General features: G+C 43.2%; 3 protein-coding genes across 3 annotated transcripts; 1 reads left to right on the forward strand and 2 right to left on the reverse strand.

Annotated features, from left to right (window-relative positions):
• Positions 1-8436: 8436 nt before the first annotated feature.
• LOC135395121 (uncharacterized) lies at positions 8437-11084 on the reverse strand. The gene has a single exon (XM_064626356.1). The coding sequence runs from the start codon at positions 11082-11084 to the stop codon at positions 8991-8993; it is 2094 nt and encodes a 697-aa protein (XP_064482426.1). The 3' UTR covers positions 8437-8990.
• A 1552-nt stretch (positions 11085-12636) lies between these two features.
• Positions 12637-30220, forward strand: LOC135395129 (uncharacterized). Its single transcript, XM_064626369.1, has 11 exons — positions 12637-12781; positions 12837-12999; positions 13088-13255; positions 15073-15164; positions 16482-16631; positions 16697-16784; positions 19939-20112; positions 20726-20938; positions 21045-21216; positions 23022-23107; positions 30119-30220. Exons 2-11 carry the CDS (start codon positions 12847-12849, stop codon positions 30218-30220), a joined length of 1398 nt encoding a protein of 465 aa, XP_064482439.1. The 5' UTR covers positions 12637-12781; positions 12837-12846.
• Positions 30221-33538: 3318 nt separating this feature from the next.
• On the reverse strand, positions 33539-35380 carry LOC135395134 (uncharacterized). The gene has a single exon (XM_064626383.1). The coding sequence runs from the start codon at positions 35378-35380 to the stop codon at positions 33539-33541; it is 1842 nt and encodes a 613-aa protein (XP_064482453.1).
• Between the last annotated feature and the right edge of the window lie 36709 nt (positions 35381-72089).

Below are 72089 nucleotides of genomic sequence, written 5' to 3' on the forward strand. Positions count from 1 at the left end.
AGGATGATATTTCCAACATGTATGATTCTGATCATTGGTGATATATAAATCCGAGAATTGTAGAGAATCCTGTTTAGGGAGTTCAACGGTAAGAGATAGTCCCATAGCGCTGCTTCTAAAAGTATCCAACACACTGTCTTTATCAGTACTGTAAAAAACAAAAAAATCATCAACGTACCGAAATACGTGAGTCTGGGGAGTTGCCCTCAGTGCTTCACTGATGATCTTGTCACGCTTTCCCAGGAAGATGTCACACAAAATCGGGGAAACACATGAACCAATAGGGGTACCACTTTTTTGTATAAAATATTGACCATCATGTTTCACAACTGTGGACTTCAAGTAGGCTGTCAAGAGCTTTTTTCACAGCAAAGACGTAAAAGCCAGGCATTCCCTTTTGCACAATCATAACAGAAAAGAACACGTGGCAGCGCTGCGTTTCGACCTTCCTTCAGCGACATCTAAGCAAACTCGACATTCCAGACCCTTTTGTGATAAAGAATTCCGAGCCTATTATACATTTTTTTCAGGATGGATGTGCATCTGGTCTACAGTTTCTTTCCATCGATTTGTGGATTTATTTTATTCTGTGCTCCAGGACCCTCTATTACAAGCGGTGCATGGCCTTGTTGAGCAGTCAGGACTCGTACCCTTTCAGAATGACACTGGAATGCCTGTGACTGCCTTCTTGGAAAGCTGAAACTTCCGTGTTCTAGTGTGCTTCTACACTTAATTAAATCATACTTGTGCTCATTTTATTCATGCTTAGAATGTTAATAATATCCCGCTGTGAGAATTATGAAAAATGATTTACAAAAGATGCGATTTGCAAGGAAAAACGTGTGCTTCCATCGTCTCTGCTGTGTACAGTCCATCCCTCCCAATCTTGACTTGGGTGGGGGCGAGTTTGTGGCTTTCAACTACATTGCGTGCCAAGACCATGAGAGAATTCCCCTAGTCCCTGAGGGCTGAACCTTGACGAAAATGTATGGGAACTGTATGGTTGGCGGCTTCCCTTTTTTTTCGTATCCACTAGTGGGTCCTGATTGAAAAAGGCATGTTTATTTTGTGTATTCGCGCTGCTTGTTTAGAAAATGTTTCCCTGAATTAATTACTGCTTTTACTTTGTTTCAGATGATCACTCGATTGATATTAATAGAAGTATTCTAATAGTTGGGAAGGTATTTTTGAGGTGTGTGTGTGTGTGTTGATTTCCTCTGTAGAAAACCTTTACATTAATTTGCATTTCAGATGTGATGTTTGTTTCTGGCTTCTGCGTGTAGAAATTACTGTTGCAAAGTTATCATAAAAAATGATGTAATTAAATTTGTTTCTCGTTTTCGATTGGGTATTGGTTCTGTCATTGAATAAAGTTTACTTTCTCTCAGATGTTCACTCGATTAATACTTTGGGAGTTGGGAATTATGTATGCATGATAGATGTGTGTTGATTTCTTGATTGATTAACAAGAATGTGCAATATGTTAAATTTGCATAGTTTCCCGATTTGATTGAGTATTGTTTCCGCCATGGTAGCATAATATTTCTCGCTTGCTTACATAATATTTGTCTAAAACCAGTTTGCAGCGATGTTGATGCCTGTCCACGTCTTGCACGTCCCCCAGTACATGTATGCAACGAGCTGGTACAGGATCACTCGAAGCACGTGCTGTTCTTTGTGAGGTTCCGGTGAAACCGATGTACGAGGAGGAAGGCCGCGCTGGCTGTGCGCCACATGTTTTGGAACTACGCTTACGGGAATCCTGGGCCACATGTGACGGATTCAGCGTAAAAGTACACGTTTGCTGCGCACTTTTCGCTGCGTTATAAACAGACGTCGATAAAGGGTCCGAAAGAGGTAGTGGAATTTCTCCACGAAATGGCTTCGCAATATTTGTTTTGCATGCTCGGAAAAGCTTTTCGTCCGTTAGTACGTTCAGGGACCGTCAAACAAACTCTGATACGTTCGGCACGTGGAACACCTGTGGTTTCACTGAAGTGCGGGAATATCTGCACATAGCAACGAGCATATTTTACATTTATCGAAGTGTTAGGTAATTTGTCTCCTTGCACGTCCCTCAATATACGGTCAACCCTTACGTACGTGCCTTCATATCCAACTTGCTTGTGTACCCAAAACCGATAAAGTCGGCCAGCGTGATAATATTTATTTCCCTACACCAAACCACCCCATCTTACATCGAAAATACCGTTACGTCCACGATTATCCTAAGTGAGACAGCTGAAAAAGGGCATGTTTTCCTTTCGATGCAACTGAAAGTTCTCAAATACTAAGCGGTCGCTGTCACTACACCACGTAATATAATAATAACTTAATAATTGGGTGTTTACGTCACGAGACAACTGAGATCATGAGCGACGCCACAGCGGTCGGTCTGTAGATTGCTTTTGCCACCTTAGGTTATTGAACGTGCGATGAAAGCTAATCACACGGCACCCCGTATTTAACGTCCCTCACGGAAGACGACGTGTCTAAGCAACTTGTACCCTGCCACCAAGTTGCTGACGTCCTCGGCCGGGATCGAACGGAGCGGAGTTCATCCGGAGCCGACGGTCGGGTCATTATACTGGTAAGCTCATACGGTAAGGTATGCCTTGTGCAGTGAAACAAACAAATAAACTAAATGAAAAAGCTTCTGTCATCAGATATTTCTGCTACATATTTTAAAAATGCTAGAGGGGGCTTTTGTTCTTACTATGAGAGCCGTGACACGCATGTGAAGCTCGAGTCGTGATGCACCGCTCTTACAGATATCGAAGACATCAACGTCTGCCACAGCGAATGTTTTCGGGAAACAATAAACCGCCATTTCTTGAAGTGGTCTGTACTGAACCATTCTCATTTATATTAGTAGTACAGCATCTATGAGATTCACAAACATTGCCACCAGGGCAGCGTCATCGTCGCGTCTGGGCCCGCTGTTTTCGCGATTTTTTCCCGTACGCGACAGGCGGCGCCCGGGTGGAGGGCCGCTCGCGCGCTTACCGATGGGCGGCGCATGGCCGGACGGCTGCCCGCGCGCTTACACTCGCAAATTGTTAAGCCTGGGCCGTCTTCTTTCGCCATTTTTCCGCCTGGGCCGACTTGACTTGCAATTTTTTTCCCCGATACAACAGGTGTGTTGTAGGTGGTTTACATGCAAATACAGACATGCAAAGGATAGCCATACACAATAGTACAAGTGAAAATATATTTATTAAAGTCATTAGTGCCGGGAATTATGTTATGACTCTGTGTGAAGGAGAAAAAGCCAGCCCAAAAAAACCTGAAGCAGAAGAAACACAATACAATACACATAATAAACAACATACTTATTACAGGTATGATGCGATACCATTGAACGGGTATCACACATCATACACAATATTTTCATATGAACGTTCATACACACACGTTTTCAATGAATCAGAATTAAAATGGGTACCACATTTAATGAAATATATTTTTAATCAATACGATTACAATCAAAATTATAAGTTTTATTATAAAAAGTCTAACATTATTATATGAATGACCATAGTGGAGTTTTTATGACAAAGTTCTGATAGATGTACGTAACTTCAAGCACAATAGCTAGGTTGAATATTTCAATATGGCACAAATTTAATTAATCACATTCTTATCAAGTGATCGGTGGTCGGCACGTTGGCGGAGGGCAGTGCATTCGTTTACCGTCGCGCATTTTTCAACCTGAGCCGACTTCACTCGCGATTTTTTTTTCCAGCGCGCGGTGGGGGGCGGTCCGAGTGCTCACCAGCGGGCCGAAGGGCTGAGCGTGCCCTTATATTGTCATTTTTCACCCTGGGCCGACTTCTTTGGCGATTTTTCCGCCTGCGCCGACTTCGTTCGCATTTTTTTAGGTGGCGCGTGGGCACTTTACACAGGTGGGGACATGCACACTGACAACACTTGGGCCGACTTCATTCACATTTTTCACCCTGGGCCGTCTTCATTCATATTTCTTCTCGCTAGAACAGCTGCGCGGTGGGCAGTTTACACGCAAGTAGGGACGTGAACACTGACAACACCTGGCCCGACTTCATTCACATTTTTCACCCTGGGCCGACTTCATTCATATTTTTCCCCGCTACAACAGCTGCGCGGCGGACGGTTTACATGCAAGGTGGGACATGCATGCTGTCATCCCAGCCAGGCGACGCTACCATAATAACATCTGGGCCAGCTTCACAGTCTTTTTTTTTCTTACAACAGCCGTGCAGTGGGCGGTTCACATGCAAGTATAGATATGCAAATGATAGCCATACACAAAAATACAAGATGAAGTATATTTATTAAAGCCAATAGTGGCAGGAATTATGTTGTGACTCTGTGTGAAGGAGAAAAGCTCAACAAAAAACATGAAACAGAAGAACAGAAGAGGGACAAAGCGTGGTAGTTGGTACAAGTTCATATCGGCGCACTGCAGCAATAGACGCGGACAAGGAGTTTGAACATAGAAGAGACAAACCACCTGCAGTTTCTCAACTAAGAGAAGTTTAATGAAAGAGGAAGTAGTTGAAGAACAAACATTGTGCGTCATCAAGGACATATCAGTACAGCACACGTCATAGGTTCACAGGTTTACCACGTGGTAGCCTAGAGGTTTTGCAATCACACTCCTGACCTTGAGGGTTCACCTAGATTCAATAAATTATGTTCTGCGTTAAGATATTCGTTTTCTTGGTAAGTAAGTGATACGGAAGCGGAGCTGACACATTTTTCACCAAACATGTGGATGGCAAAGGCCTCCGTTATCTCACGTACAGTTTGATCTCTATGTGTAGAAAGCACTGAAGTCTGATGAAACGTAGGTGTGCATGAACATTGCCTACAATGGAGTGCAAGGTTACTACATGGGGCACGACCTAAGGAAGACGCGTGTTCCATTAATCTGATATGAAGGCATCGACCAGATTGGCCAACATAGATCTTGCCGTAATCCAGCGAGATCGAATACACCGTCCCCAGGTTGCATGTAACAAAAGGATTGCGGTGACGCACCTCACAGACAGGTGGTGGTTTTTGTTGGTTAATTCTAGAACACAGAGATTGCAATTTTTGCGGAGCTGAAAACACAACATTAGTATCATATCTAGTTGCAATTTTCATCACATTATGAAAGACCCTGTGTATGTAGGGGATGCATACTGGCCTCCCAGGTGGTCGGGTGCGCTGGCTGATGGAGTGGTCATACTTGAATTCCTTGACCAGAGATTCTGCTATCGTCAGAAGGAAGGTATCTGGGTAGCATGCTAGCCGGAGCCTTTCCAGGTGCGCCTCAAAGCTAGAGGCTACGGCATGAGAACATGATTTAGTAAGCGAAGCACGCATCGCCGATTTTGCTGCCGCCCTTTTAACCAGTTTTGAGTGAGCGGAGCTATATGGAAGGAGCCCCTTTTTTGCTCTAGGATGGTATTTCCAACATGCATGATTCTGCTCATTGGTGATATATAAATCCAAGAATTGTAGAGAATCCTGTTTAAGGAGTTCAACGGTAAGAGATAGTCCCATAGCGCTGCTTCTAAAAGTATCCAACACACTGTCTTTATCAGTACTGTAAAAAACAAAAAAATCATCAACGTACCGAAATACGTGAGTCTGGGGAGTTGCCCTCAGTGCTTCACTGATGATCTTGTCACGCTTTCCCAGGAAGATGTCACACAAAATCGGGGAAACACATGAACCAATAGGGGTACCACTTTTTGTATAAAATATTGACCATCATGTTTCACAACTGTGGACTTCAAGTAGGCTGTCAAGAGCTTTTTTCACAGCAAAGACGTACAAGCCAGGCATTCCTTTTTGCACAATCATAACAGAAAAGAACACGTGGCAGCGCTGCGTTTCGACCTTCCTTCAGCGACATCTAAGCAAACTCGACATTCCAGACCCTTTTGTGATAAAGAATTCCGAGCCTATTATACATTTTTTTCAGGATGGATGTGCATCTGGTCTACAATTTCTTTCCATCGATTTGTGGATTTATTTGATTCTGTGCTCCAGGACCCTCTATTACAAGCGGTGCATGGCCTTGTTGAGCAGTCAGGACTTGTACCTTTTCAGAATGACACTGGAATGCCTGTGACTGCCTTCTTGGAAAGCTGAAACTTCCGTGTTCTAGTGTGCTTCTACACTTAATTAAATCATACTTGTGCTCATTTTATTCATGTTTAGAATGTTAATAATATCCCGCTGTGAGAATTATGAAAAATGATTTACAAAAGATGCGATTTGCAAGGAAAAACGTGTGCTTCCATCGTCTCTGCTGTGTACAGTCCATCCCTCCCTATCTTGACTTGGGTGGGGGCGAGTTTGTGGCTTTCAACTACATTGCGTGCCAAGACCATGAGAGAATTCCCCTAGTCCCTAGAGGGCTGAACCCTGACGAAAATGTATGGGAACTGTATGGTTGGCGGCTTCCCTCTCTTTTCGAATCCACTAGTGGGTCCTGATTGAAAAAGGCATGTTTATTTTGTGTATTCGCGCTGCTTGTTTAGAAAATGTTTCCCTGAATTAATTACTGCTTTTACTTTGTTTCAGATGATCACTCGATTGATATTAATAGAAGTATTCTAATAGTTGGGAAGGTATTTTTGAGCTGTGTGTGTGTGTGTTGATTTCCTCTGTAGAAAACCTTTACATTAATTTGCATTTCAGATGTGATGTTTGTTTCTGGCTTCTGCGTGTAGAAATTACTGTTGCAAAGTTATCATAAAAAATGATGTAATTAAATTTGTTTCTCGTTTTCGATTGGGTATTGGTTCTGTCATTGAATAAAGTTTACTTTCTCTCAGATGTTCACTCGATTAATACTTTGGGAGTTGGGAATTATGTATGCATGATAGATGTGTCTGTTGATTTCTTGATTGATTAACAAGAATGTGCAATATGTTAAATTTGCATTGTTTCCCGATTTGATTGAGTATTGTTTCCGCCATGGTAGCATAATATTTCTCGCTTGCTTACATAATATTTGTCTAAAACCAGTTTGCAGCGATGTTGATGCCTGTCCACGTCTTGCACGTCCCCCAGTACATGTATGCATCGAGCTGGTACAGGATCACTCGAAGCACGTGTTGTTCTTTGTGAGGTTCCGGTGAAGCCGATGTACGAGGAGGAAGGCCGCGCTGGCTGTGCGCAACATGTTTTGGAAATACGCTTCCGGGAATCTTGGGCCACATGTGACGGATTCAGCGTAAAAGTACACGTTTGCTGCGCACTTTTCGCTGCGTTATAAACATACGTCGAAAAAGGGTCCGAAAGATGTAGTGGAATTTCTCCACGAAATACACAGTAAATTTTTTTACGCCCTTCCTGGTGTGAAAAGGGTGTACTATGGGGACACACCCGAATTGCACTTATACTACACTCCACTAAGCACCCGTATTGGTGTAAAAAGGGCGTAATGTACCAACACACCCCAATCACACTTATGTTACACACCATCCTAAATTTTGGAACACTCATATCAGTGCAAAAGGGGTGTATGCCACACAATGCTGAAAGTTTGTGTATAGTTTTCTTTCTAATTGTGTTACTGTTTGTAATATATGTGTATATATATATAAGCAGGAAAAATCAGAAGACGACAAAGAGCTTACAGGAAAACACAAAGGGGAGTTTATTAACACATATAGGGATAGAATAAACTCCCCTTTGTGTTTTCCTGTAAGCTCTTTGTCGTCTTCTGATTTTTCCTGCTTATTTCATTCTCGTGGTCAACCGCCCTCCCAAGCTTCTATTCTATATATATATATATATATATATATATATATATATATATATCGAACAACAACAACCATATATATATATATCAAAGATTACAAACAAACAAAAAAGGAGGGAGTTTATTACAACTTAAGGCGGAACGGCTTACGTTGCGACAGCAGCACTTTATATTTTAATTTCGTGGCCGCCCGCACGATTTAACCTTGCACCTACTTATATATTTATATAGGATAACAGGGCCTGCAAATGTCAAAGACAGGCTGCTGTTGCAGTGTCGACTTGCCGCCTTCATCTTTAATAAACTCCCCTGTATTTGTATTTTCTGCTTGTAATCTCGGATCGATTCACCTTTTTCTCCGTATATTTTATATATATGCATAAATACATTTAAGCAGTGTTCATGCGGGAAGAGGGTATGGGTCGTGAACAACTTGTCTACATGAAACAGAAGAGAGAGACAAGAAAATCCAAACATGTGATATAATGAATGCTAGCTCAAGCCTCAATAGTAGGTCAAAGCGGAAGCACTTGGAGTGCAGCGTCTTAAAAGTACCATCTACTTTACTGCGAGACAACTGAGATCAGAGTGATAATTTCATGAAGAAATTGAGTGCCATAGGACACCCAAAGACGCATTATGTGGCTGGCCACATTGTGACATGCATGGATATGCCGACATGCTGTTTATTTTCAAGGGTGAAACATTTCAAAATGGTGTTTCATACACTAGCTGTGACACAACAACAAAGGAACCGTTAGGGATAGAAAATAACTGTCAAAGACAAGTACTTATACAAAACAAATATAAAATGTTATTCAACTGTAAATTTAGCACGACATCTATCGCCAGTTTAACGTACGGTATAAAATGTGATGCACATTAAAGCTGACATAAGTGGCAATGTAAGTACTCCCAAAATAGAGTAAAGTGAACTGCATTGATTAAGAACAGATTACAAAGTAGCACACAACAAATTACGTTAGAACACAGTAATGTAGACAGGTCTGAAATGGATATAAACATAGAAATGAAATAACATACTGATGACATTCATGACATCTTGACGCATTTGCAATAAACAACTTTGAATTCTGCATGCTGTATAAAACAGATATTACTGCCAGCTGGATATTCTAAGGATATATGGTCATGCATCCACAGAAATCACAGAACTACAGATGTAACCTTTGGAACTTGGGGACTTCTCAAAAATGAAGACTGTCCCATGTACCTCTTCTTTTTAGCATAATGCATGGCGGGGATTGATTATATGCCTGTTCCCTCGCATCTGAACAAAAAGCGGTTCATATCCAATGTCCTGAAGATTGTCCACAACTCTGTATTCGGAAGTAAAATTGATAACATACAGGTGGAAGTGCTTGTCAAACTCCACAGTCTGCAAAACTTGCGCAACTCCAAGAATCATCCGATTGACAGCATAAATGTCACAGATTTGAAAAAACTCTGGAAGGTCATCATCGGTAACCTTAGCTACAAACACACAGCCTGACGAACATACAGTGCCATTAATAGTGACAGATTTTAGCACAACACTACTCTCACAAAGAATCATCTGATGACTAAGGTACAACTTGAGTACATCTGGCAAGTGCTCAATGAGGCATGGTTTGCTGCCTGCTGTTGTGAGTTTATTTTCACTAGAACTCTGCGAAAACATGTACATCTGTAGGCACTGATGTCTTGTGGTCAAACTGAGGGTGATGTTCTTAAAATTGCGTGTTTTACGGGCAGTGTCTTTGAAATATTGATGCTTGGCCTCAAAGCGCATAGCCCAGAGACCTCTGAGGGGACCGTACTTCTGGATATATGATGGATAATGCACTAAAAAATGCATCTTCGGTGGAACTGCTGTGGATGGAAATTGATCATGAAAATCTACCAGAAACATGGTGATGCAACGTTGAAGGTATGGTATGTGAGTCACAGGAATGCTTCTTGCCATAATAAGGTCAACGACCTCTCTTAGTAAAGTGTACAGTCTCCAAACCGGACAGTCAGAAGGCACACGATCCCCCACATAACACCCAAGGTGGCGAAACAAACAAAAAATTTGACTTGCATTTCCCTTGATGCTGCCTTTCTTGTAGATAAAGTCACGGGAAAGCTGTTCTGGCTTGTTTCTTCTATCATTTACAGCATAGGGAAAGTGAATGATTTCCTTGTTAAGATCATCTAGGGCAAAGAACTGGAAGGATATAAGGCTTGCAGTTACGTGCTTAAGTACAAATGGGATTATACCCTCGAGAACGTCATGCATCACGTCAGGAGGCAGGTGGCATGTTGGGTCAAAACCTGAAAACGTCAAAGCACAAGGCTCCTTTACACCATAGAGGGGCACAGTTGATGCACCGGCTCTGAGCATACATAGGTGATGTTGGTGAGCTGTCGGTGTTCGAAGTACGAAGTCCTGTTCCTGGTGTTTGAAACCGATTTCGTGACGAAGCGCCAAGCAGAACCTGCATATCCTACCTTGTGTGAAACTGCACTTGAATCCGCCGAGGCGGTGAAGTGACAAATTGTCTCCTGTAACTACGAGCACTGTTCCTTTCAGCGTTTGCCCCTCAACAACAATTCCTTCCGTCTCAAGGAAAGCAATGTCTTTCAATAGTGGGGCAAGTATATTGTCTAGTCCATAAGTATTTACATGTTTGTCCTTCGCAAGGAGGACGAGATGAATATTTGAGATAGATGATCTTGATTGCTGTGGTAGGTTTAGAAGAGTGAAGTACACGGCGACGAGTTTATGGATACCTCTCTTACTCCCCAGTGGATCGCAGACTTCGAACTCATCACTGTAGAGTTGTAAGCACAGTTTAGATGTGTCTCCAGAAAAGTAGGAGTGCTCCTGAAATGCTGTTCCGTGAAAGACAGTTGAAAGACGACCCTCCTCTATGCTTGGTTGTTGCAGAGTTTCGAATGTGCCGGGGACCTGTAGCACGTTCTTTAAAACATCACGAATGGGCACATAGTGGAACACGTCAGTTTTGCCACGGTCGTTCCGACCCAGTTGCACTTCTTGAGGCTCAACAAATGGCAGAAATGCCTTCCAGTAACTTTCCCGGCCGAGTCTCGTCTTCAGTTGCTCAATGCCCTGCTCCGTGAGTGACAGCAACCGTTCTTGCACATCCCCAGGAGGTCCTTGCTCAGCTAAACCTTGGATGTACAGGATCACATCGTTTGTGATTTCATTGAGCGTGCTGTCTGGAAGACGTCTGCCTTCTTTCCATTTCAGCAATAGGAGAGCTAGTTGCTTCACACTGTCTGGTCTTGCAACTGAAGGGTCATGCTCCTCTACTTCACTGGCTTCACGCATGTGGGATTCGTGAACAGACGCTGCTGCTGCACGGTCATAATCTGTTGAGGGGTCTGTGTTGACTTCTGTTGTCCCAACCCCGGTGTCTTCTTCCAGTAGAGTCTGATGCTCGCGTGCAACATGATTTCGATACGCATAATATCGTGAAAACGATTTCATACAGTGGTTTAATCCACACACCCAATTTCCTTCGTGCCCATGGCTTGCGCCGAAGTGTCGAAGAAGATACCTTAAGGTGAACGTCTTCCACTGGCACCTTGGACAGCACAAGTACCGTACACCAGGCATCTAGGGAATTCATAAAGCCAGTTATGTAGAGATGCCACAAATTAAATTTCTCTTATTCTTTTTATGTAATTATTGTTCTCAAAATATATAAAATATAAAATATGTATATAAAATATATGTATATAAAATATAGAATATAAAATATGTTGAGCTTATGTGTTCATATACAAAAGTTAAGATCAGTTCTGAGTCAGATCTCAATACAGGGTCTACTAAAGCAAGTCATCAATGTAGGAGCCTGTCGACTGTGACAATGAATCATTGGGAGGGATTTTTGATAACACGTTTGTAGTAACTCATTTGATATATCATTCAGAATACTGCAATTGTTTTCTGTATTTCACCTGCAGCAACACTTCCAGATAGTGACCTATTTTTAGGTGATTTCACGTTATACTAAATATCTATGACACAATAGGAATAAACTAGTTCCTCAAAATCTATGCAACCAATATCTGACAGTTACTATACCACAACTGGAGCTACAGTAACGGACATGCAAGTTCAATTGTACGGCTACTTCGGGACAGAACTTTGTAAACCGAAACACATTTATTACTTGAAAGAGTCGACGCGCTTTTCTTTTTCGTAGAAGTTTTCAACATACCAGTTCTCTGTGGTAAAGGTAAGGACGGAAGGCGCCCGGGGCGCAACTAAATATTGACTGAATCAATGAACATACTGCAAGACTAATCCCTCACTATCCCGCTAATACACGACGTCTCTGAGATGTTGATGAAGAGAAACCCTTTCGATAACGCCATCCGCTTACGAATTATTCATGCGGGGGACTTCTGAGAAACACTTTCATTTAATACTCGACGCGCGTTTCTATGTATGAACACCACAAAAGAAACTGCGCGTCCGCAAATTCTCGGCACATGATGTATGTTCTTGGCATACGGGAGAAAAATATGACGTGGTGAATCAACGTACACAATGTTCAAATCGAGACCGAAATATACGTACCTCATAACAATATATCTGTAATCAGGAACAAACCGAAATGTGGCAGCTGTGGCCCTGTGGCCAAAGACGCGCTGGTGCTAACCTCGCATTTTTCGTGCGCATGGCAATAAACAGGAAGAGGAACAGAGCAACCAAGAGATAGGAAGCAAAATAATCCGAGTAATATGTTTGCGTCCATAGGAATAACAGGGCCAGAGCATGACAACTGTTAAATATCGTTGTTGAAAGATGTCATGATGTATTGATGGCTCATTTCGTGATTTATGGGCGATAGTTGCAAAGTTTCGTTTTCGATTCCGTTTCATATGTGATCTGGCAACCACATAGCGCTCGCGCTTCGTGCAACAGGTTCGACGGATGGACGACTGGACGCTACACGCGCGAGCGTTTGATATAATCCGTGCGCACGACTAGGCATTTTCTGTATTCACTAATCACAGGTAAGTCTAGGGTCGCGGATTTCAGCAGGGGTCACATATACTGCTTTTCATACAGCCCTGGTGCCATGACGGACATTACGTGCCTGGTGGAAGTGTTGCCGGCAGGAGTAAGACGAAAGTGCCAGCTCTTCATGCCGTGTCTCATAGGTCTTAAGAGTGCTATTGCCTCGTGCAGTGTTCTGGGCGCATACGTGAACGTGGAGAGGGACAGATATCAGGTAAGTTTTCTTGGCAAAACAAGGGCGCTTAAGTGAAAGTAACTGTGCGTTCGCCTGTGCGTCCATTAACGTGTTCTGTTCGGTCTAGATATTTGACCAAGATTTTGGCGAATACACAGAACTCTCACAAACTGACACAATCGGACATATGTCACGCATAAGAATAATTAAGGACACGCCAAGGACTGAAGCTTGTACGCCATGTGCAAATGAGACGCCAGTCGTTTCAGCTCCACGGACGCAAGACAACGAAATGGTATGACGCTTGATTTGTAATGCAGGCACTAAATATTACCCCTGTTCGTCCTACCCATTGTAAAAAATACTTGCAACAAACCTTTGATCATTGCATTTTTTGGATGATCATAGCTGTCATAGCAGTACTCATGTTCTTGAATCGATACGCGTTGGTCGGGTTCTGAATTTGATTACGACACTTCTGTTATAGAAAGAGGTTTACGTAGTATATATGCTAGAGCTCATCTCTGCTTGTCGTCTGTCAGGGCTTAAGTTGTAAGACAAGGACAGTGCGTTGTTTGTAGTCACAGTGACTGTGTGGAGACTGCATACTCTATCGCAAGCACATTTATTTAATCATGTGCAAGCTGAACGAAGGTATCTCAGAAATCATTCCTTGCTTGTTGAGAGAATCCAATGAATTGTGAACAGATCATGGACTTATAGGCTGTAAGAACACCCAAAATACACATGCAATATGCTGCTAAAAGTGCAAAAACATGTGTTGAACAATATTCACATGTTTCTGCATTTCAACTTTCACAAGTGACCACTTCTGTGTGACGACAACAATTTATCAGGGTGCCTCACTTTACGTGAGCAAAACAAAAGACAGTAGTTAATGCAAAGCATTGCTGTATTCGTTGCGAGATCGACCTATAAGGGGCAAAACTGTCACCCTTCTAGTGTTGATAACATGTGGGGCGTTGTTCAAATCTGATGGATGTTCATTTTGGCTAACCCTGTGAAGAAGGTTTCAAATATCCTTCTTCCATGGAGCAACTCATATCAGTCTATTACCTTTCTTTATGGGTGATAGAAGGCATTGAGATACTGTTGCCCACGGGCCACTTCTGAGTCATACCCTACAATCATGGCACAGAGCACACGAAACGTGTGACAAAGGTTCTGGTAATTAGTTTGCTAGCAGATGGGGGCAGCAAAATTCTATATGTAAAATCACGTCCTCTGTGGAACCTTTGCAGTTCTCCCTCGCAACATCCCTCCCGATACTTCTGGAAAAGCTATATGTCAGTACTGAAATATCTGATTTTTACGAACTTTAAGCAGGCCCTTCAGTGGGAGAGCTGCTAACAGTTCTCATGGTGACAACTCCCCATTTCAGATGGTTGGATTCACTGCCTTCCAACATTGCTTGTACGGTCACGTATTTATGAATAGTTCATAACGTTCTTCGTTTTCCAGTACCCTCGCTAATGAATTGTTGGACTGTATTTTTTCTTAAGATGAGTGAGCTATAAAAACAGTAAACCATCCAACTGAGTGGGTATTATGAAATAACAGGGATGATTTCTCTCGAGCAAGGGGTGATTTTCAGACCGTTCCAGACAGCCTGAGTTGGCTTTCCAGGTTTTCAGTGAATTTTGATAATGGATTTGACAAATGCACATTGAAAGAGGGATTTTGTTACTGTACAAAGTAAGTGTGTACTAAACATTATTTAAATAAATAAATAAGTTTGTATCACTGTGATAAATTTCAGTTGCAGGCATGATTTAGATTCAATTTCAGGACTTCTGTAAAAAAGTGTTTCATGTAAATCCTCTCTGGGCCCATTTCCGTAAAAGTTGAGTGCAAGACTCATACTTATTAGCTTTGACAATGACTGGTTCATGTGAGGCTAGTTCATCAGCCAGTGAAGTATGTTCCTCTCAACAAGCAAAACAAAATTGCTTAGGAATGATTTGCAAGACCCTCTCTGGGCTGGCAGATGAAAAAAATGTGCTTGCAGTTGAATAATTTGTGTGCCTGTAATGTACAGGCTTAACTTTGCAAGTTGCTCGTGCTGTCTTACTGCAGTAATTCTTAATTTAGGAGGAAGAGTGCCAACTACAAATAGACCAAGAGAATGGAATGGCACTTGTGGAAGGCACAGAAAGCATCAATTGCCCATTCTACATCGAACAGTATGTGTGCCAACATTTTTTTCTTCACTTCACTACTTGTGGCAAACTAGTCAGATGACAATGAAAAAATGGCTAGGAAGCAAGCGAGCTGGTGAAGATGATGCATAATGTAAAAACCCCGAGACTAGGGAACACGTGTTGTGTCTGTCCCTTCGTGTTCCCTAGTCTCGGGGTTTTTACATTATGCATAGTCAGATGAGTTGCATCTAAACGTTTTGCAACCTTAACTTTCTCTCCTTATACCTGTGTTTCTCTGGGCTCTGCAAGAATCAGTGAAAATAAAGAGTAATTTGATATAAAGTACCTATCTGTGCTTTACAGGTATTTTCTCGTAATGCTTCGCAGTAAGTACAGTTAGCCAATATTACTGTTCAACGCAGAAGCAATATCGTCATTCTGCTCATATAGGTTATGCACCCAGTTAGTCACTGATAACTTATAGCGCCTTGTATCACACTTATATCCCTGTCACACGGGATGATTTAGTGTCATTTTCGTGTAGTGCACTTCAACCAACGAATATCACTTTCACTACGTGCTTGCTACACGGCTTAAGTGTCACTTATGTAGTGATGGCAATTACGATAGATAAGAATAAACGGCGGCAAAATTTTTAGGTGTTCGCCACAGTACTTACCCAGAATGTTTCTTTTCGATTTAGAAACACTTCCTGCTAATCTTCTTTCAACAATAAACAAATTTCCCTCAAACATGGGCCACACACACACAAAAAAAAAAGAGGCCGCCAAAGGATCGCCGAGACCGCGAAGTTGCTACAGGCTGTTAATGAGAATAATGAAATGTTTTTTTGGCACTATCTCTCACTGTATTTAAATAAGATAAACATGCTGTTTAAACAATTGCTTAAAAATATTGTGGTGTCGGGACCCCTTGCTTTTCTTGATATTTTTACCTGTACCGCAAAGCCTGCCATCGAGGCTACACACTTTGTGAACCGAAAAGAATTGAGGTGAGTTTGGGGAACTCACCAAATCGTTAGTGCGCTTTCTGCCGAGTGTCACTAAAATGTGTCGCGTGACAGCACACGAATGACACTAAGTGCAACTGTCACTCGCTGAAAATGACACTAAATTAGTCTGTCTGACAGGGGTATTATTCTCCCTGGTATGTTGGGGCTGTTTTCAACACCATAGCTAGTGGGGTCCACTATTATCAACAAAAGCACAACTGACGTTGCCCAGAAAGATGTTTATTAGTCTTCTCTTTTTTATGGAAGGGACAAGGAAAAAGGGAAGGGAAAACACACCATAATCCAACCTTCCAATCATATAATCACATTTTCACTTGGCTCCATAGGGGTACTACAGCAGACGACGACGGTAACGCATACTGCCTTCCACAGTTTGGCGTGTTGGACTTAGCAATCAGAAATGGGGAAGCCCTGAAGTCATCTGTTCACAGCAAAATTATTGATATTGTATATCAGTCTATGGTCAACTACACCATGTAAGCAAGGCACCGTTACTGCATGTTTATGGAAACAGCTACAGTCCCGATATTTCTTTCTCTAGCTACCCTTCCAAGAAATTCTACTTCAAGGTTGTCAACTTTCTGTTATTGCAATATCCGTCCCTCGCTGATGCAACTGGAACAGGCTATGTAAGTCTTCAAATTTCTAGGGTGCTTGCTGGTATGTCTAGAATTTCAGAGTTCGCATTTGTGGAGATATTAGAATATGTGGAAATGTTATGGTGTTATACGTTGCCTGTAACAATATTTTTGGGAGCTTGAAATAGTCAAACAGCTAGAGGCGATAAAAGTTTATGCTTGCAGATGATCACGCCACCAGACGGATTTCACACGAATGATTATGATAATAACTTCATGTCCTTGCTATCCTAGAAAAATCTATAATTGAAACGTTCATAATTTGATTTTAATTAATCTCATGAATTACAATTTTAAAACATCCAGTACAAGTTCGCCAGGACATTTTACTCCCCTGCAATAACTTCTTTCAGATACCTATCATAGATGTGATATAGCAATTCGGTTAAACGTATAATATGCCAGCATGCTAGCAACATATTTAGCTATCAGCATGCTGTAGAACAGAGCATGCATTACACTTCGTGCAACACAGTACCAGCAACTGTATCTTGAACACAATATGCTTTTCCGATTACAAACTTTTATCTGTAGCTCAGTTACTGCCCAAGCAGCACATTGTACTGAAAGTAGAGTGCAATAGGGGTGGACGGGTAGGTGGAAGGCCTTGAACAGACTCGTGAAACTAAAGAACTGTGATAAGACATATACCGTCCACCCCTATTGCACTCGACTTTCAGCACATTGTGCTGCTTGGGTGTTTTCAGTACGTTTCACTCTTTTATTTTTGCAAGCACAATTTTCAGTTGTTTCAAAGGCTAATGTTAGTAAATATTGTTAATATGAGATAGCAATCACGAAGCTGAGAACTGTGTTGAAGGTCTCCACACACAATAATATACAGTCGACCCCTGTTTATCCGGACGGTGCCGTTCCCGGCGAAATCGTCCGGATTCCGGGGCATCCGGATAAATGAAACGACCGAATAAAAGCGTCCGACAGAGCAAGGTTTAATTAAAACACAGAAAGCTCGTCAATCACAGCTGTTTCACAGTAGTGTAAACACTCAATTCCTGCAAACTTTTGCTAATTGCATAGATTAGAGCCACGTTGTTGCGCTTCTCGAAAAATGTCAGTGCAGTCCTTAATGCCGATCTCGTATGTTCAACGGTCACAACGGGGCCTTCTTTCTCACTGGCGTCATTGGCACCGTCTTGCTGCACATCATCGGAGGCCACAGCAGCAATCACACCGTGATCAGTCATAGCTGCACACGTGTCATCATCCTTATCAACGTGAACGTAGTAAAAAAAATCTTTGCTTTCTCAGTCAGCATCGTGTCGTTAACCGGTGCCCCACGAGAACGAAGATCTCCGAACCATGTTAGAAGGGCTTCCTTCACATTTCATTCACGTCCAGAACGGTCTCCCACGGAGTTCACGTTTTCTTTGTCTGCGCTAAGCCATTTGTCCGAACGGCTGAGTATATCCGCCACCGTTGACTTCGGAATGTTGAGACCAAGTTCAGACTTTGCCCACTGTTGAATGTCTGGCAACTTCAGGTGGGGGTTGTCCTTCTTCCTCTTGCATATCACTGCCTTGCTAGCGAAGCTGATTCGCACAGGGCGGGCGAACAGGCGACATCCCTCGGGTTTCAGTTTTCTCCCCTCTAGAACAGGACAGTTGCTCGAGATATTTCCAAATGACTCGACTGGTCAACGTGACCCAACGCACACAAATAGAAAAGGGGGTCATCGTGCACGGTTGTCTCCCCTTCGCAGGAATGTTTGTCGCTGACGTGTGACGGGAATAACCCCAACACAACAAAAAGGGTGACAAAGCGGGGTCAGCGTCTCCTCTTACTCACGGTAGTCCGGATAACTGAAGCTGGATTACAAGAATTTTTGACTTTCGTTCCTGGAATTCTTGTCTGAGTCCGGAAGCTGAAGTCCGGATAAACGAGAACAAAATACATGGAGGAAAATCCGTTCCCATGCTTTTTGTCCGGATATCGGGGGATCCGGATAAATGAAGTCCGGGTAAACGGGGGTCGACTGTATTTTGTGGGAGCGACAAGAAGAAGAAAAAAGAGAGAGAGAGTGAGAACACTTTTAGTACTTCAGTGGCTGCTTGTTCCAGATCTTTTTAATATTATTTTATCCTTTATCTTATTTTTCTTTTTATGTGTACCTATGTATCTTTTTCCTTCTTTTCTAAAAAAATCTACGATAGCTATCAAGATGCCGTTTTTGCAGTCTCGGCAAACTGAAATGGCGGACAATTTGTCCTAGATATTTTGTAAATGTAGTTCAATTAGGCTTTGTAACATATTTTACCTATTTATTTCGTTTTAATTAACTTGTTTATTAATTCTGCAGAAAAGACAACTTTTTAGTTATGTCTTGGTAACAAGATAACACCACTGCTTAAGTGGACATGATGCAAAAAGATACTACATGCTGTGTGGAGGTATTCTAGAATGTGCTTATGATGCTGTATGACGTGCTTACACAGCCTGTCTCAAACTTGGTGGTATGAAAGGCTTCACATATTTCTTGAGATTTTTGGATGGAACAGCTGACCCTGCACATCAGGAATCCCATATGACTCCCAATCTGCACATGCTGTTCTGTACAAGTGGTTTTTAGGAACCGAACATCCCCCCAAAAAATATCTGAAGCCTTCAACACAGCTAGGGTAAGGGACCACTGTCACAGGACGCCATTGCTGAGGTTGCTACCACATGAACTAGATTTTCTAGAATATTTTCGCACCTGCTATATGGTATGTATCTCTTGTTACCTGATATTCCCTCTAGCAGTACTGATGCAATCCTTTTTTTTTCTGTTTGCGTGTCACAGATTTTATATTTACTGTGTTGATAGTGAGAAAAATTGAGCTGATAGTTTGCAGCTGTGTTTGTTCTCCCTACATGTTCTTGCTTATTTGTGTGGGTGCCATTTCCGTCCCAACATCCATATCAACAAAATACAATCCTCTTCTATGCAGTCAGAGTGTCCACTTCTTTTTTGTCTGCCTTCTTGCTGCCACTGCATTTGCAGTGCTATTGCATGCTATTCAACTGTTGTCAGATTGGAGTATTTTGTACTATTGTTAAACCGTAAGACTGAATTGGGTTCTTTAGGCTAATTTTAGGAGTAGGCCTTTGTGCTAAAACACATTCTCACTTGTTTTCTGCTTGGCAGGATTCGTGGATTGTGGCTTTGAGAAATAAATTCAAGAACGAACGGCGCAAAATATTATCGGATAGAAGAGTCAATGAGGCCAGGGAGCAATTCGCTCAATCAAGAAAGAGGGCAAGCAATGAGAAAGACACCTCTGTGGAAGAGCTTCAAAGAAAAACACTGAAGAGAACACCTGTACGTTCCTGCATTTGAATAAGCAGTTACCTGATTTTATCTGGTTTTTAGTTAGGTGCCTTTCGCTTATCTTTTACCAAAAAGAGATAGAGCAACTTTTAGGGCTTACTGTGTCTGATTGTCACATTCTCTTGGTAGAGGCCTTCAGCAGTTTTTTTTTTTCTTCAACAAATTAGTTGCGAAGGCTGCAGATGCGTTCAGTGGAATGTGCACATGCCTGAATAACCCACCTGCTAACTTGGCGCCTGTGCTCCTGTTTCCATGCATTTGTTACACATAAATGTGCCACGGTAAAAGAAACCACGTTGTTTATAAGACCATAGGCACCCATCTATATAGCCGCTGACGTGTCAGTATGTTGAGGAATGTTTGTTTTTCATTAGGATACATGATAGTCAACATAGCGAATATCTTTTGTTCTTCAAATAAAGAATAGAGGGCTCAAGATGAACACTAGTTTTAATTCGTATGCATACAAATTATTGTTGTTTCTGTTTTGGAGTATCGGGTAACCATATGCATTCAGGACATGGACCTACCTCTGCTCTAGCTTTTAGATTGAGTTTTTGTAGCTGTGCTATCAAAAGCTTGTAAAAAAAAAACTTCTTCACAGCACACTGATGCCTGCGCACCTAGCGGGGAGGATGAGGCCAGCATCACAGCCCATGAGCAATGGCTGATCAGGGAAGCAAAAAATCCAGACCCTGACGAGACACAAATAAAGGAACGAATGGACGCCACTTACAGCCTGCGAGCAGCAACACTGGCAGTGTGTTCAATTGCAACTGTGAAAGAAAAGTACCCATACTTGCTGGATTGTGCAAGGGTACTTACAATTAAAGACAATATAGTACTATGTCATGTAATGCAGGAACAGTATATTAGTGCATTTTAATACTTTTGTTTCACTGTTCATTTTTGCTGCTTCCCAGTTCTGCCAGGAGTACAAGAGAATGTGTGGCAAAAACCCTTTACAAGAAACAACATGTGGCATCCAAAAGGTCATTGATCTTGCTAAGGCACGCACAGTAAAGTGTAGCAGTGGAGTCCTCCAGAGGATACAAGAAGTACCATACCTCGTTGCAGGGGACACTCGCGAAAAACGTGAGCACAGTTTTTCTTTCTATTTTTTTACTTTTCATTGTTTACTGCTGTGCCATGGATGTGTTTTTCCTCCAAATTTACTATGTTTGCCCGCTGTTTCTGGCTTCTTTCCTTACCTGATATTAAAAATGAAGGATAAGCTTCCAAGTCAGTGTTTTGAATAGAGTGCCAGCATCCGCCTATGACATGCTCTGTGATGTGATGAGCCATTGATGGATAGAAAACCTCCATTCATTCACCTCTGCAGCTGATGTGGACACATATGCTGTACTGGATCGTAGCATATTCCTATCTTTCAATATACCTGTTATGAGGTTTCTGAATCTGTAAGCGTGTGGAGCACGAACTCAAAATTGAACAGCACCCTGTTATGCTACCTTTAACTAGGGAGATGAGCTGCAGTCAAACCAGTTTAAATGTGCTTTTGGTAGCAAGATGTTCGTTGTCCCACCCCTGATTGTTGCCCTGCTTTGTTACCCTGATTTCAGTTTGCATTGCTCAACTACAGCATTGCTCTTTGTGTTCCGGTATTGGCAGTTTTGATACTCTGCATATCCTCTGTGAGAGAAATGCGACAACACTGCTGTGTGCTTTATTATTGCTGGGAGGTAAAAGTAGAAATAAGCACATGATATTCGGCTTATGCCTCTAATACATATCGCCAGATTCACTCGGGATGCAGATCACATGATCTCAATTTTAGTAACTTCATCCAGCGTTTGTTTGTATGGCCGGAGGTTATGGCACATCGGCTTCCCGTAATTACCACAAATGCAGCCAACTGAGAAGAACATCACCCTGGAGGAAATTACTAGATATATATAAATACAGAGTGTCCGCCGTAACTGTAGAAGTAATTTTAAAAAATAGAAAAAGACCTCTTTCTGAGTTTTAACCAATGGCGATGTGCTCTACAACTAAATGCCCACCTTAAGAGGGCACAGGCAGGCTTCTGTGTTGATGCATTAATTAACTTTTGTTAATGAACTTTTTAATTATCAAGAATGGGAGATGGACCCAATGAGAACATCAAATCCCTTGGAGTGACTGGTAGGATTGCCATTTTCAGAACAAAAATCTAGACAGTTATAGCGCGAGGAAAGGGTTTGGAAATAAGGCGATCTAGTGGTCGTTTTTCAACGCTCAAGTAGAAGCGCTCTCGTTTTCCTTTCCTCTGTATGCGAGGGAGGGAAAACAAAACAGGGAGGGGGGATATGTTTAATGCAAAGTAACAAAAAAGAAACGGGAAACAGGAAGGACAGGTTGCATGGGGACAGATTGCTACGTCAGCTATTTCCCACCCCCGCATACACAGGAAATGAAAACAGGAGCTGTACTTGAGCTACGAAAAATGACCACCAGAGCACTTTATTTCCAGGGCATTTTTCGCGTTATAACAGCCTCCATTTTTGTTCTGAAAACGGCAATGTTTCCAGTGACCCCAAGGGATACAATGTTCTCATTGGGTCAGTCTTCTATCGTTGATAATTAATAAGTTAATCAATGCATCATCACAGAAGCTTGGCTGAGCCATCTTAAGTTGTGCCTTTAGGCGTAAAGTACCTTGCCATTGGTTAAAACTGGGGAAAAGTGATATCCTTGAGGGTCGTCGCAACCTCCAAAGACTATCCAGTGCTTAACTAGCTTATGATATTCCTCCAAAAACACCACCTTTGCTTCGTTCTATCGCATAAAATTTTATTGTTCACACATTATTGTTCAGAAAGCTATTGCCATTTTTACAGTGGAGTGCTATTCCATGCGTATGACCAGACCAAATAAAAAATAAAATAAACATCTTTCAGATGTCTTGGCTGCCTGTGCCCTGGAAGTCATTGCAAGAAACGTAAGAGAGCCCATGGCGTGTGAGACACTCTTTGTGAAAGAAGATGTAAGTACTTCCATCTCACCTAGGCCTATAAGTGCTTATGAAATGGCAAAGAAAGCTGAGGGAAATGCAGTGTCATCAATTGCATCCCTTTCTACTTTTCCCCCAAGACAGTCGGAGATCATTTCATTGGAATGCTTGGAACATTTGGTATAAAATGACCGAACTGTAAAGAAAGTATACTACGAGTACCCCCCAGTTCCCAGTGTCATGAACGCCTCTTGGCATTGGTAGGGAAGGCAGATTTACTAGCCAGTTAGGGCTCGCTTTGTTTTGTAATGAACTTCCTGAAATGCTGCTGCTTTGCAATACCATTTATTTAAAAGATTGCATGTGATATGCCATTTATTTATCAACTGTTGAATGCTTGTGGAGCCATAAATCTGTCATTTTACAAGAAAACCTCTACTTGAAATTGAACGCTACTTCAGCAGGATGTGTGAATGGTTTCAGTGCAAGCATGATAACTTAGACTTATTAAATGTTTTTATGCATGTGACTTGTACTGAGCTCCCTTCCATATCATCTGAGATTTCCCTGATGCACACTTCCACCACCTCAGTTTAAATCCTTGAATGTCAGTGGCACAACAGTGCAAGAACAGATTTAAAATTTTTCTCTTGAGTATGGCACAGCTGTCACCTGGAATGTCATCTTGCAATCCTTTATAAGAATGTCTCATATATACCGTTAATATGAACAGACTTTTCTCTGGCTACACGAAATTATAGGCAGCACCTGCTTATAGACCAATAGAGATCATTATGCATAACCCAAAACTCTATTACCAAATGTTACTTTTTGTATCTCGTAAGCAGTAATCTGTGTAGTAACCCATTGCAACATTCTTTTTTTTTCTGCACACATCAACTGAGATTAGAAGCAGGTGTGGGTATCTATAGGTGCAAGACGTGGCTTCCACACTATACCGGGTGTTTCAGTTAAATCCCCGGGCTAAATAATTCGCGAACGGGTGCACCAATCCACGAGCTTTCTTTTTTACAAGTATCTGTCCGATACCACCTACAAGCTGCACACCGTGTGGATTAGTGGGAGGCGCTCATTATTAAGATAAAAATGCAAATGAGTTAAGTAAAAAAGCGTAACTCCTAAAGCAGGGCGCTGTCGGTATTAAAATGGGTACTACCCCTTTTGGGACCCTCAGTGGACACCTTTTAGAGAAAAATCTGCCACCGAAGCGGGTCATTTGTTGCAGTAATTAATTAGTTTCGGTTTACGTATTTTTGTCGCGGCTTGTGGCTGCGAAGCGCAAAAGGACGCTCTTTCACTCCCTTATCCATCAATGAATTACGTCCTTACACCAATGAATTACACCAATGAAATACGCCCTTTTGTGCTTCGCCGCGACCAGCCGCAAAAAAAATACGTAAACCGAAACCAATTAATTACTGCAACAAATGACCCGCTTCGGTGGCAGATTTTTCTCTAAAAGGTGTCCACTGAAGGTCCCAAAAGGGGTAGTACCCATTTTAATGCCGACAGCGCCCTGCTTTAGAAGTTACGCTTTTTTACGAAACTCATTTGCATTTTTATTTTAATAATGAGCGCCTCCCACTCATACACACGGTATGCAGCTTGTACGTGGTATCGGACAGATACTTGTAAAAAAGAAAGCTCGTGGATTGGTGCACCCGTTCGCAAATTATTTAGCCCGGGGATTTAACTGAAACACCCTGTATACCTCCTACAAAGACATTTTAGTAAAAATATAAGACTTTTAAGATGTACACAGTCCAGCCACTGGTGGAGACCTGTGGCATTCCGCAATTTTATTCACTAATTGTACACATTACATATTTCTTTTGCTTCCAGGTGGACCTCCCTGTTACACCATGTGTAATATATTCTGGAGTAGACCTGCTAAGCGCAAACGAAATGCACCTGCACGTTGACCGGCAGATTCTGTTTAGGGTCATTAACGCAGAGGAGGGAATAGCAGCGATTATGTCCGCATACTTTCTTTTTAACATTGCATATGCAAAAAATGCGTTCAACACCATATGTGTGTTGGAGAGATTGTGCCTCTCAGCCACAACGACCCGCATGAGGGCTCCTGCAATCAAGTTTGTGAATATGTACCAAAAGTGAGTGAGAGTTCCCACAGAAGAAAATAAATGTGTTGTGTTATTCACTATTCCAGGACTATAGTCACTTTCAGGAAGAGCTTGAGCGCGATGTCCCAATTCACGGAACACAAGAGCAGCATGAGTTTTATTAGAGCAGCTAGCTAAGCTCTAAATGTCTAGCTAGATAGGATGCTCACAGTTGCAAACTCAGGTTGCAGTGTGTTCCGTGAATTTCGGGAGCAAGCTTTTTTTTCCTGAACCTGCCATCTTTGGGAACAATACACCAAATAAACACCCTTTTTGTGGGTGTAATACGTGACACCCCTGTTACACCCATCATTGGGGTGTAGGATTTACACTCATAAGGGTGTGAGTTATCTAACACTCATTTTACACTCATAAAGGTGTAAAAAAATTTACTGTGTAGCTTCGCAATATTTGTTTTGCATGCTCGGAAAAGCTTTTCGTCCTTTAGTACGTTCAGGGACCGTCAAACAAACTCTGAAACGTTTGGCACGTGGAACACCTGTGGTTTCACTAAAGTGCTCGAATACTGCACATAGCAACGATCATATTTTACATTTATTCAAGTGTTGGTGAATTTGCCTCCTTGCACGTGCCTCAGTATACGGTCAACCCTTACGTACGTGCCATCATATCCAACGTGCTTGTGTACCCAAAACCGATAAAGGCGGCCAGCGTAATATTTTTTCCCTACACCAAACCACACCCTCTTACATCGAAAATACCGTTACGTCCACGATTATCCTAAGTGAGACAGCTGAAAAAGGGCACGTTTTCCTTTCGATGCAACTGAAAGTTCTCAAATACTAAGCGGTCGCTGTCACTACACCACGTAATATAATAATAACTTAATAATTGGGTGTTTACGTCACGAGACAACTGAGATCATGAGCGACGCCACAGCGGTCGGTCTGTAGATTGCTTTTGCCACCTGAGGTTATTGAACGTGCGATGAAAGCTCATCACACGGCACCCCGTATTTAACGTCCCTCGCGGAAGACGACGTGTCTAAGCAACTTGTACCCTGCCACCAAGTTGCTGACGTCCTCGGCCGGGATCGAACGGAGCGGAGTTCATCCCGAGCCAACGGTCGGGTCATTATACTGGTAAGCTCATACGGTAAGGTATGCCTTCTGCAGTTAAACAAACAAATAAACTAAATGAAAAAGCTTCTGTCATCAGATATTTCTGCTACATATTTTAAAAATGCTAGAGGGTGCTTTTGTTCTTACTATGAGAGCCGTGACACGCATGTGAAGCTCGAGTCGTGATGCACCGCTCTTACAGATATCGAAGACATCAACGTCTGCCACAGCGAATGTTTTCGGGAAACAATAAACCGCCATCTCTTGAAGTGGTCTGTACTGAACCATTCTCATTTATATTAGTAGTACAGCATCTATGAGATTCACAAACATTGCCACCAGGGCAGCGTCATCGTCGCGTCTGGGCCCGCTTTTTTGGCGATTTTTTTCCCGTACGCGAGAGGCGGCGCCCGGGTGGAGGGCCGCTCGCGCGCTTACCGATGGGCGGCGCATGGCCGGACGGCTGCCCGCGCGCTTACACTCGCAAATTGTTAAGCCTGGGCCGTCTTCTTTCGCCATTTTTCCGCCTGGGCCGACTTGACTTGCAATTTTTTCCCCCGATACAACAGGTGTGTTGTAGGTGGTTTACATGCAAATACAGACATGCAAAGGATAGCCATACACAAAAGTACAAGTGAAAATATATTTATTAAAGTCATTAGTGCCGAGAATTATGTTATGACTCTGTGTGAAGGAGAAAAAGTCAGCCCAAAAAACCTGAAGCAGAAGAAACACAATACAATACACATAATAAACAACATACTTATTACAGGTATGGTGCTATACCATTGAAGGGGTATCACACATCATACACAATATTTTCATATGAACGTTCATACACACACGTTTTCAATGAATCAGAATTAAAATGGGTACCACATTTAATCAAATATATTTTTAATCAATACGGTTACAATCAAAATTATAAGTTTTATTATTAAATGTCTAACATTATTACATGTGAGCACCATAGTGGAGTTTTAATTACAAAGTTCTGATGGACGTACATAACTTGTATAACGTAGCTATGTTGAATATTCCAATATGGCACAAATTTAATTAATCAGATTCTTATGAAGTGATCGGTGGTCGGCACGTTGGCGGAGGGCAGTGCATTCGTTTACCGTCGCGCATTTTTCAACCTGAGCCGACTTCACTCGCGATTTTTTTTCCAGCGCACGGTGGGGGGCGGTCCGAGTGCTCACCAGCGGGCCGAAGGGCTGAGCGTGCCCTTATCATTGTCATTTTTCACCCTGGGCCGACTTCTTTGGCGATTTTTCCGCCTGCGCCGACTTCGTTCGCATTTTTTTTAGGTGGCGCGTGGGCACTTTACTCAAGTGGGGACATGCACACTGACAACACTTGGGCCGACTTCACTCACATTTTTCACCCTGGGCCGACTTCATTCATATTTTTTTCTCGCTAGAACAGCTGCGCGGTGGGCGGTTTACACGCAGGTAGGGACGTGAACACTGACAACACCTGGCCCGACTTCATTCACATTTTTCACCCAGGGCCGACTTCATTCATATTATTTTCTCGCTAGAACAGCTGCGCGGTGGGCGGTTTACACGCAAGTAGGGACGTGAACACTGACAACACCTGGCCCGACTTCATTCACATTTTTCACCCTGGGCCGACTTCATTCATATTTTTTTCTCGCTAGAACAGCTGCGCGGTGGGCGGTTTACACGCAAGTAGGGACGTGAACACTGACAACACCTGGCCCGACTTCATTCACATTTTTCACCCAGGGCCGACTTCATTCATATTATTTTCTCGCTAGAACAGCTGCGCGGTGGGCGGTTTACACGCAAGTAGGTACGTGAACACTGACAACACCTGGCCCGACTACATTCACATTTTTCACCCAGGGCCGACTTCATTCATATTTTTCCCCGCTACAAAGCTGCGCGGCGGACGGTTTACATGCAAGTTGGAACATGCGTGCTGTCATCCCAGCCAGGCGACGCTACCATAATAACACCTGGGCCAGCTTCACAGGCATTTTTTTTTCTTACAACAGCCGTGCAGTGGGCGGTTTACATGCAAGTATAGATATGCAAAGGATAGCCATACACAAAAATACAAGATGAAGTATATTTATTAAAGCCAATAGTGGCAGGAATTATGTTGTGACTCTGTGTGAAGGAGAAAAGCTCAACAAAAAAACATGAAACAGAAGAACAGAAGAGGGATAAAGCGGGGTAGTTGGTACAAGTTCATATCGGCTCACTGCAGCAATAGACGCGGACAAGGAGTTAGAACATGGAAGAGACAAGCCACCTGCAGACTCTCAACTAAGAGAAGTTTAATGAAAGAGGGAGTATTTGAAGAACAAACATTGTGCGTCATCAAGGACATATCAGTACAGCACACGTCATAAGGTCACAGGTTTACCACGTGGTAGCCTAGAGGTTTTGCAATCACACTCCTGACCTTGAGGGTTCACCTAGATTCAATAAATTATGTTCCCCGTTAAGATATTCGTTTTCTTGGTAAGTAAAGGATACGGAAGCGGAGCTGACACATTTTTCACCAAACATGTGGATGGCAAAGGCCTCCGTTATCTCACGTACAGTTTGATCTCTATGTGTAGAAAGCACTGAAGTCTGATGAAACATAGGTGTGCATGAACATTGCCTACAATAGAGTGCAAGGTTACTAGATGGGGCACGACCTAAGGAAGACGCGTGTTCCATTAATCTGATATGAAGGCATCGACCAGATTGGCCAACATAGATCTTGCCGCAATCCAGCGAGATCGAATACACCGTCCCCAGGTTGCATGTAACAAAAGGATTGCGGTGACGCACCTCACAGACAGGTGGTGGTTTTTGTTGGTTAATTCTAGAACACAGAGATTGCAATTTTTGCGGAGCTGAAAACACAACATTAGTATCATATCTAGTTGCAATTTTCATCACATTATGCGAGACCCTGTGTATGTAGGGGATGCATACTGGCCTCCCAGGTGGTCGGGTGCGCTGGCTGATGGAGTGGTCATACTTGAATTCCTTGACCAGAGATTCTGCTATCGTCAGAAGGAAGGTATCTGGGTAGCATGCTAGCCGGAGCCTTTCCAGGTGCGCCTCAAAGCTAAAGGCTACGGTATGAGAAACTGATTTAGTAAGCGAAGCACGCATCGCCGATTTTGCTGCCGCCCTTTTAACCAATTTTGAGTGAGCGGAGCTATATGGAAGGAGCTCCTTTTTTGCTCTAGGATGGTATTTCCAACATGTATGATTCTGATTATTGGTGATATATAAATCCAAGAATTGTAGAGAATCCTGTTTAGGGAGTTCAACGGTAAGAGATAGTCCCATAGCGCTGCTTCTAAAAGTATCCAACACACTGTCTTTATCAGTACTGTAAAAAACAAAAAAATCATCAACGTACCGAAATACGTGAGTCTGGGGAGTTGCCCTCAGTGCTTCACTGATGATCTTGTCACGCTTTCCCAGGAAGATGTCACACAAAATCGGGGAAACACATGAACCAATAGGGGTACCACTTTTTGTATAAAATATTGACCATCATGTTTCACAACTGTGGACTTCAAGTAGGCTGTCAAGAGCTTTTTTCACAGCAAAGACGTACAAGCCAGGCATTCCCTTTTGCACAATCATAACAGAAAAGAACACGTGGCAGCGCTGCGTTTCGACCTTCCTTCAGCGACATCTAAGCAAACTCGACATTCCAGACCCTTTTGTGATAAAGAATTCCGAGCCTATTATACATTTTTTTCAGGATGGATGTGCATCTGGTCTACAGTTTCTTTCCATCGATTTCTGGATTTATTTTATTCTGTGCTCCAGGACCCTCTATTACAAGCGGTGCATGGCCTTGTTGAGCAGTCAGGACTTGTACCTTTTCAGAATGACACTGGAATGCCTGTGACTGCCTTCTTGGAAAGCTGAAACTTCCGTGTTCTAGTGTGCTTCTACACTTAATTAAATCATACTTGTGCTCATTTTATTCATGTTTAGAATGTTAATAATATCCCGCTGTGAGAATTATGAAAAATGATTTACAAAAGATGCGATTTGCAAGGAAAAACGTGTGCTTCCATCGTCTCTGCTGTGTACAGTCCATCCCTCCCTATCTTGACTTGGGTGGGGGCGAGTTTGTGGCTTTCAACTACATTGCGTGCCAAGACCATGAGAGAATTCCCCTAGTCCCTGAGGGCTGAACCTTGACGAAAATGTATGGGAACTGTATGGTTGGCGGCTTCCCTCTCTTTTCGAATCCACTAGTGGGTCCTGATTGAAAAAGGCATGTTTATTTTGTGTATTCGCGCTGCTTGTTTAGAAAATGTTTCCCTGAATTAATTACTGCTTTTACTTTGTTTCAGATGATCACTCGATTGATATTAATAGAAGTATTCTAATAGTTGGGAAGGTAATTTTGAGCTGTGTGTGTGTGTGTTGATTTCCTCTGTAGAAAACCTTTACATTAATTTGCATTTCAGATGTGATGTTTGTTTCTGGCTTCTGCGTGTAGAAATTACTGTTGCAAAGTTATCATAAAAAATGATGTAATTAAATTTGTTTCTCGTTTTCGATTGGGTATTGGTTCTGTCATTGAATAAAGTTTACTTTCTCTCAGATGTTCACTCGATTAATACTTTGGGAGTTGGGAATTATGTATGCATGATAGATGTGTCTGTTGATTTCTTGATTGATTAACAAGAATGTGCAATATGTTAAATTTGCATTGTTTCCCGATTTGATTGAGTATTGTTTCCGCCATGGTAGCATAATATTTCTCGCTTGCTTACATAATATTTGTCTAAAACCAGTTTGCAGCGATGTTGATGCCTGTCCACGTCTTGCACGTCCCCCAGTACATGTATGCAACGAGCTGGTACAGGATCACTCGAAGCACGTGTTGTTCTTTGTGAGGTTCCGGTGAAACCGATGTACGAGGAGGAAGGCCGCGCTGGCTGTGCGCCACATGTTTTGGAACTACGCTTACGGGAATCCTGGGCCACATGTGACGGATTCAGCGTAAAAGTACACGTTTGCTGCGCACTTTTCGCTGCGTTATAAACAGACGTCGATAAAGGGTCCGAAAGAGGTAGTGGAATTTCTCCACGAAATGACTTCGCAATATTTGTTTTGCATGCTCGGAAAAGCTTTTCGTCCGTTAGTACGGAGGGACCGTCAAACAAACTCTGATACGTTTGGCACGTGGAACACCTGTGGTTTCACTGAAGTGCGCGAATATCTGCTCATAGCAACGAGCATATTTTACATTTATCGAAGTGTTAGGGAATTTGTCTCCTTGCACGTCCCTCAATATACGGTCAACCCTTACGTACGTGCCATCATATCCAACGTGCTTGTGTACCCAAAACCGATAAAGTCGGCCAGCGTGATAATATTTTTTCCCTACACCAAACCACCCCATCTTACATCGAAAATACCGTTACGTCCAACATTATCCGAAGTGAGACAGCTGAAAAAGGGCACGTTTTCATTTCGATGCAACTGAAAGTTCTCAAATACTAAGCGGTCGCTGTCACTACACCACGTAATATAATAATAACTTAATCATTGGGTGTTTACGTCACGAGACAACTGAGATCATGAGCGACGCCACAGCGGTCGGTCTGTAGATTGCTTTTGCCACCTGAGGTTATTGAACGTGCGATGAAAGCTAATCACACGGCACCCCGTATTTAACGTCCCTCACGGAAGACGACGTGTCTAAGCAACTTGTACCCTGCCACCAAGTTGCTGACGTCCTCGGCCGGGATCGAACGGAGCGGAGTTCATCCGGAGCCGACGGTCGGGTCATTATACTGGTAAGCTCATACGGTAAGGTAAGCCTTGTGCAGTTAAACAAACAAATAAACTAAATGAAAAAGCTTCTGTCATCAGATATTTCTGCTACATATTTTAAAAATGCTAGAGGGGGCTTTTGTTCTTACTATGAGAGCCGTGACACGCATGTGAAGCTCGAGTCGGGATGCACCGCTCTTACAGATATCGAAGACAGCAACGTCTGCCACAGCGAATGTTTTCGGTAAACAATAAACCGCCATTTCTTGAAGTGGTCTGTACTGAACCATTCTCATTTATATTAGTAGTACAGCATCTATGAGATTCACAAACATTGCCACCAGGGCAGCGTCATCGTCGCGTCTGGGCCCGCTTTTTTCGCGATTTTTTCCCGTACGCGACAGGCGGCGCCCGGGTGGAGGGCCGCTCGCGCGCTTACCGATGGGCAGCGTGTAGCAGAAATTAGGAGAAAGTAGCACAAATTGAAGATCTCCCTCTCTACAAGTTAAAACGTTCGATGGGTTCGGCTGAAAACTCGAAGAAAGAAGGCGACGAGGCAGTCAGTTAGAGAACAAGAATGCAACTAACTTTATTTACAGAGAAACCGGGAAAAAGCGGGAAAGCATGAGAGGAGAAAAGACATTGCTCTGGGTCGGCTCAGGTTACAGCCGAGGACGACCGTCGCCGTAGCTCACAGTGGGGTTCCTTGAAATGGAGCGTCCACTCAACATGCATGGCCTTTTGGCCATCTGCACTTGTTTTCTCAACATCCTCCCCCCCGAAAGGAGATAATTGTTCATCTCCTTTCAAAGTCTGTTTCAATGGGGTAAGGGTGCTGAGCATGTCGCCCGTTATATCCCAGGTAATTCCCAGCACTCTCGTTACCTCTTCTGTTGTCATGGCCCGATGTGTTTCTGAGACCTCCGAAAAATCGTCATCGAAGCAGTTTTGTAGTTCGGTCAAGTTCGATGCCCATTTTCTAAGTTCCATTCCAGATGCACTCATTATCCTGTTCGTCGAATCGACGATGCTCTTCACCTCCTCAGGTGTAGATGCGTTGGTAAGAAGATCGTAGTCATCGCGAGCTCTCTCGTTCATCAAGCGCCGTACGAGTCTCACCAGCCGGCTCTGAGGCACCTTGCGGTTGTCATGAAGATGGCATTCAGCGGACTTCCATGGCAGTGCGACTACGTATAGCCCCTCTTGCATTGTGACATTTTCCCGGAAGTCGTCGCATCCGCGGTAGTCGATTTCACGGTTGCCTTCGGGTTCGTCGGCGATACCGCTGCCCTTCAGCTCCCGCAAGGTGCGAAGCGAAGTGGCTGTTTCCTCTTGTAGGTGTACTCCTGCCTTCAACACACAAATCATAGCATTCGAGTCTGATGTGCAGCTATATGTAGACATGGGACCCTGGAAAGTCCAGCCCAGCCTTGTCTCGATGGCAACCAGTCCTCAGGTGAATGCGCTGCGTTTAATTTTTCCGTTAGTGAGATTCCAGAGTTGATCGCAACCCAACAGCAGAGAAACACCGGGCTCAGCGGGTATGTCGGGGAACAGCAGTTCGTCAGCTATGTAGCCACCATCCGCACGTATGGCCCGAGCGACTTCGTCTTCCACTGTAGTTTTGCAAATGTCACGGCAGATGAAGGGTACGGTGACAGCTTGCACAGTAAATTCCGTTGGTGCGAACTGACTCCGCAACCGGACTTCCACTACATTGCATCGTTGTCGTCGTTGGGTGGCGGTAGTACTGCCGAAAGTGTTAAGGCTCACCGTGATGTTGCCTAGCACATTGAGGCGAAGTTTGTCGGCCACATCTTTTCGGATAAAGGTCTGCAGACTGCCTCCATCAATTACGCCCCGTATGTACGTGCAATTATGGTCGCCCATGACCCAACTGCGGAAAGTTTGCAGCAGCACAGTGTTACTCCCCGCAGGGGTGTCTTCATCTGCCAGCATAGTAGCTGTTGCACCGTCAGCGTTTTTCTTCGGGGGCGTCCAGGATGGGTCGCACATTGCCACGGCATGCCTCCCACCGCATTTCGGACAACGCATTTTTCCTCGGCATTCCTTGGCATTGTGACCTCGCTTAGTACACCGGAAACAGCGTCGATCATCAGCCAACCTCTTCTTCCGCCGATCCAATGGAAGTGGTCCAGCACAGTTGTCCGTTGTGTGCGCAGTATCCGAACAAAAGAGGCAGCCGCACTTAGGAACTGACGCACTGTAGAGTACCGCGGCCGAGGATGTACTGCGTTGGTTGAAGGCCTGCCGTAGCTCAGGCGCCACGGAAGGTTTCTTTCTGTCTTGAGTCAGTTCGCTGCGTTCTCGACTTTCTACCTCGATACGAAAGAATCGAAGAATGTTGCTTATTTCTTTCGTTGCGTCGGATGTGGCGTCCTTCGATGTGTCCGAAGCACCGTGCGTTGAGGCCGATTCAGAGCCGTCCTCGTCTTGCTGTAGTTTACGATTTGTAGAGCGATGGTATTCCACTACAATGTCCGTAGGGAGTGACGACAATAGGATTTCAGACAGCATAGCAGAATAGTTTGCGCTGGAAACTCCCAGGGACTGGAGACCACGGATGTTCATCTGTACGTTGTCGTATAGTTTACGAAGTCCATGTATATCATCCGATGATGTGACGGCCGGTAGGTTGCGGAGTTTAGCGAGGTATTGTTTTTCTATCCGCCCACGGTCACCAAAACGCTGAGAAAGGATTTCCACAGCGTCGTCGTAAGATGCCTCCGACTTCTGCAAGCCGGCGATAGCTCCAGCGGCTGGACCATGGAGTAGAGAACGGAGATAGTGAAACTTTTCTATCCTGCTTAGCCCCTCGTTGTCGTGAATCGTTGTTCTGAACTGTTCCCAAAACCCTTGCCAGTCGGAGAGGTCTCCACGAAATTGCTGAAGGCTAAGCTTAGGAAGTTTCACTCCAGGACGTGGGGCATGCGGCGTTCTTGATACATCTGTCTGTACGTTAGAAAGCTGCGGTGGAGACGGCGACGTCTGAGATTGCGACAGTCTCCAACGCAGGTTGGCAATCGTTTCCGTCGCTCTGTCTTCATAGTCCATCACAGTGACGTACTCGCTTTCGAGTTCCTCCTCTCGCACATGCGGTTCTATCTCTTTGTTGAGAGTAGTCAAGTCACTGTGACTTACTGTGAGTCGTTCCAGTAGGCTGTTGACCACATCCAATCTGGAAGATCCATCGTTCAGCGCAGCCATGGCGTCGTTGATGAGCTTCGTTGTTTGTGTACGACGGCTGGCACGTTTCACTTTCAGGCGATCCATGTTCGTTGCATTCACGTAGGACTGTCGACGCAGTTCACAGTTAGAGTTCCAGCTTCCCGGGTTTCGGTACCAAAATGTAGTAGAAATTAGGAGAAAGTAGCACAAATTGAAGATCTCCCTCTCTACAAGTTAAAACGTTCGATGGGTTCGGCTGAAAACTCGAAGAAAGAAGGCGACGAGGCAGTCAGTTCGAGAACAAGAATGCAACTAACTTTATTTACAGAGAAACCGGGAAAAAGCGGGAAAGCATGAGAGGAGAAAAGACATTGCTCTGGGTCGGCTCAAGTTACAGCCGAGGACGACCGTCGCCGTAGCTCACAGTGGGGTTCCTTGAAAGGGGGCGTCCACTCAACATGCATGGCCTTTTGGCCATCTGCACTTGTTTTCGCAACAGGCGCATGGCCGGACGGCTGCCCGCGCGCTTACACTCGCAAATTGTTAAGCCTGGGCCGTCTTCTTTCGCCATTTTTCCGCCTGGGCCGACTTGACTTGCAATTTTTTCCCCCGATACAACAGGTGTGTTGTAGGTGGTTTACATGCAAATACAGACATGCTAAGGATAGCCATACACAAAAGTACAAGTGAAAATATATTTATTCAAGTCATTAGTGCCGGGAATTATGTTATGACTCTGTGTGAAGGAGAAAAAGCCAGCCCAAAAAACCTGAAGCAGAAGAAACACAATACAATACACATAATAAACAACATACTTATTACAGGTATGATGCTATACCATTGAAGGGGTATAACACATTATACACAATATTTTCATATGAACGTTCATACACACACGTTTTCAATGAATCAGAATTAAAATGGGTACCACATTTAATCAAATATATTTTTAATCAATACGGTTACAATCAAAATTATAAGTTTTATTATTAAATGTCTAACATTATTACATGTGAGCACCATAGTGGAGTTTTAATTACAAAGTTCTGATGGAGGTACATAACTTGTATAACGTAGCTATGTTGAATATTCCAATAAGGCACAAATTTAATTAATCAGATTCTTATCAAGTGATCGGTGGTCGGCTCGTTGGCGGAGGGCAGTGCATTCGTTTACCATCGCACATTTTTCAACCTGAGCCGACTTCACTCGCGATTTTTTTTCCAGCGCGCGGTGGGGGGGGGGGGGGGGTCCGAGTGCTCACCAGCGGGCCGAAGGGCTGAGCGTGCCCTTATCATTGTCATTTTCCACCCTGGGCCGACTTCTTTGGCGATTTTTCCGCCTGCGCCGACTTCGTTCGCATTTTTTTAGGTGGCGCGTGGGCACTTTACTCAAGTGGGGACATGCACACTGACAACACTTGGGCCAACTTTATTCACGTTTTCACCCTGGGCCGACTTCACTCATATTTTTCCCGCTACAACAGCTGCACGGTGGGTGGTTTACATGCAAGTTGGGACATGTATGCTGTCATCCCAGCCAGGCGATGCTACCATCACACCTGGGCCAGCTTCACAGGCATTTTTTCCTTACAACAGCCGTGCAGTGGGCGGTTCACATGCAAGTGTAGATATGCAAAGGATAGCCATACACAAAAATACAAGATGAAGTATATTTATTAAAGCCAATAGTAGCAGGAATTATGTTGTGACTGTGTGGGAAGGAGAAAAACTCAACAAAAAAACATGAAACAGAAGAACACATAATAAATAATATGGGAAGCTAAGTTGAATATTCCAACACTGTAAATTAATCAATTTCTTATAACGTGAATAGCACAGATGCAAGGAAATAACGAGAAACACGATCAACAGCTACCACTAGTAGAGAGCCAAACCCATGCATCATCCAACACGTAAACAATAGATACATGCAGGAAAATAATAGCGAAACAATCTATCAAAACGAGAAACGTTACAAATTTAATACTGTGACCAGAATAGAGTTACCGCTGAAGAACAGAGAAACACTCTAAACGGCGCATCATCCAACACGTAAACAAAAGGTACATGCAGCAAAATAATTGAAAAACAATCTATCAAAACGAAAAAATTACAAATTTAATACTGTGACTAGCACAAAGCTAACGCTTAATAGCAGAGATACACTCTAAACGGCGCATCTGCTAACGTGTAAACAACAGACACATGCGGGAAAATAATTGTGAAAGAAACTATCAAAACAAGAAACATTACAAATTTAATAACTCGAAATGGAAATAATTTATCTTTTGAACTATCATAAAATCATCCTTGCGACCTAATCTAGTCGAACAATATACAATTTTCATCCTCCTCAGGCACTATAAACAATACCTTGACGTAGGTATCCAACACACAATACAGCCAAGCCAGCTATATTTGCTACTTGAGCCTGGTGGCAGTCACGCTCTCCCTCTATACAGCCCAAAGCGGAGAAACCTCACGTCCTTTGTCAATCTATGGAGTGGGGGACTCTCTCTCTCTCTTTCACATTCTTTCCTCCAAAGGGAAATAATCTTAGGACTGCTCAAATTTGCACAGAGGCGAAATATTTTATTGATCAACTATCACAAATAGACGTTGGCACTATGCGATTCTCAACAACACAAATAGAATTTTCTCAAAACAAACAGTAGCAAGCAAAATCTACGAACAGACATCAATATCGCTGCAAACTGGTTTTAGACAAACATTATGTAAGCAAGCGGGAAATATTATGCTACCATCGGCGGAAGCAATACGCAATCAAATCGGGAAACGTTGCAAATTTAACATACTGCACATTATTGTTAATCAATCGAGAAATCAGCAGACACAACTATAAAAAAAAAGCAAAGTGAGAAAGTCAAGTTTATTCAATGATAGAAACAATACTCATTCGAAAACGAGAAACAACTTTAATTACATCATTTTTAAGATAGCTTTGCAACAGTAATTTCTACACGCAGAAGCCACAAAGAAACATCATATCCGAAACGCAAATTAATGTAAAAGTTTTCTACAGAGGAAATCAACACATATACAAACATAGCTCAAAAATACCTTCCCAACTAGAGCATGATTAAGAACGCGGAGGGACAGGGACTTTCCAGACTAGTGGTGTGTGCAGATAAATTCAGTTGCTAGTTGAACGCCTCCGTGTGTGTTTGTCCCTGTCCCTCCGCGTTCTTAATCATGTTCTGTCCCAACCGGCACGCTCTGCACCTTCTCGCACTCCTTCCCAACTAGCAGAATATTTCCATTAATATCAATCGAGTGATCATCTCAAACAAAGTCAATGCAGTAATTAATTCAGGCAAACATTTTCTAAACAAGCAGCGCGAATACACAAAATAAACATGCCTTTTTCAATCAGGACCCACTAGTGGATACGAAAAAAAAAGGGAAGCCGCCAACCATACAGTTCCCATACATTTTCGTCAAGGTTCAGCCCTCAGGGAGTAGGGGAATTCTCCCATGATCTTGGCACACAATGTAGTTGAAAGCCACAAACTCGTCCCCACCCAAGTCAAGATAGGGAGGGATGGACTGTACACAGCAGACACAATAGAAGCACACGTTTTTCCGTACAAACCGCATCTTTTGTAAATCATTTTTCATAATTCTCACAGCGGGATATTATTAACATTCTAAACCTGAATAAAATGAGCACAAGTATGATTTAATTAAGTGTAGAATCACACTAGAAAACAAAACAAACAAGGAAGTTTCAGCGAAGAGATGAATACGATACCATAGGTCGATGGATGAATACTATACCACTTGATACCATAGGTCATGCGAAGACATGATAACAAGATGCTTCGAAAAAGAAGAGCTGCGAAATGATTCCATTATCACAGCATTTCAATACGTCTTAGACATGGTCGTATTCGGCGATATGGTACAAATTATGGAATTGAAATTGAAGGACTTGTATGCCGAATCTACAATAGTTATAAAACTATTGCACGTCAACAACGGAAGGGCCACTGGGATTGATGGTGGAGTTTTTGCGATTTGCTAACGAAGAATTGAAATACACTAGACCAGATGTAGTTTTAATCATTGCAATGGGCAACGATCACGAAAGCAATCATATCAAATTATCATATACAAGCAGTTTATATCTCACGATTCATTACGGATTTGTTGAAATTACAGTATGTAAATTGAGTAAATTTCATTCGAAAAATATTCGTAATTTTTAATATCCACGATATAGAGAATCCACATTATAGTGTAGATAGAAAATATCAATCCCTTCGATTACATTCTCTGTCACCATGAAAGGGTTCTTAAAACCTTCGCGTGTCAAAGTGAGGGAGCTAAAGCTTGCGTATTGTGAAATTGCACTTTCTACAACTCAGTCCATAAATTGCAGCACCGGTTCAAATTTTAATTAAACACTTACTGATGTGTGGTAGTCTCCACTGTTCCTGGATGTGATCCGATAAATTTTAGCAATTGGTGCGCAATCAGATGTCTTGTATAGAATGTGTGACTATATGGACAGCTTTTTAATCTATATGTTAAAAAATTTTAAGAAAGAGTGTACAGTTTTGACTATGAAAATTTAAACAAAAATCATCTTTGGTGTGGAGTTTGCGTTTTGCCTGATTATGAGCTGAAAACTTCTAAAATTAAAGTATGCCCTTTCCATTTGTTGTGCCCCGTATGCTGTGACATTATGAATAGACTGATAGTCTTTCAGTATGGCTAAAGAAAAACCTCAGGTACATTTTGCGAATGGCGAAGAATGCGAATGCGAATGGCGAAGATGTTCGAAGAACCTACCCAGTCATTAAATGTTCTCTAACGAACCTGGAATTGGCTCATTTTTACAGGTGGTGGTGGTGGTGGTGATGCTGAAAGGGCTTGCCGTTGTCGGCCTCACGTATGTGGGCAACGTCACGACTGACGCCCTGGGGAAATGTGCGTCCTGGGCCTACTTCTAGGGGAACTGTGCCGACATATGTCTGAAAGCGTCTGAGGAAAACCCAGGAAAAACCCCAGACAGCACAGCCTGCACCGGGCATTTTTACAAGCCGAGATTGACTTGCCTCCCGAATGTCCAGTGCCCGCGCTTCACAGCTCGGCACGTGCAGCCAATGTCCAAGCATCTACGTCGTCATCGACGCTGATCGTCTTCCGTGTAACATACGTTTATGTGTGATCTGTTCTGTGTGCTTTCGTTAAGTTTGCAAAACGAATATTTGCCTATTATAATTAACATTACATATCTTACATTGGGTTTATGCATAGTGCTCATCTTCGTTGTATAGTGGTTAAACATTTCTGATGACAGCTGTTTGATTCGATTCCCCCAAAATCTGACTGCGTTTGTGTGCCGCGTTTTACGATGATTAGACCTGTAGACTCCGCCTGCGGGTCATGCTTGCAAAATCCTTCCGATGGCGATGTTGTACAGAGTGTAGTCGTGCAAAAACCCCTCTGATTGTCAGCGCTTTTTCCATGCGAGGATCCTTGTACATAGTGTGGAATGTTCGATTCCTAGCCATCATTGCGTTCAATCTAAGCACACTAAATATAAGCTGTTTTCGTTGCGATGCGTAAAATTCATTACATTGATGACAAAGGTTACATTTATTATTTCAGTTATACACTTGTTTATTTCGATACAGTTGTTCTATTCCAAACTCTGAAGTTTTCGTTTGTTGTCTTGATTGTAGAATTCAGAAGACGTCAAATAGTTTAGTCTTATTGTTGGGCGCTTGAATCCAGTGTTTATTAAAGCAGGCGATATGTATTTGCCGTATTTGTATTGCTTCAGCAACTTGCACTTTGTTGCGACGAACTTGCACAATCTCTTATTGATGTTTCCTTTCTTTGTATGAAGATTCTTGAATGGCGTACAAGGGAGTATTAGACGAAAATCGCCCGGTGGTCCACCGCAACTGATATGTTCGTTGAGTTTCAATAAGTGATGATACATCAGACCATGTACGACACTATTGAACTGCTGCTGATTCGACATCATTGCAAGAAGTTTTAAGAGAAAATAATTGTGTAGACGCTGTAGTGGAACATATCACGTGATAAGATTTTTTTCCCGTACTTTCCATTTCCACTGTTAGGTGTAATTTCAACAAATCCGTAATGAATCGTACGATATAGACTGCTTGTATATGATAATTTGTTCTGATTGCTTTCTTGATTACTAATCAAGAAAGCAATCAGATGTTGCAATCAGATCAGCAATCAGATGAATAGTTGTAATCATTGCAGTGTCGTATAGTATATTTCAATTCTTCGTTAGCAAACCTCAAAAATTCCACCATCAATCCCAGTGGCCCTTCCCGTGTTGACGTGCAAATATTTTTACAACTATTGTAGATTCGGCATACAAGTTATTGCACATTCAATTCCATAATTTGTACCATATCTCCGAATACGACCATGTCTAGGACGTATTGAAATGCTGTGATAATAGAATCATTTCACAGCTCTTCTTTTTCGAAGCAGCTTTTAATCACGTCCTCCCATGACCTGTGGTATCGAGTACAAAATCCGTCCATCTCTTCGCTGAAACTTCCTTGTTCTAGTGTGATTCTACACTTAATTAAATCATGCTTGTGCTAATTTTATTCATGTTTAGAATGTTAATAATATCCCGCTGTGAGAATTATGAAAAATGATTTACAAAAGATGCGATTTGCAAGGAAAAACGTGTGCTTCCATCGTCTCTGCTGTGTACAGTCCATCCCTCCCTATCTTGACTTGGGTGGGGGCGAGTTTGTGGCTTTCAACTACATTGCGTGCCAAGACCATGGGAGAATTCCCCTACTCCCTGAGGGCTGAACCTTGACGAAAATGTATGGGAACTGTATGGTTAGCGGCTTCCCTCTCTTTTCGAATCCACTAGTGGGTCCTGATTGAAAAAGACATGTTTATTTTGTGTATTCGCGCTGCTTGTTTAGAAAATGTTTCCCTGAATTAATTACTGCTTTTACTTTGTTTCAGACCATCACTCGATTGATATTAATAGAAGTATTCTAATAGTTGGGCAGGTATTTTTGAGCTGTGTGTGTGTGTGTGTGTTGATTTCCTCTGTAGAAAACTTTTACATTAATTTGCATTTCAGATGTGATGTTTGTTTCTGGCTTCTGCGTGTAGAAATTACTGTTGCAAAGTTATCATAAAAAATGATGTAATTAAATTTGTTTCTCGTTTTGATTGGGTATTGGTTCTGTCATTGAATAAAGTTTACTTTCTCTCAGATGTTCACTCGATTAATACTTTGGGAGTTGGGAATTATGTATGCATGATAGTTGTGTCTGTTGATTTCTTGATTGATTAACAAGAATGTGCAATATGTTAAATTTGCATTGTTTCCCGATTTGATTGAGTATTGTTTCCGCCATGGTAGCATAATATTTCTCGCTTGCTTACATAATATTTGTCTAAAACCAGTTTGCAGCGATGTTGATGCCTGTCCACGTCTTGCACGTCCCCCAGTACATGTATGCATCGAGCTGGTACAGGATCACTCGAAGCACGTGTTGTTCTTTGTGAGGTTCCGGTGAAACCGATGTACGAGGAGGAAGGCCGCGCTGGCTGTGCGCAACATGTTTTGGAAATACGCTTCCGGGAATCTTGGGCCACATGTGACGGATTCAGCGTAAAAGTACACGTTTGCTGCGCACTTTTCGCTGCGTTATAAACATACGTCGAAAAAGGGTCCGAAAGAGGTAGTGGAATTTCTTCACGAAATGGCTTCGCAATATTTGTTTTGCATGCTCGGAAAAGCTTTTCGTCCTTTAGTACGTTCAGGGACCGTCAAACAAACTCTGAAACGTTTGGCACGTGGAACACCTGTGGTTTCACTGAAGTGCTCGAATACTGCACATAGCAACGATCATATTTTACATTTATTCAAGTGTTAGTGAATTTGCCTCCTTGCACGTCCCTCAGTATACGGTCAACCCTTACGTACGTACCATCATATCCGATGTGCTTATGTACCCAAAACCGATAAAGGCGGCCAGCGTAATATTTTTTCCCTACACCAAACCACACCCTCTTACATCGAAAATACCGTTACGTCCACGATTATCCTAAGTGAGATAGCTGAATAAGGGCACGGTTTCCTTTCGATGCAACTTAAAGTTCACAAATACTAAGCGGTCGCTGTCACTACACCACGTAATATAATAATAATTTAATAAATGGGTGTTTACGTCACGAGACAACTGAGATCATGAACGACGCCACAGCGGTCGGTCTATGGATTGCTTATGCCTACCTGAGGGTTCTTTAACGTGCGATGAAAGCTCATCACACGGCACCCCTTATTTAACGTCCCTCGCGGAAGAAGTTGCTGGCGTCCTCGGCATCAGAAGGCGAACACGCTAGAGCCCTGCACGGGCACGGGCCCCCGACCCGGCCCGCGGCCCGGCCCGACAAAATACGCCAGCACCGCGGGCCGGGCCGGGCCCGGGCCGTTAAAATACGCCACCACCGCGGCCCGGGCCGAGCCCGGGCCGACAAATATGTTCCCGAGAGTCAGGCCCGGCCGGGCCACGCAGCTAATGCCACACTATGGAGATGCATTAGGTCATATCATCATGCGCTTGCGTCATTCCTGTGCATATTTTGCAATGATAAGCAAAGGATACTGCATTATGCATATGATTCGACCCTCTAGAACATTCTCAAAGCCACTTTACATTGCTCCTCACTCCTCACGTATTTCACAATCACTTTGGCAAAGCTTGGTGAGAGGGGTAGGGACTGGGAGAAGCAGTTGCAACAGCATGCTTTACCTCCGCAAAATCTTGACAGTGTAACGATAACGCCCATGCCCGCGTGCGTTCTGGATTTAATTTGGTCTCGTGCGGTTACGGTGTTAAACCGCCATCACTTGTATGTTTGTCTTCTCTCCTTATAAATTTACTTATAAATTTGTTTGATAATCGCCAGAAACGCCTACGTCGCTGCTGGAAATACTAGGCCGGGATCTACTCGCCGGGTCACCGGACCGGGCCGGGCCGGGCTCTAGTCACTGGGTCACCGGGCCGGGCCGGGCCGCATAAAAATATGAAGGTCCGGGCCCGCGTCGGGCCGGGCCATTTTTTGATGAGCCCGGGCTGGGTCGGGCCCGGAAAAGTCGGCCCGTGCAGGGCTCTAGAACACGCTACCGACTGAACCACCGAGGCCGGTACTACACCACGTACGAAAAAGAATGATCGTACCTCCATCAATAAATACCAATCTTCCCAGGCGGAAATCAATCGCACTCAACCAAAGAAAGGGTGCCCGCGAAATACCACGTCTAAATGAGCTGTGTGCAGCGATTGCAGCGCTCTCAAACGTTGCTCCACCTAATCTTTGGGGCCGTATTTTGAAGGTGGTCTTCGTTCCCTTTTTTTTTTTTTTTTTACGCGGTCGTTCAATTTAGGCCAGAAAGTAAAGCGACAAAAACCGCACCTTGTTGGAAACACCTCGGTCGGGTGTTTCCCAGAGCTGGCTACGCTTATGGAATTGACACCTCGAATTGAGAATTCACAGCGAATTCAATTGAAACCTCGAGTTGACAGCGAAGACAATCAAAACTAGTATTATTATTACAGTTTTATTAGCTTGACCATAAACAGCGCGATGACCTCCTAACTGGCAGAGGACTTAGTGAGCTAAATCTCGGAATATTAAAAACACGACACCGGCGGAAAGTTCTCATTGGTGCATGAAAACTAATTGATTCGATCAAACACTGGCTATCGAAAATGGCATGGACGCATTTGCACAAAAATATAATGTCTCGACTTTTGCGTCTCGCAACCAACGTTTCTAAATTGCAACCACTCATTATTCTGTTATACTCACAAAAATATCGTCTTCCGAGGTATCTATCAAAGTAAATACAGTCAACCAGACCGCCTTCCTCCAATACAGGACATACATCATTCAAAAAGCAAACCAAGTTAGATTCAGTGGACCTGCCTCTGATAAAACCATGCTGATGCGGTACGATTTTGCGTTTAAAATAATGCGTGAGGCGGTTACACAGAGTGATTTCGAAAACCTTGGCAAATGCAGATAACAGTGATACTGGACGGCAGTTTTTAACATCACATTTCTTCCCAGACTTATGTACGGGGATAAATATGGCATTCTTCCGAAGTTTATGGAATCGGCATGTCGATAACGATAAATTAAAGACATGTGTCAGGGGAACCACAGAAAGCACAGTACAGCCCTTGATAATGAAAGAAGGTATACTGTCGAAGGCTAAGGACATTTTCGACTTAAGCATCTGGATTGCAGTCAGCACTTCAGAGGAATCAATGAACGGTACATGAAGGTAATCATCAGTTATTGAAATAGGTGTGCAACTTGCCTCTTGTGAGGCGTAAACCGAAGAAAAATGATCCGCAAAAGCGTTGGAAATGTCAGGAGGCTCCTATTTCCCGAAGGATCATTAACATGTGTGATACTTTCGCGGCTGCAACCTAGTTCCTTCGTATAGCGCCAAAACTCTCGGGGGTTACGAACTGAGTTATTTTGAACAGAATCAAGGTAACGCATTTTATCACGACGATACAAAGCCTTCGCTTGTTTTCTATGTGTGTTGTATATTGAGTACGAATCAACATCTCGTAATGCTCTGTAACGACGATGGAACTTTTACGTTGTTTTTACGTTGTTTTTTACTTTAGTTTTTTACGTAGTGCACGCCGAAGTTCGGCAGAAAACCAAAAGGGATAATTTTATTTCCTCGCATAACTCTTAGGGACATAGACATCAATACCTTTTTTAACAGCAGAGGTGAACAATTCGAGAGCAATGTCCGCATCGGATGCGTCAAGAACTGCAGACCAGTCCAAACATTCAAAATATCGATACATGCCAAGGTAATCGCCCGTGGCGAACTTGTAAGTGATTTTATCAAATCCATTGGACGGCGTTGAAGTAAGCCACAAGGATAACAAAAAAGGAACATGCCACACGTCCTCTCTCACCAAAGGTTATCTGACAGTTTCGATACTTTCCACGTCGGAGTTTGTGAGGGTAAGATCTAATACTTGTCCTGCATAATTTTGGAATGTATTCAGCTGTCTTAAAGACAGGAAAGACATCAGAAAAAGAACATAGTCCGCCTTGAACGCAGATCTATCGTCACAAAGTGAGACACGATGTAGAGCAGTCCAGTCAATGTTGGGGACGTTAAAATCCCCGAGGTACAACACACGATATTTAAAGGTGTCTAGGCATTTGCTCAGATCCTCCAGTTGATAGACAAAATCATGGCTATTTACATTTGGTCCAGATTAGCAACAACCTACTATCAGATTTGGTTTATCTCTTGTACAGATTTCAACCCACACGCTTTCTTTACAAACTTTAAGGTCGTTACGACGAAAACCAGAGTGAGTTTGCTTAAGAGCAATAAGAACACCGCCCCCAAAATCTGCGTCCATAAGATAATATTGACGATCCTGCCGAAAAACGTTATAACTTGATGATAAATATTCTCCAGAGTTAAAATCCGGATTCAGTCAAGTCTCCGTAAGACAAATTACATCGTAATTGTTTAACGAGACGTTTGCTAAAAATTCAGTTGATTTTGTGCGGAGACCACGCACGTCTTGGTAAAACACAGAAAAAGTTGTGTCTCCTGTCATGCGATTTGCTCACTACGATTGTCAGAAGGCGACAGTGACTAGATTTTCGGTGTCAGGAATTTTACCGCGAAATGGGCGGAACAAACATCCTTCTGGCCACACTTCTTGATTGTTAATGAGGTGGAACTTAGCACTGTTTATTATTATGCAAAATGAACAATGTGAATCTCGACGAGTTTGCAGCTTAATGCAGCGGAATGGCGAACTCTGCAGAACACCACTCACTGAGTTGGAGACTTCGTCGACAGTAGTACTTGCGTCGAGCCTGGAGACAAAAAGCGCCTTTTCATTTGCTGGGAGAGGGCGATCCTTAGCGCCGAAGATTTATCTGTACCCAGGGTTACTGGCGGCCGCCTTTTGCGGTTCTGCACAATAGTGAATCCGTCGTCATCCGTGTTGTGCACCACGGAAGATAGTGCACTGTCGCGAGACACAGTAGTAGAAACAGGAGTTTGCTGTACACCTTGAGCCGAGGGATGGTCTCCAGAATTGGTGGATTCCCGCGTCTGTTTCACAGAGGAGTTACCGAGCACAGGATGCCCTCCCAGTATGGCGACTGTGATACACAATTGCTAACAAATTTTAGTTGGTTACATCGCAGAGAGCGTTGTCACTTTCTAAAATATTCGTGCTTGCTGATTAGAACACCTGTAGAGGTGCATGGTAAGCTACATCGTTAAGATAGTAGTTACAAGATCATGCCATGCACTTGGATAGATAATAGACCTAAAATATAGTCATGGGCCCGCTTGTAGAACGTTGAGGTCATTTCACAGTGCTGCCCTCTATAGCTTTCGTAGTGCTTTCTGCATAAGGTACTGTCCTCGACGCTTCTCTTTCCTTTAGCACTGGCACTGCTACTGAGGGCAGCAGTCAGGCATAGGTTCAATATTCGTGCAAGATGACCCAGAACAGCGCGGCCATTTGGAGCCGACGGTCGGGTCATTATGCTGGTCAGCTCATACGGTAAGGTAAGCCTTGTGCAGTGAAACAAACAAATAAACTAAATGAAAAAAAAAGCTTGTGTCATCAGATACTTCTGGTACATATTTTAAAAATGCCAAAGAAAGCTTTTGTTCTCACTATGACAGCCGTGACACGTATGTGAAGTTCGAGTCTGTTTGCACCGCTCTTACAGATATCGAAGACATCAACGTCTGCTACAGCGAATGTTTTTGGGAAACAATAAACCGCCATTTCTTGAAGTGGTCTGTATTGAACCATCCTCATTCATATTAGTAGTACAGCATCTATGAGATTCACAAACGTTGCCGCCAGGGCAGCGTCACCGTCGCGTCTGGGTCGACTTTTTTCGCGATTTTTCCCGTGCGCGACAGGCGGAGCCCGGGTGGAAGGTTGCTCGCGCGCTTACCGATGGGCGGCGCGTGGCCGGAGGGCTGCGCGCGCGCTCACCCTGGCACATTTTTCACCCTGGGCCGACTTCTTTCGGCATTTTTCCGCCTGGGCCGACTTGACTTGCAATTTTTTTCCCCGATACAACAGGTGTGTTGTAGGTGGTTTACATGCAAATACAGACATGCAAAGGATAGCCATACACAAAAATACAAGTGAAAATATATTTATTAAAGTCATTAGTGCCAGGAATTACGTTATGACTCTGTGTGAAGGAGAAAAACCCAGCCAATAAACTTGAAGCAGAAGAAACACAAAACAATACGCATAAGAAAGAATATACTTATTACAGGTATGATGCTATAGCACTGAAGGGGTATCACACATCTTACACAATATTTTCATATGAACGTTCATACAAACAAGTTTTCAATGAAGCAGAATTAAAATGGGGTAGCACATTTAATCAAAGAATATATTTTTAATCAATACGATTACAATCAAAATTACAAGTTTTATTATTAAATGTCTAGCATTATTACATGTGAGCACCATAGTGGAGTTTTAATTACAAAGTTCTGATAGATGTACGTAACTTCAAGTACAATAGCTAAGTTGAATATTCCAATATGGCACAAATTTAATTAATCAGATTCTTATGAAGTGATCGGTGGTCGGCACGATGGCGGAGGGCAGTGCATTCGTTTAGCGTCGCGCATTTTTCAACCTGGGCCGACTTCTCTCGCGATTTTTTTTTCTAGCGCGCGGGTGAGGGGCGGTCTGAGTGCTTATCAGCGGGCCGAAGGGCTGAGCGTGCCCTTATCGTTGCACATTTTTCACCCTGGGCCGACTTCTTTGGCGATTTTTCCGCATGGGCCAACTTCGTTCACATTTTTTTTCAGGTGGCGCGTGGGCACTTTACACAAGTAGGGACATGCACACTGACAACACTTGGGCCGACTTCATTCACATTTTTAACCCTGGGCCGACTTCATTCATATTTCTTCCCGTTACAACAGCAGCGCTGTGGGCGGTTTACATGCAAGTTGGTACATGGATGCTGTCATCCCAGCCAGGCGATGCTACCATCACACCTGGGCCAGCTTCACAGGCACTTTTTCCTTACAACAGCCGTGCAGTGGGCGGTTCACATGCAAGTATAGATATGCAAAGGATAGCCATACACATAAATACAAGATGAAGTATATTTATTAAAGCCAATAGTGGCAGGAATTATGTTGTGACTCTGTGTGAAGGAGAAAAACTCAACAAAAAAACATGAAACAGAAGAACACATAAGAACGAATATGGGAAGCTAAGTTGAATATTCCAACACTGCACAATTAATCAATTTTTTTATGACGTGAATAGCACACATGCAAGGAAATAACGAGAAACACGATCAACAGCTAGCACTAGTAGAGAGTCAAACCCATGTATCATCCAACACGTAAACAATAGATACATGCAGGAAAATAATGGAACAATCGATCTACAAAGCGATCTACAAATTGAAGCGAAACAATCTATCAAAACGATAAACGTTACAAATTTAATACTGTGACCAGAATAGAGCTAACGCTTAATAGCAGAGAAACACTCTAAACGGCACATCTGCTAGCGTGTAAACAACAGACACATGCAGGAAAATAATTGCGAAAGAAACTATCAAAACAAGAAACATTACAAATTTAATAACTTGAAATGGAAATAATTTATCTTTTGAACTATCATAAAATCATCCTTGCGACCTAATCTAGTCGAACAATATACAATTTTCATCCTACTCAGGCACTATAAACCTTACCTTGTCGTAGGTATCCAACACACAATACAGCCAAGCCAGCTATATTTGCTACTTGAGTCAGGTGGGAGTTACGCTCTCCCTCTATACAGCCCAAAGCGAAGAAACCTCACGTCCTTTGTCAATCTATCGAGTGGGGGACTCTCTCTCTCTCTTTCAGATTTTTTCCTCCAAAGGGGAATATCCTTAGGACTGGTCAAGTTTGCGCGGAGGCGAAAGTTTTTATTGATCAACTATCACAAACAGACGTTAGCATTATGCGATTCTCAACAACACAATAAGAATTTTATCAAAACAAACAGTACCAAGCAAAATCTACGAACAGACAGCAATATCGCTGCAAACTGGTTTTAGACAAACATTATGCAAGCAAGCGAGAAATATTATGCTACCATCGGCGGAAACAATCCTCAATCAAATCGGGATACGTTGCAAATTTAAGATATTGCACATTATTGTTAATCAATCAAGAAATCAACAGACACAACTATCACGTATACATAATTCCCAAATCCCAAAGTATCAATCGAGTGAACATCTGAAGCAAAGAGAGAAAGTCAAGGTTATTCAATGATAGAAACATACTCATTCGAAAACGAGAAACAAATTTAATTACATCATTTTTTATGATAACTTTGCAACAGTAATTTCTACAGGCAGAACAAAGAAACAAATATCACATCTGAAATGCAAATTAACGTAAAAGTTTTCTACAGAGGTAATCAACACACACACACACAGCTCAAAAATACCCTCCCAACTATTAGAATATTTGTATTAATATCAACTGAGTGATCATCTGAAACAAAGTCCAAGCAGTAATTAATTCAGGCAAACATTTTCTAAACAAGCAACGCGAATACACAAAATAAACATGTCTTTTTCAATCAGGACCCACTAGTGGATTCGAAAAGAGAGGGAAGCCGCTAACCATACAGTTCCCATACATTTTCTTCAAGGTTCAGCCCTCAGGGAGTAGGGGAATTCTCCCATGGTCTTGGCACACAATGTAGTTGACAGCCACAAACTCGCCCCCACCCAAGCTAAGATAGGGAGGGATGGACTGTACACAGCAGAGACAATGGAAGCACACGTTTTTCCTTACAAACCGCATCTTTTGTAAATCATTTCTCATAATTCTCACAGCGGGATATTATTGGCATTTTAAACCTGAATAAAATGGGCACAAATATGATTTAATTAAGTGTAGAATCACAGAAGAAAACAGAACAAAAAGGGAAGTTTCAGCGAAGAGATGAATACTATACCATAGGTCGATGGATGAATACTATGCCACTCGATACCATAGGTCATGGGATGGCATGATGAAAAGCTGCTTCGAAAAAGAAGAGCTGCGAAATGATTCTATTATCACAGTATTTCAATACGTCCTACACATGGTCGTATTCGGAGATATGGTACAAATTATGGAATTGAAGTTCAAGAACTTGTATGTCCGAATCTACAATAGTTATAAAAAAGATTTGCACGTCCACATCGGAAGGGCCACTGAGATTGATGGTGGAGTTTTTGAGGTTTGCTAACGAATGATTGAAATACACTATATCAGATGTAGTTGTAATCATTCCAATGGGCATTGCATTAATCAAGAAAGCAATCATACCAATTATGCAATTATGCTTATGCAAGTAATTATAGATTTGTTGAAATTACACCTAACACTTGAAATGGAAAGTACAAAAACATCTTATCACGTGATATGTTCCACTGCAGCGTCTACACAATTATTTTATTCTATGAGTTCTTGCAATGATGTCGAATCAGCAGAAGTTCAATATTGTCGTATAAGGTCTGATGTACCATCACTTATTGAACCTCAACGAACATATCAATTGCGGTGGACCACCGGGTGATTTTCGTTTAGTACTCCCTTGTACGCCATTCAAGAATCTTCATACAAAGAAAGGAAACATCAATAAGAGATTGTGCAAGTTCGTCGCAACAAAGTGCAAGTTGCTGAAGCAATACAAATACGGTGACAACATATCGCCTGCATTAATCAACCCTGGATTCAAGCACCAATAATAAGACCGAACTATTTGATGTCTTCTGCATGCATCAATCAAGACAACAAACGAAAACTTGAGTTTTGAATAGAACAACTGTAATTTAATCGAAATAAATAAGTGTACAACTGAAATGATAAATGTAATCTTTGTCATCAATGAAATGAATTTTACGCATCCCAACGAAAGCAGCTTATATTTAGTATGCTTAGATTGAACACAATGATTGCTAAGGAAGCGAATATTCCACACTATGAACAAGGATCGTCGCATGAAAAAAAAGCGCTGACAATCAGAGTGGTTTTACACGACTATACACGCTGTACAACATCGCTATCCGAAGGATTTTTCAAGCATGACGCGCATGCGGAGTCATCGTAACACGCGGCACACAACCGCAATCCGATTTTGGGAGAATCGAATCACACAACTGCATCAGAAATGTTTAACCACTATACAACGAAGATGAGCACTATGCATAAACACGATGGGAGATATGTAATTTTAATTATAATAAGCAAATATTCCTTTTGCAAACTTAACCAAAGCACACAGCACATATCACACATAAACGTAGATCCAATTCACAAAATGTACCTGAGGCTTTCCTCAGCCATATTGAAAAACTATCAGCCTATTCATAATGTCACATCATACGGGGCACTACACATGGAAAAGGCATACTTTAATTTTAGAAGTTTTCAGCTCATAATCAGGCAAAAGGCAAACTCCACACCAAAGATGATTTTTGTTTAAATCTTCATACTCAAAACTGTACACTCTTTCCTAAATTTTTTAAAGATACAGATCAAAAAGCTGTCCATATAGTCACACATGCTATACAAGACTTTTGATTGCGCACCAATTGCTAAAATTTATCGGATCACATCCAGGAACAGTGCAGACTACCACACATCAGTAAGTGTTTAATTAAAATTTGAACGGGTGCTGCAATTTACGGACTGAGTTGTAGAAAGTGTAATTCCACAATATGCAAGCTTTAGCTTCCTCACTTTGACACGCGAAGGTTTTAAGAACTCTTTCATGATGACAGAGAATGTAATCGAAGGGATTGATATTTTCTATCTACACTATAATGTGGATTCTCTATGTCGCGGATATAAAAAAATACGAATATTATTCGAATGAAATGATTGATGAATGATTGATTAACAGCAGTGCGCAATATGTTAAATTTGCAACGTTTCCCGATTTCATTGAGTATTGTTTCCGCCGTTGGTAGCGAAATATTTCTCGCTTGCTTACATAATGTTTCTCTAAAACCAGTTTGCAGCGATATTGCTGTCTGTTCGTAGATTTTGCTTGGTACTGTTTGTTTTGATAAAATTGTTATTGTGTTGTTGAGAATCACATAATGCTAACGTCTATTTGCGATAGTTGATCAATAAAAAATTTCGCCTCTGTGCAAACTTGACCAGTCCTAAGGATATTCTCCTTTGAAGGAAAAAATGTGAAAGACAGAGAGAGAGTCCCCCACTCCATAGATTGACAAAGGACGTGAGGTTTCTCCGCTTTGGGCTGTATAGAGGGAGAGCGTGACTTCCACCAGGCTCAAGTAGCCAATATAGCTGGCTTGGCTGTATTGTGTGTTGGATACCTACGTCAAGGTATTGTTTATAGTGCCTGAGTAGGATGAAAATTGTATATTGTTCGACTAGATTAGGTCGCAAGGATGATTTTATGATAGTTCAAAAGAAACATTATTTCCATTTCAAGTTATTAAATTTATAACGTTTCTTGTTTTGATAGTTTCTTTCGCTATTATTTTCCTGCACGTGTCTGTTGTTTACACGTTAGGAGATGCGCCGTTTAGAGTGTTTCTCTGCTATTCAGCGTTAGCTCTGTGCTAGTCACAGTATTAAATTTGTAAGTTTCCCGTTTTGATAGATTGTTTTTCAGTTATATTGCTGCATGTATCTTTTGTTTACATGTTGGATGATGCGCCGTTTAGAGTGTTTCTCTGTTCTTTACGTTAACTCTGTGCTGGTCACAGTATTAAATTTGTAACGTTTCTCGTTTTGATAGATTGTTTCGCTATTATTTTCCTGCATGTATCTATTGTTTACGTGTTGAATGATGCATGGGTTTGGCCCTCTATTAATGCTCGGTAGCTGTTGATCATGTTTCTCGTTATTTCCTTGCATGTGAGCTATTCACGTCATAAGAAATTGATTAATTCTGTAGTGTTGGAATACTCAACTTAGCTTCCCATATTTTTTATTATGTGTATTGTGCTTCCTCTGTTTTATGTTTCTTTGTTGAGTTTTTCTCCTTCCCACACAGTCACAACATAATTCCTGCCACTATTGGCTTTAATAAACATACTTCATCTTGTATTTTTGTGTATGGCTATCCTTTGCATATCTATACTTGCATGTGAACCGCCCACCGCACGGCTGTTGTAAGGAAAAAGTGCCTGTGAAGCTGGCCCAGGTGTGATGGTAGCATCGCCTGGCTGGGATGACAGCATGCATGTCCCAACTTGCATGTAAACCGCCCACCGTGCAGCTGTTGTAGCGGGGAAAAAAATATGAGTGAAGTCGGCCCAGGGTGAAAAATGTGAATAAGGTCGGCCCAAGTGTTGTCAGTGTGCATGTCCCTACTTGCGTAAAGTGCCGACACGCCACCTGAACAAAAAATGCGAACGAAGTGGGCCCAGGCGGAAAAATCGCCAAAGAAGTCGGCCCAGGGTGAAAAATGTGCAACGATAAGTGCACGCTCAGCCCTTCGGCCCGCTGGTAAGCACTCAGACCGCCCCTCACCCGCGCGCTAGAAAAAAATCGCGAGAGAAGTCGGCCCAGGTTGAAAAATGCGCGACGCTAAACGAATGCACTGCCCTCCGCCATCGTGCCGACCACCGATCACTTCATAAGGATCGGATTAATTAAATTTGTGCCATATTGGAATATTCAACTTAGCTATTGTACTTGAAGTTACGTACATCTATCAGAACTTTGTAATTAAAACTCCACTATGGTGATTACATATAATAATGTTAGACTTTTTATAATAAAACTTGTAATTTTGATTGTAATCGTATTGATTAAAAATATATTCTTTGATTAAATGTGCTACCCCATTTTAATTCTGATTCATTGAAAACTTGTGTGTATGAACGTTCATATGAAAATATTGTGTATGGTGTGTGATACCCCTTCAATGCTACAGCATCATACCTGTAATAAGTATGTTCTCCATTATGTGTATTGTATTGTGTTTCTTCTGCTTCAGGTTTTTTTGGCTGGGTTTTTCTCCTTCACACAGAGTCATAACATAATTCTCGGCACTAATGACTAATAAATATATTTTCACTTGTACTTTTGTGTATGGCTATCCTTTGCATGTCTATATTTGCATGTAAACCACCTACTACACACCTGGCTTATTCCAGTGAATTACGACCAAGCAAGGAACTTGACCATTTCCAAATTTTTTGGAAAAAATATATTCCTCAGAGAACGGGCAATGATGAAAAATGCGCTTATATTTAAGCCCCAACTTTCAGCCATTTTCTAGGGAGAGGAGGAGAGAGAAAATGGTCGAAATGTGCCCCAGTCGTTTGGGCTACTTTGCGGGCTTCTCAATTGAGAACTATGTGGTTCTAAGAGCAACAATTTTTTTCACCTACTCACTACTGCACAGGCAACTCACTTTCTTCTTCTTAGCCGTTTGCAACTGAAAATTTTTTCGTAAAACAATGACAAAGTCGCAGGAAAACACGAAAAATGCCGTTTTTCGGAGCCTTCCTGTACTGACGCCGTTCATCGGAGAATAATGAAACCTAAACCATTCGTTTCTTCATTGCATACCCTATCTGTTGATACATTTTGATTGTTTTTTAGAGTTAATCTGCTATAAGCAGATTGTAGTAATCCTACAGGCGGTATCGCGATTTAGCTGTATTTCGGCCGGCGCTAGCAAAAAATGGCCATGAAAAAGTTGCCGCGATTTTTTTTTTACATGTTGCGCAGAAACGCTTTCCTAACACACAGAAAAAAAAATGAGATTCGCATTTGATGGTCGGTGAGGCTACGAATTTTTAAAGCGACAGTGTGCACGCGCGCTGCGCGCTACCCGTACGCGGTACTTTCCCGCAGCTGGTCGGCGTTACGGTCGCGAAAAGCGGACGTGATTCAGAGAAGTCACGTTGAAACGCGGTTATGGCGCTGTGATGGCAGCTGTCGTGGTAAGCTCGAAGTTTGCACAGTACGTGCATACGCATTCCTCTCTGCATGAGCGAATACTAACCCACTTAAGGCGCATGGAGTAAAATTTGTTCAAGCTAAGCCTTATGTCTGGACACTTGTTCCTAAATTTTCTGTAGGCTTCACGGATTGAACAGGTCACGTACCTCTCAGCTTTGGGAGTTTCTGGTCTCCTCCTTTAACGTGCAGGATATCTCTTGATCTTGAGCTCTGAAACATGCAGTCCATCTCATCGACCGTATAAAAGCTCGTTGCTCTCGCCAAACCATCTTCCTTCTGAGCACTGCGCTCGTACGGGTCAGGTAACGCCCACACATCTTTTACCGCGGCCAACTTCTGGGACTTCTTAATCGTGTACCGGGTTGCCTCAGGAACAATTGCTTGGACGTCGCGCTCTGACATCGATGCAGGAATAAGCGTAAGAATTTAGCATCGCTGTTGCAGTGACTTACTTGCTCGGTAGCCCATCCTAATATTTCCCAACAACACTGAGCACAGCTGGCAGTTGCTATCCGATGTACCGGGAAGGGAAACGTCGAACGCTGCTTCAATCTGTCGATGTGCCTTGACACCTAGAGCTTCCGAAATTTCGGAGTTCTTTCTTTTCACGTACGATGCGGGGGTCTTCTTGCGCTTTCTCACTGGTGTCACGCCGATGCTTGCGACGTTATTACTCGATTGTTTTCATCAGTCGCTTCGTCTTCCGTTGAGAACGAATCATCTTTCGTGCTGGTGTTAGATGACGTGGACGTTCAGAGTTGTTGTGATTCAAATAACCTATGGAAATTCACAAACCAGTTTTGGCACAGCATATCTGATTCCCGGACATCACCTGCACCTTCGGCACCAAGTACAGCTTTCAGGGCGTCAACACAAATCCGAGTCACGCACTGGAAGTCCTTAGTACGACATTTTTTTCTTCTTGTGCTTGTGCAAATAGTCTGCACAGTAGACTCGTTTGCTTCTCTAGGCAGAACTCATGTCTCGAGCGGAAACGTCAGGACTACAATGAGAGTCTGAAACAGCCGTAGCAACACTTGGGTGGTGACAATTTAGGCGCCGTCATTCACATGGGTCAACCGCTTGATCGAGTCTTGACCAATTTTGGCGACGAGCGATATCTGTCAATATCCTCCGTCAAGACCAGCTTTAGCTTGGTGCCTTTGAACGCAAAAGCAGCGGTCCTTGGATGCCGCCAATGAGGTATCATCACCAGTTGGTCAAAAACGTTGGCCCGTGGGAGAACTTTAGACATAAGGTTTCCACGGTCTTGAGGGAACACGAACTCTGATGATATGTATCGATGGTGTCTGCGATTCGGATATGAGCCATAATCGCGTTTTTAACTTCATTTCACTGAATTGCGTCCGCCCCTGGCGGCCGTAACGCCGACCAGCTGCTGGAGAGTACCGAGAGTGAGCCTATGGGCAGCGCTCAGCGCGCGTCACTTTAAACTGCCACATTAAAAAACTCGTAGCGTCACTGACAATCAAATACGAATCTCAATTTTTTTCTGTGTGTTAGGAAAGGGTTTGTGCGCAACATATAAAAAAATCGCAGCAACTTTTTGATGGCCATACTTTGCTAGCGCCGGCCGAAATACAGCTAAATCACGATACCGCCTTTGGGATTATTACAATCTTCTTCTAGCAGATTAACTCAAGAACAATGAAAATGATATCAACAGATAGTGCATGCAACGACGAAACGAATGGTGTAGGTTTCATTATTCTGCCATAAACAGCGTCAGTACAGGACGGCTCCGAAAAACGGCGTTTTTCCCGTTTTCTTGCGACTTTGCCATTTTTTTACAACAAAAGTTTCAGTTACAAATGGGTAACAAGAAGAAAGTGTGTTGTCCATGTAGTGTGAGTAGGTGAAAATAATTGTGGCTCTCAGAACCGTATAGTTCTCAATTGAGAAGTCCGCGAAGTAACCCGAAACGACTGGGTCACCTTTCGACCAGATCTTTCTCCCCCTCTCCCTCGAAAATGGCTGAAGGTTGGGGCTTAAATATAGGCGCATTTTTCATCATTTCCCGCACCCTGAAAAATGGAGATGACCTTTTTTTTTTTTTTTAATGGAGGTGATCAGGTTCCTTGCTTGGTCGAAGTTCGCCGGTGTTACCCACCTATTGTAGCGGGGAAAAAAATTGCAAGTGAAGTCGGCCCAGGCGGAAAAATGGCGAAAGAAGTCGGCCCAGGCTAAAAAATGTGCGAGGGTAAGCGCGCGCGCAGCCCTCCGGCCACGCGCCGCCCATCGGTAAGCGCGAGCAGCCCTCCACCCGGGTGCCGCCTGTCCCGCACGGGAAAAAATCGCAAAACAAGTCGTCTCAGCGCCACTGTGGCGCTGCCCTGGTGGCATTGTCTGTGACTGTTATAGATGCTATACTGCTCATATTGATCACTGATCGTCGGTAAGTTTCACTGACTTTGAAGTCCGACCCACATGTGCGTATTTCATGCGAGAACATGTGTTTTTACGCACGGTGCACAATTCCACACTTCGCTGCTGCTCCTTGGGCGTGGTTCAGTGCGCATATAAATGATTGATTGGTTGATTGATTGATTTGTAAAAGAAAAATGAATCTATCCTTATCAGCATAACAGCCATTGCTAGGTGATCCCGGTCAGTCAGTACACCCTTATCCGCTCCACCTCTGGACGGGGGGATTTATTGGCAAAAAAAAAAAGAAAAAGAAAGTAAAGATGAAAGGGGAAAGGTCAGCCCGTCTGCGCTAGCAGACATCTGTGAGGCTGAGTGCAAAGAGAAAAGCACACGGGAGTGGGATCAACTTTGCTCATAAATCACCAAAACCAAAAAAAGTTCTTACCAGGAACATATTCTGATGGTTGTTGATGGACCTTCATTAAGTCTGACTCACTTGTGAACAAACCAAATCGTGCACTTCGGTGCAGGTTTCCTGAAGTACAGCAATTTTGGCATTACTCAATGTAGAATACTTACTCGATCAGTGTACTGTGCTTACCAGTTCTGTTTCTGAAAGAGGCTACGAGCGAGACGCTCTGCATATGATGTGTCCAGAGGTTTTCAAGCGACTGCGCTCTACATGAAAAATGGGAAATCTCGTGGGGCTATTCATTGGTCAACAGGTATTTACTTCAGAGTCCAAAACATACGATGCCCTTTCGTTTGCCTGTGTACAGTTTTGTCCAAGTGGTGTTTCAACAAATAAGGTGCCTTGAGGGATATTAGGCACTGAAGGTGGGGGAGGAAGCCGAATCTTTTTCACTGTGCAGGAACGTGCAGCTTAATAAAGTACATGATGAAGCGTCACAACGTGTAAGAAGACTTTTTTTTTACTACGACCACGGTCTCTCAATACTCTCTCTGGTCAGGAAACTCAGGTGCTCTGGTAGAATGGGGGGCACTCCATGGCAGTGTTCACATTGCCGCTGCCTTGGCGCGCCCGCTTTAGTCAAGGTGCCTGGCAGTATTTGAGCGTGTGCTTGGCCATGTATACGGTGTATCATGGTGCATTACAACCCGCCTCATGTCTGTTGAACAGAGTACATCACACAATCGCGTCTGTTTTTAAAATTTATTTAACCATGCACGCCAACAGCCATGGCCTAAAATTGCGGTGCGTAATATGTACATGCAAACACAATAAAATCTCTAAGGTTTTTGTCTTCTTTTTTCGTCTTGGTGCTTTATGGTCGTAGTTACCGCTGCGCCAACAAAACACGAATCATCATCATCATAATCTCAGTTTTTTTTGTTTTTTTTACATATATGTCAGACACAACGTCACCGTCTCCGCAAATTACACACACACACACACACAAAATGCCATGCTGCTTGGCGTGCACATTATGCTGACCTTGTAAACGAGAGATAGGAGAACTAGCATTGTAGAGGTCAACATAAAACAAGTCCCGAGATCGGTTATATCCCAAACATAAGCAGTTAACCGATAAAGGTGTGTGAGGTAAGACGTGGTGAGCAGCCGCGTACCAGTTGCTGCACGCGATGTAAATGCTAAATTTTAATTTATGTTTCTTTTCATTAATTCTTCGTTACTTTTTATTTCTTTTATTTCGGCCCTTTTATATTCCCGAAAGATAGACCCTGGGGCTTAATTTGCAGCAACTCAAGATCGAACGTGCGACACACGTTTCTCCTAGCCTGTGATGGAGAAGTACCAAGTACCCAAGTAGTACTTCAATTACATTTCTCAGTACTTTCACTTTATTTAAGTACATTTCAAATTCCACTGCTTTCCCATCAAGTGCTCAAGTACCCAAAGTTGGGCTCCACACAAAAAGTATAAAAATGCACCCTACTAAAAGGGCTAAAATGACAGTAAGAAAACAAAAACTGGTAGCGCAATATATGTGTCTTTTTTTTTACCATCATTTTACCCCTTTTGCGAGATGCAGCATCAACAGTCCCAGTCTGACATTTTACCAGACAAGCTTATTTGATGAAGAAAATTAATTGTTGAGAGACGTGAAATGTTCAAAACGTACCGATGCATCTATATGCAAAGACACGCACACATTATGACATTGCAACCGGCAGCACGATGACTTGGTCAGTTGTCACTTCAGTTCTATCAAGGCATGGTTGTAGTGCTTCTTTTTAAACATTGTTTCCTTCACTGGCGATTAATAATCGTTCTATATCACAATGTGTGATTGGATTGGGTGTACCCTGTTTTACACCATTAAAAATAAATTATTGAAAAACACACGCTTAAAATTCCAGTTACCAAAATCCATCCGCTGAAACAAAATTCTGAAAAATCCATCACTTTGAATTCCACACTTTCAAAATAAATCATAGTTAGGCTTATGTGTACACTATGCCGTGCTACATTGGGTGAGCAACGCAGTGTTTTATGTGGGTGGCAACAAAAGATAAGGGCATTTTGCCATGTTCTGTCTCGCATTTATCGTGTTTTTTTTTTCAAATTTATAGCTGGTGTCATCGAAATATTGGCAAAATGAAATGTCGCGTATGAATACAGCGATCTACAGGTCCCTCAGCGGAAAGCAACTGAGACGAGGCTATCGGAGGCTATCATGTCTATACGAAGCGAGAAGTTGTGACGTAGTAAACAACGAGAATTGCCGAGGTAGACCACAATTCGGGATGACACAGACATGTGAGCCTCAAAACCCCCAAAATTTACGAATTCAAACAACTCAAGGAAAAGAGGTGCTGACGTCAGGAATGGAGCGATTGCTAGCTTGAGCACCTCTTTTCTCCGAGTTGTTTGAACTAGTGGCAGTTGTATCTGGTGGTGTTTGTTCAACTTAATATGGCAAGTTGGAGCAAATAAAAACATAGCCAATTTCCGCATATTTATTTATTTATTTATTTATGCGAATACCTCAAATGCCCGCGAGGGGCGTTACATGAGGGGTGTGTGAATTAATAATACAACAGGCACTATCATATAATGAATATATTAATATAACTAGTACGCGAGGTTACATATGTTCAGTAACACACAAACAAAATAATACAAGTAAATGAGACACACCTTATAATTCAAAAAAGGAACACCACTGTCTGCGAAATGCACAAACATCAGAGATGGTGGCAATGGATTGGGGAAGGTCATTCCAAATGTCAATAGCATGTGGAAAGAAGGAATTGAGAAACTGGGATGAACGACAATGGATATGCTCAACTTTGCATGTGTGATCAGTCCGGGCGGAGACGTAGTGTGCTGGTGCAATGAAAGAGGGTCGGATGGCTTGATTGATGTAAAACTTGTGAATGTGTATGTATCCATTTCTCATGTGGTTGATCTTGACACATAACACTGCCAAGTTTTCCCCTTTCGTGTATCACAGATTGCTTGTACGGCGTTTAGCTGTGTGTATTACTCTTGTCGTTTCTTTTTAGACCTGTCATTCGTCTCTTCAACTATCCCGAATCCTTCTCTATACTCCTGCAGCAGGGTGGGAAAGCATAATATGTAAACTTTTAACCTGCCTCCACCCGTCAATATAGGTATTGCACATATGGCCCTATAGTTAATTTCTGAACTGCACGCATGCCACAAATCTCTGTTTTACCCAGGTCCCCCAAACTCACCTCGGAAAAGCGTGCAACGAAGAAGGCCGCCACTAGATACCCCACTGTTGCCGTTCCGATCACTTCAGCGCGCTAAGTTTAGCGGCAAAATGTTCTTGTTGTTCATGCGAATGAATCTAGTCTTTATATGTCCAAATAAAACGCGTATAACAACTTTCTCTGTCGTGTTTCACTTTTTGGTCCCGTTTTTAAACGTGTTGAGCGATCGGAAGGATCTAGTGCACGGCTGCGTGCATCACATAGCGTACCTGTCGTACCAGGCGCCGCAGGCGCTGCAGTCGTCCATTTCTCCTTTGGTGACTTGGCCTGGCTTGGATTGTGCTTCAACTGGATCTTTAGCGCGCTACAATCCACGCAAGCCAACGTCTGGTAACAATGGGGTATCTAAGGGCGGCCTCCGGCATTGCACGCATCGGGATACGAACAAATACATGGGAAAATGGCGACCTTGGGGGACCTGGTTTTACCTTTATTGCGGCTGTGTCAGTAGCGGACCTCCCACAGGAACATTTCAAGGATGGCCTCCAATGCGAGGAAGCAGGCGAACTGCTGTTTTCTTCTTCTTTTTTCTTTCAAATGGCCGACTGTGTCCTACCCATGCGCCCTACCTATGAGTTGAATTAAATTGCCTGCTTTTTCAAATAAAGAACATGTACGAGGGGCGTTCAAGTCAAACCGGGACTTTCTGTCTCCTGAGTGCACAAATTGCTGGCGCTACTTCTTTTTCGTCATTTTCACACGCGACAGGCCTCCACGTTCACCACTTGTTGGTCCAAAGTTTGTGCAAAACAGAAGACATGTGCTGGACAAGATGGCCGACAACGAGGTGAGCGCGCACGTCCAACAGCGAATTGTCATGAAGTTTCTCGTGAATGAAGGCGTAAAGTCATGTGAAATTCACAGAAGACTTCAGGCTCAGTATGGCCACGATACACTTAGCCGCAACAAAGCGTTTGAGTGGTGCAAACGGTTCCGAGACGTCCGTACATCAGTGCAGGAAGCACCCCGAACAAGTGCCGAAACACCCCGTCTGCGGGCAAGGTCATGGTTAAGTTTCTTCTGGGACAAGGCTGGCGTTGTTCATGTTCATTTTCTGCCCAGTGGTACCACCATCAATAGTGCGTATTACTGCCAGGTTCTCAGGGATGTGCATAAGGCGCTGGAGCAAAAGCGACCAGGCCTCATCACCACAGGAGTCCTCCTCCTACAAGACAATGCACGCCCGAATACCGCGCATCGCACGACACGCGCCTTTAAGGAACTTGGCTGGGAGTTGCGCCACATCACCCTTACAGTCGAGCGCCCCCAGCGATTTCCATCTCTTCGGGCCGCTGAAGGCGCTCCTTGGGGGCCGCCACTTCAGCTGCGACGACGAGTTCAGGAATCCGGTTCGATCATGGCTGCTACGCGCCGGTAAGGATTTCTACGCTGCTGGCATCCAGGCCCTCGTGGAACGCTGGGACAAGTGCATTAGTGCAGCTGGAGATTACGTTGAAAGCCAAAACAAATTTCTCGCCTGTAAGTTCATTTTACTTTTGCGAAAAATGAAAAGTCCCGCTTTGACTTGAACACCTGCAGACCTATACTAATATGCTGGTAATGGGACTGATACTATAATTTACATAAACAGTCTCTAGGATCTAGAAAGGGGGGATGACCTGTCCTGTCCTGTTTTATAAACAGCTATGAGTGCAGTATAGATGTTGTATTTTACGGCCCGGCGTCGGGAACTTGGCGCCCCCATCGCCCGGCAGCAGCCGCAGTAGCCCCCTCCTGCACTCACGGTTGGGTCGCCGCAGGAGGGAGACCCCCACGTATAGCTGTGCGTGGCTTTCCCGTGTCTGGGGAAAGGGGGATCCTGGCGGTTGAGTGGACCCGGAGGTTGTTTAGGACCCTTCGGGGCCCCTCCGGGAAAGCAACACACCGCTTTGGCCCCTGCTTCCCATAGTCGGGTGGTCCTGGAAGGCCCGGCCAGGATTATTCAGCTAGTTGCCATCTCTCTTTTCATCACCTTCCCTTTTCTCTCCTTCTCGCTCTCCATTTCCTCCCTTCACCTTCTTTGGCGGCTAGGGTCAACCTTGGGCAGTTCTTTCTATCTCCTAGAAACTGCACTTGGGTATCGTGCAGTGGCAAGTGCTAGCATGCGCAGCATGTTCCCTTGTTGGGGTCGATGGTGGCTGGCACACCATCTGCACCGAATGTACAACCATCTTTCATGGATTCCAATCAATTCCCTCCCTTAAGAAATGATCGGCCTCGAAAGAGGGGCCGCAACGAGGTTCAAGCCATGCATCTCTTTGAGAAAAACAAAGAACCATGGTACCCTAAAATCCTGATAATGAAGTCTGATGATGAAACAAAGTCACTTGATAAGGTATCTCCCTTCATCGTCGCTAAATCTCTTGAACACGTGATTGGAAAAACATACAAGGCCAAAAAGTTGAGAAGTGGAGAGATCCAGATCGAGGTTGAGACCAGTCAGCAGAGTTCGGGTTTGTTGTCGATGAGGCTGGTTGGTGAGATCCCGATCTCAGTGACAGCACACCGCACTTTGAATACAGTAAAGGGGGTAATCTCCTGTGATGAGCTACTTTTGTGCTCCGAATCGGAGATCGAAGAGGGTTTGAGAGATCAGGGTGTCGTGAGCGCAAAGCGGATTGTTATTCGTAGGGACAACAAAGAGATCCCCACCAGACATCTTGTTCTTTCATTCCAACTTCACAGTCTTCCCTCCGAGTTGAAAGCAGGCTATGTAAACTGCCCTGTGCGCCACTACATACCCAACCCACGCAGATGTTTCAAGTGCCAGCGTTTTGGGCACCATTCCCAAGTGTGTCGTGGGCACCTAGTCTGCCCAAAGTGTGCCGGCGACGGGAAGGAACACACACCAGAATCTTGCAAAAACAGTTTTTGTTGTTCTAACTGCCACGGCAATCACCCGGCCTACTCAAGAAGTTGCCCAAAATTCCAGGACGAAAAGGAAATCTTGAAAATAAAAACAGAACACAATGTGAGCTACAAGGCAGCTAGAGCACAGTTGGACTTCCGGAAAAAAGGAAAAAGTTTCGCTGAGTCGGTGCAAAGGGGAGTGGCACCGCTCAGTGTATCCGTGGGGACCCAGACTCTGGGGCCTCCACTCCACACTCCCCCCAAAAAACATGAGGATGCGCAAGTGTCGCGTTCCTCCTCCCTGACCAACGTGCCAACTGGTCAGGAAGAGGTGTCCACGGCCTCCTCTAAGGTCGATGGCACACCGTCAGTTTGGGACGGGGTCGTAAAAGCCCCTTCCCAAAAAGGCACCCAAAGTATGGAGGTCGACGATGACGACTGCATGTCGCAGAAGTCATCGTCGAGCCTTCCCAGCATTCCTTCACAAGGGAAGGAAAAACGAGAAAAAGGACGAGGAAGGGGTTTCAAAGGGAATGAACAACAGAAACAACCCCCGCGAAGGGTCCAACCCCCCTAAATGGTACAAGTCTTTTCTAGTCGGTTTCACCAAGTGCTGCGCTTTCTTTTCCTCCTTTTTAGTGTGACCGTTATGAACCACTTTCTCCAGTGGAACTGCCGTGGTTTACTTTCTAACTTAGACGACATTAACGATCTCTTCGACAAGTACAATGCAGCATGTTTCTGCCTCCAAGAAACATATTTAAACACACACACACCAAATCCAATTCGTAGACACAATCTATTTCGAAGAGATCGAATAGACGCCACTCGCGCATCTGGCGGTGTGGCTATCGTCACACGAGGAACTGTTCCGTCCAAAGAGGTCCACTTGGTTACAGATTTGGAAGCCGTAGCCGTGCAGATGTGTCTGGACAGAATTGTCACCATCTGCTCGGTCTATTTGCCACCATCAGGAAGTTTTGCACAGAGGGATATAGAACACTTAATCAGCCAACTTCCAACTCCATTTATACTCTTAGGCGACTTTAATGCCCACAATCTGCTTTGGGGCAGTGCAAGAAGCGACAGCCGAGGGAAAATTTTGGAAAGGGTCTTGTTATCAACCTCCATCTGTCTTTTAAATACAGGAGCACCGACGTACGTCCACTGTTCAAGTCAGTCTTTCTCGGTCTTAGATTTATCTCTTTGCAGTCCATCTCTATATCAAGATTTAGAATGGAGCGTGGAAGAAAACCCACTTGGTAGTGATCACTTTCCAGTGGTCCTGAAATATATGTGTGCAGTCAATAGTCTAACAGCATGCCCTCCTAGATGGAAGTTCCAACATGCCGACTGGAATGCTTTCTCCAAAAAATGTGACCTGTCGTTAATCCCTGTGGAGAGGATGACGATTGAAGAGGCCAACAATGTAATTACCAACGTCATCCTCGATGCAGCAACACAATCCATCCCCCAGACTTCCGGTCGTCTACCGAAACGACCGAAGCCATGGTGGAACAGCGAGTGCAAGGAAACTCGTAAACTTCAAAATCGTGCGTGGGGTACATTTCGGAGGTACCCCACATCACAAAATCTTCTTTTGTTTAAAAAGGCGAGAGCCAAGGCCAGATGGACGCGGAAACAAGCAAAGCGGTCATCTTGGCACAACTTCGTGTCTTCCCTATCTCACAGTACCCCATCCAAAGTGGTGTGGGACAGACTTGGCAAAATCAGAGGAGAACACCGCAGTTATACAATCCCTCTTTTAGAAGTAAATGGGCAGGTGTGCGGAAGCCTACAAGAACAGGCGGATGCGCTCGGACAACATTTTGAACGCATCTCTGATTCATCCCATTACAGTCCCGAATTTCTTAGAGTAAAAACAAATGCTGAGAAACGAAAAATTCCAATGAGTGGTGGCGATGAGTACGTATACAATCAGCCGTTCACGATGGTGGAGCTTCAGCGATCTCTATTCGCTGCTAAAGCCACTGCCCCGGGCCCAGACAGAGTAACCTATTCCATGCTGTGACACCTGTCTGATGACTCTAAAAAAATGTTGCTCCTTTTCTTTAACCGCATTTGGGCAGAGGGAACACTACCATTATTATGGAAGACTGCGACTGTCATTCCCCTTCTCAAGCCAAAAAAGGAAGCATCCAATCCAGCCAGTTACAGACCTATCGCCCTTACGAGTTGTATTGGGAAGACGTTTGAGCGAATGGTCAATAACCGGCTGATTCATCATCTGGAACAAAATAACTGCCTTTCTGAATTTCAATGTGGTTTTCGAATGGGGTGCTCCACTATGGATCACCTTGTTCGGCTAGAAACCACTATCCGTGAAGCCTTCGTCAGAAGACAACATTGCTTATCCGTTTTCTTTGATTTAGAGAAAGCGTATGACACCGCGTGGCGACACGGTATTCTGCAGGATCTTTACTCTTTTGGCGTGAAGGGCAGACTCCTTAAATGCATTTCAAACTTCCTCCAGCACAGATCCTTCAGAGTGCGACTGGGAACCACTCTATCCCGCCCCTTCGTACAAGAGAATGGTGTCCCGCAGGGGTCCGTTCTCAGTGTTGTCTTATTTATTGTGAAAATCAACTCAGTGACCAATGTCATCCCACCCTCCATATCTTTCTCCTTGTACGTGGATGACATTCAAATATCTTGTTGCTCTACGAACCTGTCAATATGCGAACGACAGATGCAGGTGGCCATCAACAATATGGCCAAGTGGTCTTCATCAAATGGATTTAAATTTTCAGCTGAGAAAACTGTGTGTGTCCATTTCTCTAGGATTAGAGGACTGTTTTCACCACCTACACTCCAGCTTAACCGACAAGATATCCTTGTTCAACCAGAAGCCAAATTTCTTGGCATCACTTTTGATTCAAAGCTGACCTTCAAGGCTCATGTCCAAAACCTAAAGATAAAGTGTGTCAAGTCACTAAACATTCTAAAAATCATTTCTCACAGATCTTGGGGTGCAGACCAGGAAACACTGCACCAAGTGTATACTGCATGTATTCGCTCAAAACTTGATTATGGGTCCTTTGTCTACGGCTCTGCTCGCGAGTCGGTGTTGAAAGCCCTGGACCCTGTCCATCACCAGGGGCTCAGGCTTGTGCTTGGCGCCTTCCGAACGTCCCCAGTACAGAGTCTGTATGTTGAATCGAAGGAATGCTCCTTGCAAAGACGGCGTTCTTACCTCGGTACGTCGTACGCACTTAGAATACGTAGCCTACCCCAAAATCCTGCCTCAACTTGCGTCAAGCACGCACGTTTTAAACAGCTGTTTATTAACAAGCCCTCTGTTGTCCCTCCATTCTCTTTACGAATTGCATCAGAGTTTGATTGTCATGGTTTCTCATCCTGTGACCTACAAGTTGTAGAGTGTAGCAGGAAGATCCCACCCTGGGAACCACCTCCAAGATATGACACTTCCTTGGCAAAATACAAGAAACAAGACACTGCTTCATCAGTACTCCAAGAAGAGTTTGCACACTTGAAAGACAGTTTTGATAACCATACTGAGATTTACACAGACGGGTCCAAGTCTAGTGCAGGTGTGAGTTGTGCCATGATTTGTGGCACGCACACAAGGTCTCATCGTATAAAAACCTCTGCATCGATTTTCACTGCCGAGGTTTACGCCATCATCTTGGCGCTCAACTACATCCTTCAAAATTCCATAAAGTCTTCGGTTGTATATACAGACTCCTTGAGCTCCATTAATGCAATCTGTAATCAGCACATAACAAAAAACTTTCTTGTGCAGCGAGCAAGATCCTTAGCCAGTTCGATAAAAACAAAGGGCTACTCTCTCATCCTATGCTGGGTGCCCAGCCATGTAGGCATCAAAGGAAATGAGTTGGCAGATCAAGCAGCTGCAGCTGCTCTCCAAAATAACATCACACCTTTTGATATGTCCGTACAAGACATGAGATTGACACTCAAGAAATCACTGCACAGAATGTGGCAATCATTTTGGAACACACAAACAAATAACAAGCTCCACTTAATTAAACCTCAAATTCAGGATACAGGAGACCGGCTGGAAAACCGCCTGTTGTGTACTTTACGAGCAAGGTTACGTATAGGCCATACGTACCTTACACACGGGTTCTTACTTCGGGGAGAGGAGCCACCTCAGTGTGCGCACTGTGGTCAGCTCCTGTCTGTTGTACACATACTCATCGCATGCACACATCATGAAATCCATCGCAAACATCACTTCAATGTATTTTATAAATACTTCTTACCTCTTCACCCAGCCCTATTGCTTGGTGACGAGGCTCTCGTCCCTTTTAGAAGCGTCTTTGATTTTCTGAGAGACGTTGGCGTTATTAGCCTTCTGTAGTCTTACACGTATACACTCATTTTTTATTAGTCATCGTGTTTACTCTTAAATAATCATAACATCACCAATGTCTCAATCATACCTCAGTTTATGGCGCATTATGATCTTTGTTGTCAATGCGCCATTAAACTCCCAATCATCATCGTATTTTACGGTTGAGTTCTACGGCCAGTCGGATACCCTCTGGACGACAGTATTGAACTCCCAGATGACTAATTACCTTAGACTCATTAATTAACGTTTGAATTAGTTGATTTTGGGGGAAAGCGAGATAGCATATTGAGAAACTATCCTCGTTGAATGCTATTCCACGTTTTAAAATGCTGAAAAATGCACATGTGTTATAGTATGCATCCCAGAATTTTCATATGCAAATGAGCCTAAATGGGGGGTTGTTGCAAGTGACCACTGCTTGTTAGTCTCACAAAACACATTCGTCTACAACCTTTCGTCTGTTGGTAACCGTTTCTATTTGTACCAGTCCTCTCAGTGTGTGAGAGATACATAATGCTACTGGCGACTTCTTCAACTGGCTGGTATGCAAAATTCTACCCCTCAAGAACAGTGGCATACTTTGCTCGGACAACAATTGCTGCTGGCAGTGGTTTGAAAGTTGACCTTACGTTGCTCACTATGGAGCATTACCGGAGGTGGACCTACACCCGGTGAGACAATGGTATGGAGAACAAAGCAATCCAACTGACCTTAGACAACTAAGCAATGTACCCAGTCTGGCGCTGTTTGGATCCCTGATGTTGTTGTGCCAGAAAATCCCAGTTCATACCAAATCAGAACCAAAGTGATAGATAATGCATTAAAGCATTCATCCAGAAATTGTTGCATGTTACCATAATTAAGAGGGGCAGAAAAAAATGTCATGTTGTGGTCTTGAACAGCTGCCAGGGAATGCTCATCATTGATGAGTTGGACTTGATTTTCATTGAACGAAACAAAAGGACAAAAGGAGGCAAGCGAGCTGATGTGATATATGCAAGAGTGACTTTTCCTTTAGTTTGAGGAGCAGGGAACGAGACGCCAACACAACATGCAAGAAGTCTGCCTACTTGCAGCAGCATTGTCGCAAGCAACATGCAGGTGTAGTGCTCATAGTCATTACATACTCCTTTGCACCAATCTATGACTACAGATGGCTTTCCAATCACGTCTTTCCTAGACAATGTTCACAAAAAGGGCCAGCAAAGAGCACCATGCTGATTAGCTGCCTCCATATACAGCCAGTTCATTACAGGATTCTTGATTAAAAGTTGCTGATTGTTTCTGTCCAGACTTATTGTCAGTATTTATTGAACAGTCGGTGCACAAGTAGGAAAGTCCCATCCAGAAAACATTCTCTGCTCTCTGCAAGCAGGAGAAAGTGCTGGGTGGTAAAAATTCATGGTATGGAAAGTATTGTCTTAGTTCAGGTAAGTGTTGAACCGACTTTCAGCTCAAGATGTACCATATTTTCTGGTGTATAACCTGCATGTTATATACACTGAAAGAGAGAGTTGCAATGAGGCAATGTGCATCTTTTACTAGTGTGTGCTATACAGGATGTTCTTTTTTTTTTATTCGTTGGATTTTTTAATAAAAAGCTATGACATCAGCAGAGATGCTGTTTTTGTGATTCATTTTCACATCAAGGCAGATATCCTCTGGAAGACAGTATGTAACTACTAAACGACTAATTACCTAAAATTTCCTCCTTAACTCTTCAATTAAGGGACTTTGGATAAAAGCGAGCCTTCAGAGTGAGAGACAATCCTCGATGAAACTAATTCCACCTTCTACAAACAATGAAGTGAGTCCGTACATTGAAATATCCATTGTCAAATATTGCTATGCGAATGAGGCAAAAGCACACCAACCAGATGCGCTGAGGAAAAAAGGTTCAATCTACGTCAGAGGGTGTGGCCCTGTGATGTGCTGTCAAGACTTTGCAGCCTTGATAAGGCTGCGGGCACCAAGGACATGCACTTCTCAGGTGAACAGTTTCGTCTTTGCCTCATCTGCATACCAATGTTTCGTGATGGATATTTTAACGCACATGCTCATTTCAGTGGTTTTAGAAGGTAGAATGGCTTTCATCGAGAATTGTCTGTCACACTGGATGCTTACTTTTATCCTAAGTCCCATCATTAAAGAGTTAATTAGTGAATTTTACATAATTAATCACCTAGAAGCTAGATACTATTTTCGAGAGGACGTCTGCCTGGTCGTACAACGCAACTGCGAAAACCGCATCCCTACCGATCTCGTAGCTTTTTTTTTTATAAAATATATGTGGTGAACCAAAGAAAACGACACTCTGCATATCAGTTCCTTTCCAAAAATTCAACCTTTCTGGGAGATGTCAGGTGACTTGTAGCCGGATAGCCATGCATGGAGTTTCATTGCTGCACCCGATTACGA

This window comes from Ornithodoros turicata, chromosome 1, assembly GCF_037126465.1.
Source record: "Ornithodoros turicata isolate Travis chromosome 1, ASM3712646v1, whole genome shotgun sequence".
Classification (NCBI taxonomy): Eukaryota; Metazoa; Arthropoda; class Arachnida; order Ixodida; family Argasidae; genus Ornithodoros; species Ornithodoros turicata.

Excerpts from the sequence above, each read along its gene's own strand:
- LOC135395129 (XM_064626369.1), top strand. The coding sequence starts at position 12,847 with ATGACGGACATTACGTGCCTGGTGGAAGTGTTGCCGGCAGGAGTAAGA. Across the intron at positions 13,000-13,087 it reads TGGAGAGGGACAGATATCAG|ATATTTGACCAAGATTTTGG; the intron begins GTAAGTTTTCTT and ends TGTTCGGTCTAG. Across the intron at positions 23,108-30,118 it reads CACTCTTTGTGAAAGAAGAT|GACCCTCTATTACAAGCGGT; the intron begins GTAAGTACTTCC and ends TCTGTGCTCCAG.
- LOC135395134 (XM_064626383.1), bottom strand. The coding sequence starts at position 35,380 with ATGGATCGCCTGAAAGTGAAACGTGCCAGCCGTCGTACACAAACAACG.
- LOC135395121 (XM_064626356.1), bottom strand. The coding sequence starts at position 11,084 with ATGCGTGAAGCCAGTGAAGTAGAGGAGCATGACCCTTCAGTTGCAAGA.